Source organism: Dasypus novemcinctus, chromosome 4, assembly GCF_030445035.2.
Source record: "Dasypus novemcinctus isolate mDasNov1 chromosome 4, mDasNov1.1.hap2, whole genome shotgun sequence".
Classification (NCBI taxonomy): domain Eukaryota; kingdom Metazoa; phylum Chordata; class Mammalia; order Cingulata; family Dasypodidae; genus Dasypus; species Dasypus novemcinctus.
This window is the reverse complement of record NC_080676.1, coordinates 120,676,213-120,748,301: the sequence shown is the minus strand read 5'-3', so window position 1 is coordinate 120,748,301 and position 72,089 is coordinate 120,676,213.

Below are 72,089 nucleotides of genomic sequence, written 5' to 3'. Positions count from 1 at the left end.
ATATAAGGAGTGCTAGATAAGACAAGTGCTAATATCTCATTAGAACTAATGGTGATTAGAAGGCAGTGGTATGACATAGTTAAGATCCTGGAAGGAAAATAACTGCTAGCCAAAAGTATCCAGCAAAATTGTACTTAGTAATGAGGGAAAGATTAAAATTCAGCTTCACAGGTAAACAGAAATTGAGAGAATTAGTCAAGAAGAGCCCTGCACTTCAAAAAATAATAAAGGGAGTTCTGAAAGTTGAAAATAAAGGACAGGAGACAGAGGATTGAAGAAGTATAGAAAGGAAGTTCATTTGTAAGGTCAACTATAGTATAAAAAGAGAAACAATAAGATGTGACATATATAAGCCTAAAGATAAAATGTTTGAAGTAAGTATTGACTTTAGAACAATAACATTGAAAGTTAATGTATTAAACTCCCCAATTAAGAGACACAGATTGACCAAATGGATAAAAAATATGAACCATCTATATGGTATACAAGAGACTCACCTTAGACCCAAGGACACAAATAAGTTGCAAGTGAAAGTTTGGAAAATGATTTTCCATGCAATTAATAACTGAAAAAAAAAAACTGGGTTAGTTATACTAAGACAAATAGACTTCAAATACAAAACTGTTGCAAAAGATACAAAGGAGGACACTACATATTAATTAAAAGGGCAATCTATCAAAAAGAAGGAACATAAATAGATACCTATGCATCTAATAAGGGTGCCTCAAAACAGATAAGGCAAAAAAGGGCAAAACCGGGGGGAGAAATAAATGAATCTACAATGATTGTAGGGGAGTTCAATACTACACTCTCAGCAATAGACAGAAAATCTAGGGACACAATCAATAAAGAAACAGAAATCTTGAATAATACATTAAAGTAAGTAGATCTAACTGATAAATAGAGAATATTGCACCTATAATGACATGACATATGTTCTTGTTGGGCTCTCATGGATCATTCTCTAGGAAAGACCACATTAAGTCATAGAACAAGACTCAATTAATTTAGAAAGTTTAACATTATATAGAGAAATTTCTCTGACTACAATGGAAGAAAACTGAAAATAAATTCAGGGTTAAGAACTGGCAATTATTCAAACATACAAAATCTAAACAAAACACTCTTAAATAATCAGTGGGTCAAGGAGGAAAATGCAAGAAAAATCACTAATTATCTTGAGGCAAATTAATGAGAACACAGAATATACAAACTTATTGAATGCAGTGAAGGCAGTACTGAGAAGGAAATTTATAGCTCTAAATGCCTACATTAAAAAAGAAGAGCTAAAATCAAATATTTTTCTAGAAAAATAACATAAAACTAATCTCTAAGCAAGCAAAAAGAAAGAAATTACAAGGTTTAGAGCAGAATTAAATGAAATAAAGAATTAAAAACAAAGAAACAAACATAGAATTAACAAAATTGCAAGCTGTTTTTTTTAGAAGGCTAATAAAATTGACAACCCCCTAGCTAGACTAATATATAAAAAAAGAAAATACAAATAAATAAAATCAGAAGCAAGAGAAGGAGCATCACCACTGATCTCGCAGAAATAAAAAAAGGATCATAAGAAGCTACTTTGAAAAGGATGACCATGATCATTCTTGCTAGAGCAGTTAGGCAAAGAAAGAAGAAGAAAAGAAGGAGAAGGAGAAGGAGAAGGAATAAAGGGTATCCAATTTGGAAAGGAAGAAGTAAAACTTTCACTGTTTGCAAGTGACATAATCCCATATAGAAATTCCCAAAAAATTTACACAAAGGTACTAAAGGTAAGAAACAACTTCAGCAAAGTGGTGGGAAGACCAACATGAAATAATAATAGTGTTTCTAACACTAGGAGTGAGCAATTTGAGGAGGAAATCAAGAAAAATTTCCACTTACAATAACAACTAAAAGAATCAAATATCTTGGAATAATTTTAACTAAGATTGTAAAGGACTTGTACACAGAAACCCACAGATTGTTTAAAGAAATTGAAGAAGACCTAATTAAATGGAAAGATATTCCATGTTCATGGATTGGAAGAATAGATATCAACAAGATATAATTCTACTGAAATTGATTTACAGATTCAACACAATCCCAAATAGAATTCCAAGAGCATTTTTTTGCAGAAATGGAAGAACTAATTATCAAATTTATTTGGAAGGTCAAGGGGCGTTGAATAGAAAAAAGCATCTTGAAAAAGAAGAACAAAGTCAGAAAACACAATACCTGACTTTAAAGCATATTATAAATCTACAGTGGTCAAAATTGCATGGTATTGACACAAGGATAAACATTGCCCAATGGAACCAAATTGAGAATCCAGAAATAGACCTGCATCTCTATGGCCAACTGATATTCGATAAGGCTGCCAAGACCACCCAACAGGGGCATAATAGTCTCTTCAAAAGTAATTGTTGGGAGAATTGAATATCCATAGCCAAAAGAATGAAAAGCATTCCTATCTCACTCACTATACAAAAACTAACTCAAGATGGATCAAATACCTAAATTTAAGGGCCAGGTCCATAAATCTCCTACCAGATTATGTAAGGTAGCATCTATGAGATCTTGCGGTAGAGAATTCTTTCATAATCTTAAGCCCAAAGCACAAACAACAAAATAAAAATAGATAAATGGGACCTCCTCAAAATCAAAAACTTTGGTGCTTAATAAGAGTTTGTCCAGTAAGTGAAAGGCAGCCTGCACAATGAAAGAAAATATTTGGAAACAACATATCAGATAAGGTTCTAATATCCAGCATATATAAAGAAATTATATAACTCAATATTAAAAAGACAAACAGCCCAATTAAAAAATGAACAAAAGACTTTCATAGACAATTTTCCAAAGAGGAAATGCAAATGACTAAAATGCTCATGAAAAGGTACACAATGTCACAAGTTATTAGGCAAATGCAAATCAAAACTACAATACTGGCCTACTACTACTACTAACCTGGCCAATATTAAAAAACAAAACAAAAGAGAAAACAAGTGTTGGAAAAGATGTGAGGAAATAGCAACACTCATTCACTGCTGGTGGGAATGTAGATAGAAGCCCCCACAGTAGCTAAAAGAATATATTAAACTTCTATCCTTAGGAATTTCTGCTACTTTCTCCAAAAAATTGGCAAAAATCTCTGGAATATATAAGCCTTGACTAAAAAAAAAAAAAAAAAAAAAAAAAAGCCAATATGCCAAGCCCTTAATGGAATGTTTACACTTAGATGAACTTTATTCTTGTCATAATGAAACTAAGCCTGGTTATAGTTAATATCTAAAACGAAAATCTCCTTGTTACTCAAATGTGGCCTCTCTCTAAGCCAAACTCAGCAAATGAACTCATGGCCCCCTTAACCCCCATGTGAGATGTATCTTGGTGATGAGCCTCCCTGGCACCAAGGGAGGTCATTCCAGAAGTTACAGTTATGCAGGTCTCAGGCAGCTTTCACAAACTGCCATGGTAAACAAAAACCTTAAACAAGAGTGTTCCTGAGTACTCTAGGGACATCTGAACAACATCAGCAAGCCACACAATCTCATGCAATCAACATCCTCTCAGCAGACACTATTTGGTGTTTCATGAAAATCTATTCCCTCAATATAACATAATTATATTCATTTATAACTCCCATAATCACAACTCTTTTACTTCTTTTATTTGAACATTTGATTAATTTCAATATTATCTGTTAAATATATTTCTCAGAGTTAAATCTTCAGATTGTTCATATCCTGGTTGGTCCCTGAATCCCAGCAGATTTGTGCCCAACTCCTACTCTCCAAATATCCAGGCTTGAGGTGGACATCTAACAAAATCATGATGATGGACAAATTCAATCCCATAACAAAGAATATTTTCAATAGCAAGAAAAAAAAATTACTTATCTCTTCCCCATAATAGCTAAGTCTCCTCACAGCCTGAAACAGTCAGAGTGGCTATCACTCCAAATCCCTCAAGTCTGAATAATGGACAAAAATAAAGAAGAAATGTAACCATTGGCCAAAGCAATTTTATTATTATTATTGTAGTTATCTTTTAATGGAGTAACTTGCAGTATTGATATACAAATAAAATTTTAATTTTTTTAAAAATTAGAAATGTAAAAATCAAATATTACTTAAGAAGAGATTTGAGATTCCTTGTTCCAGCAACATTTTGGACCCTGATTTAAACCATCACATAACAGTATTGGAGATACATGGTATGCTATTAAGTTATTTCCAGATGCATCTTCAATAAAGTCATGGAGTTACCTGGATCTTAGATACAATGTGAAGTTGTAATTCTGAAATCTGCTGCTGAAAGGATTCTGAAAAGCAGATCTGTTAAGAGCACATCCTTTCTAGTCCTTTGAGTGACATATATAGGGAAAGGATGTGGAGAATTTTGCTAAGAGGGATATTGAAACAGAGTCTTTCAAATATAAGACACAAATATAGTAGGAAATGCAATGATAGCATTGTCCCAGGGGAAGGCTGGTAAGCTCATCTGTGTTCAACCTCCCAACGTGAAAAATATTGTAAATAACTGAAATCCCTCAAGTTGGCTTGGAAGCTTAATATGCTCTTCTCCGTAATGCAAAACCTCTGAACACAAGGAGTTAACATGCCTGCAACTTCAGACAGAAGGATATTTGGAGGGAACTACTAGAGGCAAAAATCTAACCATTGCAATTGTCTTCTCCATCAAACCAACTTCCTGATTTTAGAAAAAATATAACTTCTGCCCAGGATTGATTCAAGGTAAATATATGGAAAACATATTAGGGATCAATTCTCCATGAGCAAAAGTCAATGGAACTATAAATATAATAATAATTGCTCCCCCAAAAGTGAAAATATCCTAAAAGTAATTATAAAATATATTAATTTAAAGTTATTAAAGTGGTGATAAGATATAAAAACATCATTTTTTATACTAGTGTTTTGAAACTTGAATGTGGTTCTAGAGCTTGGACAAATTCTAAGTGAAAAGACAAACTATTAGTTATGATTCTTAAAAAATAAAAAAGAAGTATAATAAATTTTAAATTATGGTATAAAACACAAACAACCAGATTGCACATAATTTCATCTTTGAATTTGTGTTGAGTTCTTTCACTTAAGGATAAGTATAAACATACCTTATGTTGGAGAAAAGGTGGCACTCACTGGGGCTGATGATTGGAGGCAGAAAGTTTATTGGGAAGCTTTCCCAATGGAGGGCACCTGAAGACTTCAGCCCGCTCCTGGAAGGGGAAATATGAATTTATACAGTACCTTCCTAGGTGGCAAAATGATAGTCAGTTAGATTGGACCAAGGGTCTGAGTGAGGAGAGGGGGGCCAAAAGAAAGTCCTAGAGGTGAAAATTCTCTTGTATGGTTAGAGATTAGTGGGTTAAGGAGTTATGTTTTCTTGGAATGCTGGAGGAGCAGGTGGTGCTTTGAACTGGAGGGGGTGAAAGTCTCTATCTCCCTTTGCTCCCATCTTCATGTGATTTCTTTGTTCAACCTTTGGGGAAATGCCATGCTTTAAGACATATAGGCTATGTGGGGGATTTGTCTTTCCTCAGTGCATGTCAGGGGGAACTGAGTCACAGTTTGTTAATTATTGCAAACCTAGTGAGGGGAACCTCTAACACCTTATATTCACTCTCATATTTATTTGAGATGGAAATTTCCTTCAAGAGAATAAAAATATAAACAAAAAAATGATAGAATTTAATTACAACATAATTCTAATTTTTATATTGCAGCTCTAACTATTGGACATAATAATCTGTAACAATGAAATAAATCATTAATTTAGTTATTTAATTTCCATTTAGGCCATCATTCTTTCTGGATAATCAAATTCCTATTTGGAAATTCTTCACATCTTGTTGGAATGAATTACAGCAGGTAACAATATGCCAACACAAAATTTTATGAGAAGAAAAACTCAAAATCTTTTTCACAGTAATCATGCTAAATCATTATTGATCCAGATAGGTTGTTTTAATTATATAATAAAAAAGGGTTAAAGAAAAATGAAGGATCCAAAAGAATCTCTTCTCCAGTTCTCCTCATTTAAAAGCAAGTGTTTATTTTGTGTGAAGAATCTTACAGAATAATGATCACAGTAACAGTTTGCAGTTGCCCTGAGTAATTTGTCTTCATTTACCATAATATGATTGTTTTACATGTATCTGGTCTACTCCAGCTTTTTTGGTTATTACTTGCATGGAATATCTTTTTCTAATCTTTCATTTTCAACCTGTTTGTGTCCTTTTGTCTGAGATGGGCCTCTTGTAGCAACATATAGATGGTTCATTTTTTAAAATCCATTTTATCAGGCTATGTCTTTTGATTGGGGAGGTCAATCCATTAACATTCAGTGTTATTATTGCAAAGGCATTACTTACTTCATCCATTTGTCCTCTGGTTTGCTGTTGTCATACCATTCTATTGTCTGCCTTCTTATTCTTTAGTTTACCCTTCCTAAAAATTTTCATTTCTAAACTCTTCTCCAAATCTCTCACTTGTGCTTATTTCCTTTAAGGCTGTAGCACTCCCTTTAGTATCTCTTACAAATCTGATCTTTTGGTAACATATTCTATGAATTTTTTTTTGTCTGTGAAGACTTTGAACTCACCCTCATTTTTGAAGGACAGCTTTGCCTAATACAGAATTCTTGGCTGGCAGTTTTTCTCTTTCAGTACCTTATATACATCATACCACTTTCTTCTCTCCTTCATGGTTTCTGATGAGAGGTTGGCGGTTAATCTTATCAAGTTTCTCTTTCAGGTAATGCTTTGCTTTTCTCTTGCTGCTTTCAGAATCCTCTCTGTCTCTGATATTTGTCATTCTGAATAGTAGTTGTCTTGGTGTAGATCTATTTAGATTTATTCTGTTTTGGATGCATTGTCTTTATTGGATATTTATATTTATATCCTTCATAATGGCTGGGAAGTATTTGGTCACTATTTCCTCAAATATTTTTTCTGACCCTTTTCCATTCTCTTTTTCTTCTGGGACATCAATAATGCAAATATTTTGTGTTTTTTGTGTTATTGAATTCCCAGAATATTGTATTAGAATTATTTTTTACATTTATAAATGTTTGTTGCTATACTATGTATTTCTTATAATTGATTATATTAAATCTAACCTGACTATGCAATCTCTTTTAAAAGTCATAATTTCTTTCAATCAAATTTTCTATTTATTTTACATTTTACAATAAAGATCTTTTAAGCAGCTGTAAAAAAGCCATTGATAATACACTTTGGATAGATCATACAGTATGTGAATATATCTCAATAAAACTGCTTAATAAACAAATAAATAATTGTGCAATAATGGCTAGAAATAGCAGGTATGTACAGCAAGGGAAACAGAGAAATTAAGAAGGGAGGGATTGCCTTGTTTGTCTGTTTTTTGTTTAGTTATTATTATTCAAATAATACTAGGAACACTTATTCACTGCTGGTGGGAATGCGAAATGGTTCAGTAACTTCGGAAGACTGTTCGGCAGTTCCCAAAGAAGTTGGATGTAGATTTGCCATGTGACCCTGCAATATCACCACTAGGTATATACCCAGAACAACTGAAAGCAATGACATGAACGGACATCCTCACACCTATGTTCATTAAGGCATGCTTCATGATTTCCAACAGTTGAAAACAACCCCTTGTGTCCTCCAACCTATGAATGGATAAACAACCTGGTTTTTTCACATGATGGAATATTATGCAGATGTAAGTAGAAAGGAAGTTGTAAAGCATATAACAACATGGATGAACCTGGAAGACATTATTTTGAGTGAAGCAAGTCAGATACAAAAGGACAAATACTGTATGATTATGTTACTATGAATTGAATATAATGTATGACATATTGTATGCTTCCATTTGTATAAAATGCAAATGTACATTTATAATGATGAAATTTTGTTAGTGGTTATGTAGGGCTAGGGAAGGCATGCTAAGGGGTGTAGAATTCTTTTTGGAGCAATGAAATAATTCTAAAAGTTTTTGTGATGATGAATGCACAACATTGTGATTATATTAAAATCCATTGATTATACACTTTAGATAAATTGTATGTTATGTGAATGTATCTCGGTAAACTGCTTAATAAATAAATAATTGTGCAAGAATAACTCAAAATAGCAGCTATGTACAGCAGGGGAAACAGAGAGATTGACAGGTGAAGAATTGTTTGTCTGTTTTTGTTTATTCTTATTACTATTATTGAAATAATGAAAATGCTCTAATAATGATTGAAGTGATAAATGCACAATTGTGTGAGTATACCAAATACCATTGATTTACAGTTTGTATATGTTGTATTATTAATATGTATCAATAAATTTGATTCATTTAGAAAAATAGGGTGGGTTGGGGGAAAAATACACCAAATGTAAAATACAGACTATAGCTCATAGTAATATCTTGACAATGCTTTTGCATTGTTTGTAACCAATGTATCATAATAATGTAAGATGTTGGTGGAAGGGTGATGTATAGGACCCTTGTATGATGTTATGCATGTTTATTTTGTAAGTTCACAACTTTTACTATACACTTATTGTTTATGTATGTTCATGTATGAATGATATACTTTGGTGAAAAGCAAACTGAAATATGTCTTTACACTCAACACTCAATATTTGTTAAATGAATGTACAGAAAGATATAATGTTTTGCAATCATAACAGAGATCACTTCTGAAATTAAAGAAACTATCTTATAATTAAATTAAGAAAAAAATCGTTATATAACCACATATAAAAGAGGAGTCAATTAAGGTATTTTCTGTAATCCATATATATATATATATATATATATTTAAAGATTGATTTATTTATTTCTCTCCCCTTACCACCCCACCCCACCCCACCCCACCCCACCCCAGTTGTCTGTTCTCTGTGTCTATTTTCTGCGTCTTCTTTGTCCACGTCTGTTTTCAGCAGCACGGGAATCTGTGTTTATTTTTGTTGCGTTATCTTGTTGTGTCAGTTCTCTGTGTGTGTGGCACCATTCCTGGGCAGGCTGTACTTTCTTTCGCACTGGGCAGCTCTCCTTACGGGGTGCACTCCTTGCGCGTGGGGTTCCCTACATGGGATACACCCCTGCATGCATCAGCACTGTGCATGGGCCAGCTCCACACAGGTCACAGAGGCCCGGGGTTTGAACTGCGGACCTTCCATGTGGTAGACAGACGCCCTGACCTCTGGGCCAAGTCCATCGCCAGTGTATTCCTTATATTTTAAAGCATGATTTCATATTACAATCCAAATAAAGAAACCATTTCCCTCTAATGGTTTTAAAGAACTTAGAAGTCATTTTTAAAAAGGCTGAATAAACTTCTGGAGAAATAGATGTAGCTAAATCATGACAATATTTTTGAACATGCTAAAAGAGAGCAAACTGTAGTTGGTAGACTTAAAGCCTAACAACATGGATCTATGAAAGAAATTACAGTTCTTTTGTTAACCAATTCACGTGTTCTCCCTACCACATCATATAATCTATCCTTCCTCTGGGGAGAGAATAAATGATAGCTAATAATCTTACAATATTTATGAAATTATAAGTGTTTTGTCTATGCTTTATATTTTGATTATCTTACACATCTGGTTCCTCATGGGAAAGATATAACTACTGTTCTTATCCTACAGATAGTAAAAGTAAAGTTGAGAGACATGAAATAAATAGCTCAATAACACAAATATAGTAATATTAAACATTAGGACTCAAACTAAACTCAATACCTCCATGTCAATGAAATAGAAGCATGGGCAGGGAAAAACTGGGGAGTGTTTTGGAACTAAAGAGCTAAGCAAAATTAGATATTACCTGACAAATTAGGCACAGGATTTGCCACACTGATTTCTGGTATAGTTGATCTGGTACCCATTATTGGATTTGAAAGAGCCACTTTTACTTTGATTGCTTCTAAATTGGCATTTTAATAAAGATGGCCAACCACCACACCAGGGAACTGAGAGTGCCTACAACTGCAAGCAGGAGAATTGTACCCATCGACCATGTGGGATCTAAATGATATTGCAGGGAAGATGCTGGACAGTATATATCCTGCCATAACCCACTGGATGGCCTGGGGGAGAGTGTAAACTACAATGTAAACTATAATCCATGCAGTGCAGCAGTGCTCCAAAATATATTTACAAATGCAATGAATGTGCCACAATGATGGAAGAAGTTGTTGATGTGGGAGGAGTAGGGTGTGGGGTATATGGGAACCTCATATTTTTTAAGGTAATATTTTTTGGTGATCTATGCATCTTTAAAAAGACAATTAAAAATAATAAAAAAATTAAAAAATAGTTCTCTCACTTCATTTATAGATTCATATTATGTATTTCTTAGTATTTTAAATGTAGAAATGTAAGAAGTAATGAAAGGAATAATACAAAAGCCTTTCATTTTTCCATATCCCATATATCTTGTATACTTAACTAAACTATGATCACAACAGATTTCAACCTATGAGAATCCACAAAATTCTCCACCTACTAATATGAAGACATGGACTATGACCCATATTATTCTTTTCTCTATCACCTTTTCCATCAATTTTCTTTAAAAAGTAAGGTTCAATGAACAGATTTATGAAAATAATCATAGAAAATAGGAAATCATTTATTTATTTAATCATTGAATAACTTTTGGTGAAAATAACAACAAGCCGAAGAAGATGGGATTATAGACTTTCAAGGGTCCCAGAATTCCAAATGCCCTTAAATCCGAAAGTCTATATTAATTTTGTTTGGAATTTTGAAAGGATGAGTACAGGGTGTGCATACCTGTGAGTATGAACTTGCTTTAATATTAGCATCCTTGACAAGAAGTGTTCATTTTAAACTTGGTAATTCATTAGCAATGCAAATGTGAAATCAAAAAGAAATTCTAGGAATTATGACTTAATTAATAAATTTATTATTATTTTTTGAGTGTTAACAATACCAACTAAATAAGTAAATTTACTACTCTCTGCCTATTCTAACTACATCACAGAATTGTTGTAAGGATAATGTGAAAGACAATTTTCAGTATCTACTAAGCTGAACTAATGCACACAACCATGACCTAGTGCTGCCAATCCAGGGGTATACACATAAAAAAATGTTTACAAGAATTTTGTAAAACCCCATTTGTCTGATATTCACAGCAATCCTATTTTAGAAGGCCTAAATTGGACACTATCAAATGGTAGTTTATAGTAGAATGGTTTTATTAAATTGTGATCCTTACAATGGACTATTATAAAACAATGTGCATAAACAATCAACAACTACACAAAACAACATGGATGAATCTCTTAAATGTAACACTTTAACACTGGGTGAAAGAAGCCATAACAAAACTTTGTGTTTCCTGTGTTTCAGAAGGGTTTTTATTCATGCATGTATAGTGACAGGGAGGGACACAGAAGAGATTCCTAGAATGAAGATAATGGTCTGTTTGATGGTCTGAATGTTGGTTACAATGATTTATTTAGTCAGTAAAAACTCAGTAAGATATTCATCTCTCTCTCTCTCTCTCTCTCTCTCTCTCTCTCTCCATATATATATATAACTTCATATTTGAGGAGCGAGACATGTAGAGAGAGACTAAGAGAGGCAGAGAACCAGTTGTAACTGTAATCATTCCCTGAATGAGTTGCCAAGTAAAGATATGTCATTTAAATGCCCCCTTGCAGTTAGATGGTGAATATTACATGTGAAAAAATAAAAGGAAAATGGCTTTTTATTTCACACAATACTATCTGATCTCATATATTTTTGTACAACAGTGTAACTACTTCGCATTTGCTGCACCACAAATAGGAGGCACAAAATCACAAATTTAGAATATTACAATAGTGTTTATTTATGTTAAAAACATGGTATGTAAAGGAAGGCTATTTGAAATGATCAACATTATGTTTCTTTCGTTTCCTAAAGATGGTGTGGAACTGAAGTTCCAGTTATAATTTCCTGGATTGTTTTTCAAGTCCAGTTTCTTTATTTTCATTTTTCATTTTTATTTATTCTATTTTTATATTTTTAATTTTCCCCTTAAAATTTTTTAAATTAGAGAAGTCATAGGTTAACAGAAACATCATGTAAAACATACAGCATTCTCATATTAACCATTGTTAATATTTTGCATAAGTGTGGTACCTTTGTTACAATTGATGAAAGAATATTAAAATAGTACTATTTACTATAATACAGAGTTTACTTATACTACCCCGTTAGTAACACCTTGTTTTAGTACCAGGCATTTGTTATAATTCATGAAATAACATTCTTACTATTAACTATAGTCTACTGTCTCCAATAGGATTCACTGTGTTATACAAACCTATAATTTATCTTCATTTTTCTACAGCAATGTTACAAGTTTCCCTGTTAACACAAGCAATAACTTAAGAACAAGTAAATCTGCTTTGGTCCATGGTTATACTCTTTCCTTCTTTTTTTCATTTCTCAATCTTGAGGGATTTGGGATGATGTCCACTCTTGACTGCTTCAGGCTGAGAGGGGACTTAGATATTATGCAACAGAGAAAAGGAATTGTTTTCCTTGAAGTTGAAGATATTTCTTGTTTGGGGAATGGGATTGTTCCATCTTCAAAATTTTGTTAGTTGTCCAGTGTAGCTTGAAGTACTGGAGGGTAAGAGTTGGCTCCGTGAGGTGCATTTCTCCCCATATACCACTATACTATCAATACATTTTACAAGTGACATAACTTTGTTACAGCTGCTGAAAAAACTTTCCTATATTTATATTATTAATCACCATCGTTAGGTATCCCAGACTTTACTGTGTTATCCAGTCCCCTGTTTTATCCTCTAGCTTTTCTTCTGACAACATGTACGACCCAAAATATCCCCTTTCAACCACAGTTCACACACATACTTCAATGTTGTTAATTACACTCAGTATGGAGTTACCGTCACCTCCATTCATTTCCAAGTCATTAAAGTCAACTTAATTATAAATTCTGCACAGATTAAGCATCTACTCACCATTCTTTACTCCCATTCTATCTCTTGGTAAACTATCTTTCAGACTTTTCCTCCATGACTCTGCTCACTCTACTTAGTTAATATCATTTAACTCATGCAATACTTATCTTTTTTATCTAGCTATTTTCTCTCAACATAAGGCCATTGAGGTTCATCCCTTCATCCCTCTTTTTGTGTCAGTAGTGCATTATTTCTTACAGCTAAATCATATACCATCTTTTGTATAAACCATATATTGTTTTCCATTCGTAAGTTGATAGACACTTGGGTTGCTTCTTTCGGCAATTGTGAATAATGCCACTATGAATATTGCTGTGCATATTTCTATTCATGTCCCTGCTTTCAGTTCTTCTGTGCGCATATCTAATAACAGGATTGCCAGATCACATAGTAATTCTGTACTTAGCTTCCTGAGTAGCAAAAACAAAAAACAAAACAAAAAATCTGTCCTCTACACTGTTTGCACCATTCTACATTCCCACCAGCAGTGAATGAATGTTCCTATTTCCCCATATCCTCCCTAGCACTTCTAATTTTCTGGTTTTGTTTTTTTTTCAATAGCAGCCAGACTAGTTAGTGTGAAATGTTATCTCACTGAAGGTTCAATTTGAATTTCTCTAGTAGTTAATGATGTTCGTATTTTTACGTGCTGTTTAGCCATTTTATTTACTCTTTGCAGAAGTGTCTGTTCAAGGTTTTTGCTTATGTCTCATTTTTAAAATCAGGTTGTTTGTCTTTTTATTATTTAGTTGTAGGATTTATTTGTGTATGCTGGACATTAGCCTCTTACTGAATATGTGGTTTCCAAATATTTTCTCCTATTATCTAGGCTGCCTTTTTGCTTTCTTGACAAAATCCTTTGATGAACCAAAGTTTGTTGTTGTTGTTGTTGTTGTTGTTGTTTGGTTTTTTTTTTTTTTTTTGAGGAGGTCTCATTTATCTATTTGTAAATGCATTGCTCACATTTTGGGTGTAAAATTTATGAAACCATTGCCTACTACCAGATCTGTAGATGCTTCCCTACATTATCTTCTAGGAGTTTTAAGGTCCTGACTCAAACTTATTAATAGGTATTGATTCATCTTGGATTAATTTTAATATAAGGCATGACATAGAGATCCTCTTTGATTCTTTTGGCATAAGTAGCCATATTTTACAGTACAATTTGTTGAAGAGGTCATTCTATCCCTGTTGAGTGGATTTGTGAACCTTGTCAAATATTAGTTGGCAGTATATATGCAGGTCTAACTCTGAACTCAATTTGGTTCCACTGGTCAATATGTCTATCCAGACCATGCAGTTTTTACCAATATAATTTGTAATATGCTTTTTTTTTTTTTTAAGGCGGTACTGGGTATTGAACCTAGAACCTCATATATATGACACAGGTGCTCAACCACTAGGCTACTTCTGCTCCCCAATGATAGTTGGTTTATTCATTTGTTTTTAGAAGATACCAGGTATGGAACCCAGGACCTGGTGCATGAGAAGCAGGAGCTAACCACTTGAGCTACATTTGTTCCCCTGTAATATGCTCTAGAGTCAGGAAGTGTAAATCCTCCATTTTCTTTCTTCTTTTTCAAGATGATTTTACTTACCCTCACAAATAAATTTGGTAATAGGATTTTCCCTTTCTGCCAAAAATAGTTCAAATTCTTATTAGGATTGCATTGAATCTCTTAATCAATTTGAATAAAATTGACATCTTAATGTTATGTATTTTTCCAATCCACGAATGTGGAATTTTTTTTATTTATTTAAATTTTCTATAATTTTTTGGCAGTGCTGTGTAGCTTTCTGTGTAGAATTATTTAGATCTTCAGTTGTTTATTCCTAGATATTTTATTCCTTTAGTTGCTTTTAAAATGGGATTCTTTTCTTGATTTTCTCCTCTGATTGCTCAAAACCAGTTTCTGAGGATTGATCTTATAGATTGACACTGCCAAACTCATTGCTTAGCTCTAGTAGTTTTATTATACATATTTCAGGATTGTTTATATATAGAATCAAGTTATCCGTTAATAGTGAAAGTGTAATTTTCTCTCTTGTAATCTCTTTATGGCGGTTTTGTTATTAGGGTGATGTTGGCTTATAGAATGCAATAGGTAATGTTCCATCCTCTTCAATTTTTGGAAGAATTAGAGTAGGATCAGTATTGTTCATTCAGAATGACTGGTAAACTCACCTGTGGAGCCATCTGACACTGGGCTTCTCTTTGTTGGGAGGTTTTTGTTAACTGATTCAATTTCATTACTTGTAATTGTTCTGTTCTATTTCTTCATTCATCAGTGTAGCCTGTTTGTGTTTGTCTAGAAATTCATCTATCTTATTAGCATATATTTTTCATAGTGCCCTTTTATGATCTTTTTATTTCTGTGGGGTCTGGTTTCTGATTTTATTTGCATCTTCTTTTTCTTTTTCATTGTTAATCTAGCTAAGTATAAATTTTATTAATCTTATCAAAACTAGTTTTTCATTTTGTTAATACTCTCTATTGTATTTTTGTTGTTGATTTTGTTCTCCATCTCAATAAATTCTGCTCTAATCTTTGGTATTTATTTCCTTCTGTTTTCATGACCATTAGTTTGCTATTCATTTTCTAGTTCCTCCAGATGACTGTTAGTTATTTGATTTTAGGTTTTTCTTCTTTTTTAAGAAAAAAATGATTTAGGGTTATAAATTTCCTTCTCAGCACTACTGTCACTGCATTTCATATGTTCTGATATTTTGTGCCCTCATTTACATTCACTGTGAGATATTATTTTTTATTTCTCTTACAGTTTATCCCTTAACCCACTAATTGTTTAAGAGTGTGTTGTATATCTTTTTTTTTTTTTTTTGCATATTTTCCAGTTCTCCACCCTTTATTGTTTTGCGGCTTCATTCTGTTGTGGTCAGAGAGTGCTCTTTGCACACTTTTCAGTCTTTCCAATTCATTGAAACTTGTTTTACAACCGATCATGTTGTCTATCCTGGAGTATCACCCACAAGAACTTGAGAAGAATGTATATTGTGCCAATTCAAGGTGCAGCGTTGTATATATGTCAGTAGTTTAGTTCCATTAACATATTATTTATGATCTCTGTTTCAATGATTATTGAAACAGAATCATGATTATTCATTGATCCTTTGCCTAAATGTTCTGCCTATTGCCAAGAGCTTTGTATTGAAGTCTCCTCTATGATTGTAGAAGTGTCTATTTCTCCATTCAATTTTGCCCTTTTTGTCTTATGTAATTTGAGGTACCCTTTCTAGGCCCATAAATATTTATGATTTTTCCTTCTTCTTGGAAGACTGCCTCTATTATTAATATCTAGTGTCCTTCTTTGTATCTTACAATAATTTTACATTAAATATCTATTCTCTCTGTTATTAGTATAGATACCACAGTCTTGGTTACTTTTTGAAGGGAAAATCATTTTCCAACCTTTCACTTGCAACCCATTTGTGTCCTTGGGTCTAAGATGAGTCTTGGGTAGACACCAGATAGATGGATCATAATTTTTATCCATTCTTCCAATTTGTGTTATTTAATTGAGAGTTTAATCCATTTGCGTTCAATGTTACTCCTGTAAAGGCAGTACTTACTTCAGTCATGTTATCTATAGTCTTATATATGACATATTATTTTTGTTTCTCTTTACACTCTTGTAGTTATTATTACTAATTATCTTCCTTTCTACATTATCCTCCAAACCTTTCTCTCCTGTCTTTTCCTTTCAACCTTCAGAGCTCCTTTTAATATTTCTTGAAGGGAAGAACTCTTCTTGATGAATTCTCTAAATTTCTGTTAATATTTTAATCTTTCTCTCATTTTTGAAGGACAATTTTGTTGGGTACAGAATTCTTGGGTTTCAGTTTTTCTGTTCCAGCTCCTTAACTGCTCTCTTACCTTCTATTATTTTGCCATTAATTCTCTTTGGTTAAATCCATCTAGAAACAAGAAGACAAGGGCACCTGGTTGATGCAGACAATATTAGTCAATTCCTCAAGAAACAGAGCAGTAGAGAGAAGGAAAATAAATTTAAATATGTATTTCTCAACCCACCATCACCAGCACTGCTTTTTTGTTTTGTTTTGTTTTGGTATTTTAATGTAGAAACATCCAAAAGGCTAATAGGCTGCTATGGCTTGAAGCTGTATATATGTGACCCACCTCATTCAGCGTGGGTCTTAATCCTCCCACTGGAGTCCTTTATAAGAGATGGAAGTTCAGTCAAAGAGAGAGAAAGCCTTGTCCTAGAAGCAAGAAGCTGAAAGTTGTGAAAACAAGAGAAGAAAGAGACAAGCAGGTGCCACCATGTTCCTTGCCACATGACAAAAGAGTCCAGGATTCTTGGCAGCTGGTCTTTGAGAAGAAATTATCACCTGATGATGCCTTGATCTGGACATTTTTGTCAACCTCAAAACCGAAGCCTGTAAGCTAGTAAATCTCCATCATTAAAGCCAAAACGTATTATGATATATACTTTCATCACCAAGGTGAAATAAAAAAAGGGAAAAGGAGTCCTTGATTCAACATTAATATTCTCATATATAAGAGTTTGATAACTATTGGCTCCCATTAAGCCATTTATTTTTAGCAAATTTCAGAAAAAAAGACTGAAGAGACTTTGTGTAAGGAAACAAATGACAAGAAACAGCACTTACTGGCTTTAAAGTCATTTTGATGGAATGTTTCAGAGAGACAAGTGAATGTGTTTCTCGTTTAAGCTGTAACCATATTTCATCCAATACTGGTATTGTTCTTTTCCTTGACTGCTTAGGGAGACCCAAGTCCAGCACTTGGAAGAAGTTGCAGTTTGGTTGTGTTTTAAGTCTTCAAACATAAGATGAATTATTGTTCTTCTAAGTTATTGATGGCTGAAGCTGGAGGAGAGCTTAAAATCTTCCTATCAATCTAACAGTCAGTTTGCTGCTTGTTCATTGTTAAAAGATGGTATTGATTATCACTCTGCTCTTCACTGCATAATAACCCATTGTTAATTGCATTTAAGCATTGGATTATTATAAACAAAATCAATATTGATAGGTGTTACAGTGGTAGAATTATAAATTTGTGCTTCATAGCAATATTTTATTTATTCTTCAAAATTACCAATGATATATTAAAGTTATAATGTCTCTAGTCTTATTGTAAAGCAATAAAATTTCTACTATTATTCAGAACTAAAATCAATGACAAAACTTGAGGTTAGTGCCACTGCATAAATGTAAATTTATTTATTTATGTACCTACTTTATTTATTTATATAATTATTCATTCATTTATTTAAAGGAAGCTGAAAACATCCCCATATTTCCCAAAATGTGGGCAAAGGACACTTACCCATGATAGTTTTGCTTTTACCAGAATGTAATATGTTCAAGCAAGAAATATTTGTCATTTACCCTATAGATTCAGTTTTTCCAATTAAGGCATTGTACCTAAGTTTATTTGTTCTTCCTCATTACCAAGATCCCTACTTGTCAATTTCCTTCACTTCTAAAATTCCTTCCTTCTAATTTTTTTCTTTGTATTCTTATTTGCTTGCATTTTTGGAAAATGTTCTTTCCTTGCTGTCTTCCTTCCTCCTTTCCTTTTTCTTTCATCTTCTTTTGTACCTTAATTTTATCCTTCCTGCTTTCTTCACTTTCATCCTAAAGTCCTTCCTATCTTCCTTCTTTTCTCTTTTTCTTTTTCTCTTTTCCTTTTTGATTCCTAAAATGTTTGATATGATTTTGAGAAATAACAAAACAGAAAGTCATGTTGAATATCTCTTGAATCTAAAACAAAAAGAAAGAGTAAGGACATTATGAAGTCCTACATGCCTTTGACTGGTATTCTTTATTTCTTTTGCCTTAAGCATCAAAACTAAGAAAAAAGAATCTATGATGTAAACTAAAAAGCCAGCTGATATCTGAGATATCTCATTGACACATTAATTCTTCCCACAAATCTGTATTAACCACCTATCCTCATGTGCTAAGAATTGGTCTAGGTTCAAGGATGTAGACTTGTGAAGAGTAAACAAAATGTATGGCTTCATGAAACTTAAATTTTATAAGGGTAGAAATCAATACATAAAATAAATATGGATAGAGCATGCTATATCTGATAGATGATTATATAAACAAAAAGGGTAATATATAGAGAAAAATTTGACTTAAGAATATAATGTTGCTTTTAGAGAACTCATGGGCAGTGTGTCCTTCAAATGCTTTTGCAAAATATTATTTTTCTTACAGTTTATGGATAAGAAATGAACTTTGCCACCTAAAATGCCAATATTATTTATTGCTAATGAATGCCAACTTTTGCAAACAATTCTGGAGATGACTCTCAACTTCTCTTAAGGAAAATTAAGAACTTTAACCAAGATCCAGGCCTATATGCATGGTTACAAACTTTTTCGATAACATAGCTTCTTTCTTTAATATGTCCTGGAGATGTATCAGTATTTTTATCCATTGCAGAAAATAATAGACTTAAGTAATTTGTGATTCCTTCCCTAGTAAAGTGCTTTTCGATTATAAAATGAGTCTGCTTTTTAGTTATCTATTACAAACTATAGAATTATTCACATAAATAAAAGCTCTGTTATATAATGTATATGTTTTTAAAAAGGATGCAATTTCCGACATTTAAAAGTTGTAATTACAACAGATGCAAAGAGGTTCTTTGTACCAGTCCCTATGATTCTTGAAAAGAAAACAGCAATCATGAAAGCCACATTATTTTTTCTTATATTTTTAAATTTTTGTGGTCCTGTTGGTAACATTTTTCACCAATTTTGGATTTGTGGTTGTGTGTCTATGTTATCACTTTATCAAATTTTCAAAATCATTTATATCATTAATAATGAATAATACAGTGCATATTATTGTACCTCTATGAGAAATAATAGTAAGTGCCTGTGGTGAAAGAGAAAAAAAAAAAAAGCCTCTGACTTCTTCCCTGGCTCTATTTCAATTTATATCCCATATACAGTTCTATTAGGCTGTCGTTTCCACCTACGCCTGTCATGGTTCTAGTGAAAGAACATATAAAATACAGATATTAAAGTAGAGAAGAGTTACCATTAGTCTTATTATGTTCAGAACTGCCTAATTTCATATATGTGACAATGTAGACACACTGACTCTGCTGGAAAATCTCACTAGATGAAGTCACTTGACACTGGTATTTTAAGGAGAAAGGTGGTATGAATTACAGAATATGAGAGAAAAGCAGAACACAGCTTTAGCCACATGCCCTGTTATTACAGTGGAAATTAGTCACCATGGGCACTGACTTTAATTGCTGCAAACAGCTCCAGAAGGCTGCACTTTCATCCCCATTGTAGGTCAATGAGCATATTTGCATGGTGGAAATTATTAGCAACTAGGCCTGTCCCCAGGAGAGAATCCATGATGCTATTCACAGACCATTAACAACAGAGTTCACCCATGACCAGCAGAGGCTGTGAAGAAATTCTTTCTCCTTGGGAACAAACATTAGTGGATGAATGCCATTTTCTTCAGACATACTTCTTTTATACTTGTACAACTCTTAAAGATTTTTATGGAAACTTTTAATAAAATAAAACTACTCATGAGCAAGCATGCTGCTGCAATATTTCCTAGATGTTTAAATGAGTTTGTTTCATAATCCTAATGATATAGAAAAGTGTTTGATTGAACCTCTTTAGTCTATTTTTTGTTTTTCTTTTTTTTCCCTTTTTTTTTTTTGTAAGAACACTGAGTGTAAGCATTTAATGAATTTGAACAAATCAGGCAATGACTTGTCCCTTTATTTGGAATTTTTACTTAGATGGTTAGGCTGGATATCAACAGTACACACCTCTCTAAGTATATTAAAAAGAAAAAAATTTAATCTCCTGGGAAAAAGGTTGGTCAACACCTAATATCCACAAGTTAGTGAAATTACTTAAGAAATATACTTCCCAATTTGGTTCTTTGCAAAGGAATCTGATACCTCTTGCAATCCAAATATGCCACATATGTATAGGGCACATAACCTGTGTCCTGTAATATCACATTAATATTTGGGTTGGGAATTTGTTCAGAAGTGATGTTGTCACTTCAGTCAAAGTTTGTTGAACACAAACAGAAAATAAAAATTAGGATGAGGGAAAACGGACTTTGGCCCAGTGGTTAGGGCGTCCGTCTACCATATGGGAGGTCCGCGGTTCAAACCCCAGGCCTCCTTGACCCGTGTGGAGCTGGCCATGCGCAGCGCTGATGTGCGCAAGGAGTGCCGTGCCACGCAAGGGTGCCCCCCGCGTGGAGCAGCCCCACGCGCAAGGAGTGCGCCCATGAGGAAAGCCGCCCAGTGTGAAAAGAAAGAGCAGCCTGCCCAGGAATGGCGCCGCCCACACTTCCCATGCCGCTGACGACAACAGAAGCGGACAAAGAAACAAGACGCAGCAAATAGACACCAAGAACAGACAACCAGGGGAGGGGGGGAAATTAAATAAATAAATAAATCTTTAAAAAAAAAAAAAAAACATTGTAAAAAAACATTAAAAAAAAATTAGGATGACAGTTATCTGGAAGAAGGGAAAAATGAAGAGGCAATACTCACAACTCAAGTCTGACAATCACTGAGCTGGAATTAACTTCCGTAGATCAGTTGATACTTATTCTGCCTTAGGAAGTTGAATAAGCGTATCACCTCAAAAACAAACAAAGCAATATTTGTTCCCAGTAACTGCCTTGCTATGAGATGTCATTGCCATTCACAGCTTTAACTTTTCTTTTAACATACTGAAATTCTTAAAATTGAGGCATGTTGTCTTTTTTATTTATGTATTGCTTGTTGCTTTGCAGTAAACTAGAATTTTTCAGCATGGCAAGATATAATAATTGTGCATTTTTTACTTTCTTTGTACCTAATTTTGCTTTATAACTTATGTTCAATACTTTCAAAATAATTTATTCCACATTATTAATTTTGGAGAACATGAACTCTTAGTTGTCTTGGCTCTAAAATACAGCTATAGCATTCCTTTTTTTGTTATCATTGGGCTGGGGAATAAGATGAGATTCTCCTCAGCCTAGAATCCTCTGGTTCCATCCATGCACCCCTTGACTTCACTGTATAGCCATTACCCAGGGTCTCATTGATGGTTAAGAAAAACTTTCCTAGGAAATACTATAGCTGCAATATATTTTTCCATTTACTCAGTTTCATGAGAATTGTGAAATGGTGAGGTGAGCATAAATAAAAGTTGCACAGAATGAATGTTTGGTGGATGTATAGCACCAAAGTTTCCTAAAATCTATCTACAGAATCAAAAATCTTGGGAAGCGGATGTGGTTCAACTGATAGAGCATCTGCCTACCACATGGAGTGTCCATGGTTCTATGCCCAGGACCTCCTGACCCATGTGGTGAACTGGCCCATGCACAGTGCTGCCATGCACAAAGAGTTCTGTGCCATGCCGGGCACCCTGGCATAGGGGTGCCCCACAAGCATGCAAGGAGTGCATCCTGCAAGGAGAGCCACCCCACATGAAAAAAAGCACAGCCTGCAGGAGTGGTGCAACACACATGGAGAGATGACACAGCAAGATGATGCAACAAAAAAGAGATGCAGTTTCCCATGCCATCTGATGATAAAAGAGGATGCAGAAGAACACACATTGAATGGACACAGAGAGCAGACGATAGGGTGGAAGGGGAGAGAAATAAATAAAATAAATCTATTAAAAAAAGAATCTTGATTATGGAAAGTGGATGATCATGTGCAATAATGACATTTAACTCTTGAACTTCTACGCCTTGGATCCAAGACTTAAATGCTCTGCCTGAGGGAAAAAGAAACAGCATAAAGCATGCTCAGAGAATGTGCCCCATCCTGTAGGAATCCCAGGTTCAAAACATGTTGTTTTTCAGTCAACATTTTAATTCAGATTCCAAAAATCAATGTTGTAAGGAATAACAAAAAAGTAAAGAAGATACTGAGATAGCCTGCAACAGTGATCCAAACAGAGTATGTCAGATGGGGAAATAAAATCAAAATCCAAACTAATTGTCTTTTCAATGAAAATAAATGTAGCCAACATGATACAAGGTGGCCAGTGGCTGGCTGATTCTCCCAAGACATGGTCAAATATTGAGGGGACATGAATCCTGATGACAGCATGCTGGGCACCCAAAAATGCCTATAGCCAGAGCTTACTTAGTGGAGTCAAATATATTGCTGCATGTATGTGAGACTTCATCCCGGAAACCATAGCTGCTTTTCAGCAATACCATGTGTTTTCCAACAGAGGAGACTGATGAATATCCACAGAGTAGATTTTTTTTTTCTTCTATGCAATTATTATGAGATCTTCCACAAATGTAGCTTCTTCAAATACTAGAAATATGGGATGATTCTGAGCAGGCCATCCACTCTTTACCAAACCTCCTTACTGCTTTGTATTCTTTAAGTATACTAGGAGCTTTGTCATCAATTATCTCAACAGAATACATGTTACCTTCTGATATGATGAGCTAGTCATTGCTACTCTAGACTAAATTGTAACATAGAGCTTGGTAATAGATATAACCAGAGTTCATTCTAGAACAGGATTGTAAATATAGGAGCATTCCTGACTCTGATATTGTTTCCAAATTCTAGTGAGACAGAGTTAGAATGAGAGAGGGAAGAAGCAGAAGACCAATTGATATCTCAACAGGCATAATCCAAGTGAAAGTCACCTCTTCCTAAAGGAAATAATAACTAGAAATGTTGCTGCAATTGAAATAATTATCTTCTGAATCTATTATGTATGTCTAAGATCATTAAAAGTAGGAGGTTTAAGTGGGAGATATAAAAGGAATTACTTTCTTACATAATACAGTTTGTTCTATTTAGTGAACATTTATTTAATGAACATCTGTTGAAGACCTAGTTTGTACCAGACACCATTCTAAGGCTTGGGGATTAAGAAACAAATGTAAGAGAGAAAAAATATATGGCTCAATGAAACTTGGCAAAGGTTATGTAGATAGGTTATAAACAGAAGTACTGTAGATAGTATGATAGAGTATTTTTCAATGTAATGGAAAATGTCTCATGAAAGGGAAATACAGATGGTGGGTCCAAGATACTAAGAGGCTGTACTTTCACAAGGGTCTTCAGTGAAGCTGGCATTGATAGCATCATAATTGAGTAAAGACACAAACGAGCTGAAGGGAAAAAATAAATGCAGGTATCTGGAGGGACTTCATTCCTGGGATAAGTAATATGTGTAAAGACACGGAGTTGGGACTGTTCATGATGGGTTTAAGAAGAATGTGTGGCTGAACAAGTGAGTGGAGGGGAGAAAAGAAGGAGATGAGTGAGGTCAGAGAAGGAGGGACTGCAGGGCCAAATCATAAGGATCCTTGTTGACCATTGTAAGGTGTTTGGCTTTTACTGTGATTGAGACAGGAAGTTATGGCATGTTTAAAGCAAAGAAGCAACATGATATGACTTAATTTTGAAGGGCTTGTGATATTTGGTTTATCAAGAATAGACAAAGAAACAGAAGAGATATTTAATTTTTCTGGGCTGCTAAAGCGAAAACCATGCAATGGGCCAGCACAGGCAATGAGAATTTATTTGCTTATGGTTTTGAGACTAAAAGAAATTCCAAATTAAGGTGTCATCAAATCAATATTTTCTTCTTAAAGACTGGAGTTCTGGCCCTGGCTGCCAGTGATCCTTTGTCCTTAGCTTGTCACATGGTAAGGCACTTTGAGTCATCGTTTGGTCTCTCCTCCTCTTCTGAGTTCTGTTGATGTTCAGCTTCTGGCTTCTCCCCCTGTGACTTTCTCTAAGTGTAAATTTTATTCCAATTATAAATGACTCCACAAATTGGATTAAGACCTATCCTGATTGAGGTAGGCCACAACTTAATTGAAGTAACCTCATCAAACGGGCCTATTTAAAATTGGGTCACACCCACAAGAATGGATTAGATTGAAGAACATCTTTTTCCAGGATACATACAACATCATCATACCACAAGGGACAAGAGCTGGAAGTAGACAGGCCAGTTTCTAAGCTTCAGCAATGAAATCTCATATTTACCCCCAGGGTCATACATCGTTTTCGATATACTATTTTGGTAAAGTGGGGGTTTCCAGAGCATTTTACCTGGATCTTCATAACTTAATTAACCTTTACTGTATGAAGCAGATTTTCTAGCTGGTATAGGGATTTATTAATTGCAGAGAATATAATTTTCAAATGTACATTCAAGAGATATGGATAACTACAGGATTATTTTTGAGTCTCACTGTACCCTCCAAAGTATGGACCCACTTCAAACTCCAGTTATCACCAGCATTGGACCATTGCATGATTGACTGAAAGATAACAGACCAAGAGGTTAAAGGCTACAAGGTTTTTCCATGTAAAGAATACAAAACAGAAACAAACACTAGAGTGTTTTTGTCTTTTATAATGGTGGAGGAGATCTTCACAAGATCTGATTAGGTTTAGAATTTTCAAAATTGAAAATTGGATTCAGGGGAAGATCAGCAAAATCTAAAATGACCAATGTTTATTAAAACAGACTTCATTCTTTATAAGTAACTTTATAAGTAACTGAAAATTTGCACTAGAGTTACACATGCAGTAGAGTTACTTATGGCCGCTTATACTACATTCACTCTAATCCCCAATATGCATCAATTAAATCATGAAAATATTCACTTCACTGTTATGTTGGCACTCTTATGAGAGAATTGTATGTGTAAGTGACTTCCTTTATTTTGAGTAGAAAGGTTAAAATCACAGATATGGCAAATTCTTGATAATTGAAATTTAAAGTACATACAAGGACATGAAAACTTTTAGATAGACTGAAGTGGATGTAGAAGATAAGCAAAACACAATGGGATCATGGAAACCACAGAAAAACTGTATATAAATATCACCAGGCAAAACTGTTCTTCTTCATTAAATTTTCTTAAAGATTTCACCAATAACTTAGAGACTCTATATTAGAAGTTAATTTCATAAATGCACTGCTTAATATATGAAAGTTTTCATACATAATGCATGTACATATATATTTTAATATATCTGATGTACACAAATACCATATGTATTTATAAAGAAATAGAATATATCTTTTAAATAAATATTGGATTGTTACTTATGCTCTTAGATAGAATAACATAGGAAAAAAATGTTGCTGTTACTGTTCTAGAAATTTTCTGATAGGCCTGTATATATTTGAAAGGTAAAGTGAATCACTGCCCAAAATATCTCACCTCTTTCCAGGAAAATATCTCAAAGGAACAGTGGAAATAAAAAGAAGACTACATTGTATTGTATTTAAAATACAATATTTTTATTTAAAATACAAATAGCCATATTTGAGGAATATTGCTCCAGAGAGCTGGAGATTTGGATATGTTATGTTTGGCAGGTGAAATGTATGGTAGATGAGAAAATTTATCAGGGTAAAAGGAGAAAAAGAAGGAAGTCAGCAATATGATAAAGGGACAAGAGAGGGAGTTCCCATATGAGAAACAACAGCTGTATTGTAATCATACTGTGCTACCCAGAAGCATTCAATATGTTTCATACATGCAAGGACACTATGAGAAATGAAGTAAAGAGATATAACCTGAAACTGAAGAAGGAAGGAAGTAGCAAGAAAAGATGGCAGCCACTGGAGAGTGATTACTTGAATCAGATTTCTAGTGATTACTGGCATCAGAGGAGCAGGCTGCCGAATAGATCAATTCAGGGGAAATTTAGTTCCTCTTCCCTATTTTCTCACACAAGCATTTCTTACAACTATGGCAATGATAGTTTCAACTGCACCATTGGATAGGATAAGAGTTTGTGGTACTCTGTCAGAAAGTTGAATGAAAATGAGTCCTTAAACATTGGAAATTTGATGACATATGTGTCTCAACAGGCATGTAAACATGGGTATAAGTGTGTTTGTGCCAATGTATATGTCACAGAATCACAGATCTTTTTGCTGTTAGCTTAATTTTTTGTATAAGTCTCTTATTTGGTTTCATACATACTCTTTTGAATTAAAGAGTTTCTTTCAGCATTTGAGAGGGGTGAGGAGAGGGTAGACTACTGATAAATGACTATTGCATGTTCGGTTATTGTTTGAATTTTCTAATTCAGTCTTCAGAAAAATCTGAGTTTTCATATTTCCACAAACTTTAGGCATTATTTAATACTATACATATCAATTACTTATTGTAATAGCAATACTTCATAAGAAAAAAATCCTTTTTGACATACAACAATAGCATTTCTTGATCACACACTAGGGTATTTGGATATGAGAGTCTGCTGCTATTGAGTACACTTTCTCACACATCTATAGGTTATCTGGCTCTTACTCATCTAACATGGCCTCAGCTGGGATGATGAAGGCTACTTGACTACTTCTTTAGCAGACTAGTCTATGTCTTCTCAGAATGACAGCAGAGGAACTCAGCACAAGCAGAAATGTGCAAGCACTTTTACAAGCCTGTTTGTGTCATATCATCTAGAATCGCATTGATCAAAGAAGGTCATGTGACCAAGACCTTAGTCAGAATGAGAGAGCATGGGAAATATAAATTATAAAAGGCAGGATCCAGAAGAGGTGGAAAAGAAGAGTCTTAATACAGTTAATCTACCACACCATACCACACTTTTTCCTTAATTATTCCATATATTTCCACCCTCCAAATGAGGGTCACACAAGGACAGAGCCTATGCCACCAATGCTTTTTGGAGAAAACATGCTTTTTATAATGTAGACTGTAATTATGTAAACATAACTGCTATACAATAAATATTATTGATAGTTCTGGGCTTCAGACCTTTCTATGGAATTCACTTGAGTTTCAGAAAATGGAGGAAGATATAGCCAGACTTCTGGTATGGCTGGATATGGTAGTTCAGATTTGGCTGCCTCAGACTCCTGCTTTTCATTGTCAGTCATTTTAGGGCAGGGAATAAAAGAAAAGAAAAGCTAAATATCACCAAACTAATCACTTGCTATATCAGCATCAAAAGGACTGAAAAAAAATAAAACTGTCCAAATTTAGAAAACTTAGTTCAGCAAATGACATCTCAATCTTTCACCTCCAAGTCATGTTACTGTTCTCATTCATGCTACTGAGAACTAGACCAGTGAAAATGGGGAGATATTCTTTAGAAATATATCTACATAGGAATCTCAATCTAAGCTACCCGGTAGCTTTTGATACATTCTTTTGATAAATGGAAGTAAGTCAGGAGGTTTGTTTTAGGGCTCTATTTTACACATTACAAGAGTAAGTTGTCATTTTAGGTCACTCCTCCTTAAAATATGATAAGGCCAAAATCACTTAAGATAAACTGCTACTGAATTTTGTTGTTAAAATGGAAAATGAAAGGAGATAAGTGGTGGACTGAAATTAGACTTTGAACATTTATTTGAGCATCTCATCTCATTCAGATCATTAAAATATCAAAAAAAGTTTTTAAAAATTCTTTCTCAACTCTTTTTCTTTAATCCAAAATTTAATATAATAACACTTTAATGAAAATTATAACTCAATAGAACCTCGATTTTTCATGTATATGCACAATAGGTGTTATGGACTAACAAAGTAGAAAGGAATTAAAGAATATTAAAACATGCAGAAATACACACACAGACACACACACATATATATAGTCTTATAATGATTTCATTCATAAAAGAAATAAAACAAATATAAGAACAAGAGTTAACTCTTAAACCTGGAAAAATTGCTAATAGGAGGTTGCAATGGTTAAGCTAATGTGTCAACTTGACCTGATAATTGTGCTTGGTTGTTTGGTCAAGCAAGCACTGGGCTAATTGTAATGTGAGGACATTTATGGGCTTTAGTCATCAGTGAGTTTATTGCATAGATGGCTGATTACATCTACAATCGACCAGGGAGATTGCAATTAGCATTGAGTGACATTTTATCCAATTTGTTGACTGCCTTAAAAGGGAAAGTGATGTCAGCATTCAGAGAGAACGTCCCAGCTCATCTTTGAACAACCAACGTCTCCCAGAAACTCATCAAGGACCTTTACTGGATTTTCATCGGAGCCTCTGGTTTGTGGCCTGCCTGCAGAACCTGGACTTCTGCATCCCATGGTCATGTAAGAGAATTGTATAAAATCTCATACTACTTACAAATATCTCCTGTTATTTCTGTATGCCTAGAGAACCCTGAGTAATACAGAGGTCATAGAGAATACATTTGAATGCTGGAACAATTGTAGAAGATTCTGTGGAAAATGCAACTTAGCATAAATTTGAGGTCAATCATTCAGAGCAGTCTGGAATTCTATGTTCATATTAATTTTGTGTAGAAAAAAGTAAGATTGATAAATATGACATAAGACAAATGAGGATCTATGGAAATTATGATATATATTTTCAAGTATATGGAGAAAGTTAAAGCTTTATCATGTTTCCCAGACTTTAATGCCTTTAAAAGTCCTGAATGTGGCATGCCATTCCTACTGAACGTTCCATACCAATACCAAATATACTTCTTCTGAGAGATCATTATTCCTGTTAGAAGAAATTATGGTTAATCACTGATTACTTTGCATTATAGTGCTTGAAACTGTTTCAACTACTAAATTTGATGAGACATTAACAGCCAAAAGAACTCTGTATCCTTTCTTCATTTTACCTACATTTGCCTTTTTCAGGTCTCTGAAGTTTACTTAATAACATAACCTACAGACGTAGCCTACTATCTATTCAACATTCTGTCCAAGACTTTATAATCAATCCCAATAGAAATTTGATACAATTTTAGTAGAAATATACCAACTTTCAGTTTTTCTTGAAATATAGGGTAGAAATAATATCAGTTATTTGGGTCTCCATGGTACGTGATCCATGCATTTCTGTATTCAGAAGTAGTTGAAGGGGAAAGTTTATGACTTTACTAAGATTCTATACCTATATCCCCCAAGAAGGAAGCAGAGACAAAAAAGCAGTGACTTGGTTAGTATCCTTGGTTACTAACCTGCTATAATGTACTTCTTTCTGTTCTTTGATCTGTGGTGTTATACATCCCTAAGTGTGTTCCTGAATTTTGTAGCTGTATCAAACATTTTAGAGATCCAGTGAGCAGAGTGTGAATTGAGCAGAGTGTGATGATAACATTATCCATTGCCTCAAGGTAGGTGACAAGGACTCCTCAAAAACATTAACATCTAGGAAAATGTTTGATTACCATTTTTTCATCTATTCTGAGGCAAAGAATCGGGAATACAAAGTACATGTTTAATTAGGCAAATACATTATATGATGTATAGCAGAGGATTCAATAAATGGACCCTGTTTTCTTTTTTACCTTATGGAAACAATGTGTTACGTTTCACAATTGGGTAGCATAACAGTTTGAGATGATTTATGAATCCCAAAAAGATAAAGATTATGTGTGTAAACTAATCTATTCCTCTGGGTGTGATGCCCTTTGACTGTATTAAATTCAAAGGTTTTAAATTTACTTGATAATGTTAATTTAGGACTTTTCATTTGACCACATCAGTAGGTATGGCTTAGGTTAAGTCCCCACCCCTTCCTGGTTTGATATAAAAGATCACTAACTCAAGAAGACACATAAGAAGAGAGAACTCTGTCATGTTTGATCCTGGGATCCCTGGGAAAGATAAGCCATTCACCTGACTTATTTGCAGCTGAAGAGAATAGAGCAGCTGAGAAGACCCAGAAAGAAACAAGCCCTATGCCAGAGACTGGTATAGGAAACTCTGAGAAACCAAGCAGACATTGCCCACCAACTTACTTCAACATGTGGCTGCTGACTTTGGTGAGAACATATCTCTTAAGGTACCTTCAGTTGAACTTTCCATGGCCTTGGGACCGTAAGCTTTTACTACAAGTTTACTACAAGTAAATACCCTTTATAAAAGCCAACAGATTTCTGGTACTTTCATCTGCACACCTTTTATAGACTAATAGAGGTAGCTATGACATATTTCCTGATTTCCATGGTTTCACAGCTGAATATCATGTTTTCCTTTGAACTTTCTATTGCTTCATCTAGTTAGAATATCATACTTTTGCACCAAGATTTGGTGTAGGGAGAGTCACTGTGACAGGGTTCTTGGGACATATGTCCTCATTCTCTGCTGTGAAGCCAGATACAAATATTAATAGCTTAAGAGAAAATAAGGGGTGTAGAAGTCTCTGAATGATTGCCCATAATGATAAATCATTTCTGCCAGATTTATCCTGCATTTATAGGCCCTCCAGGGTTCATTTAAATTGCGTTTAGTCCTGGAATTGAGTAAATTGGACACTCCTACACTTGCCCTACAATATAGTGATTCTGAGATACCTACATACTTGGCTTCCTTGTCTTGTTTCACAATCTCCCATTTTTTTTACCATTAATGCATCACATGGTTTCTGGTACATTGAAAGTGTTCAAGAATAACTAATAGTTTCTCATCTGGATATTAAAAATAATAGATGTTTGAAAATTGCCTGTTAAAATAAGTGAAAGCCCTCCATTAATGTTGTTGGAACTAAGGCTGAATGACAATCTCTTGGATGTTTATATTGAAAGTGAGTAGACTAGAAGGCTTCTATAGACCTTTCTGTCAATGAAATACTTCATTGCAATTAAATACTTTTGATTTACTTTAGCTCAGGAAATGTAGCCTTAAGTACATATATTTATGCAAACTTGTAATAGCATGTTTTGTGTGTCTATATAATTTATAAAATACTGTCACTTGCTTTATGTTGTTCTTATCATTTGAGTCTCCTACACTATGCTGGAGTTTGTGGTAGCACTGTTATTCTTGTTATATCTATGAGAAAACAATAGTTCAGACACGTTAACTAACATGATCTAGGTTATACAGGAATACTGAAGATAAAAGTATTTAAAGTACGTAAAATCAACTTTGAAAATTGTATATGCAAGAAAAAGGAGAGTTAGAACTCTAATCCAGCTACTGAATACATTCTACTCTACTACAAAGCTTAATATGAATTTATTCTACATAGTCATACTATTCTGGATAATTGGAAATTTCCTGACAACTCTTTTTACCATTATCAAGATCCCCTTATGAGTGTTAAGAATGTGACCAGATATTGAAGTTAACCATGCTCAAGCCAAGTAAGTTTATCCTGAATGTATATAAGTTAGGGCATTTTAAATTAGAGTTTCACTAATTTCAACCACATCTGAATTCTCTATTGGCCTCTCACTAACTTCCTTTCTACCCTAATATAATTAAAACTTAGACACCTCAATTTCCAGGATTTCTGTTGCTCCCATTCATGAAAGATGGCTTGTCAATTGATCCAGAATGAATTTTCTAATTACTATACCTCATAACATCTTCACTGCAGCCTTTCAGTATTAAAAATATGACACCACTGACAGTGATTACGCATCTACATTCCATCTCAAGCTAAACTGTAGACATCTTTGAAAGAATACCTAGTACAACAATGTTTGCACTTTCCTCAATCATCAGGCATTGGCAAATACTTTACATCTCATCAAATATTTTACTGAATAATGAGTATCTTTTTATTGAAAATGGACATATCTGTCACTAAATTATACTAAGAATTTAAGTTGCAGAGAAGCAACAGGCTGCCAGCTGCTGGTCATGCACAGAAATGTGAATTTTATAAACCAATTATTATCTCTGATCAACCAAAAATATGCCAATAAAAATCTTGCATCTTATATATCCTAAAGTAACTCTGTGTGAGGAAACCTGTTAGGAATGATAAGAAGTATCTCTGCTTATGCAGACAGCCCCTCCAAGGAATAACTTTAGATAATTATACCAGTTCAACATTATCCAAGACAATTCAGAAAAGAAGCCTGTCTAAAGGTAATTAAACATAATCACTAAATTTGAACAATGCAAAAACATTGATAACTAATGTACTTTTATTGGAAAGTTTGATTTTTATAAAGATGATGTAATCTTTGTCATGACATGCAAATCTAAATACCATAGAGCCATTTGCAGTAAAGGTAGTACAAATTCCTCCACAAATGCAATTGATGTCTTGATTATAAAAGGGATGATTTGGAGAGAATTGTTTTAATAAATGAGAATTCCTATAAAAATATGAATACCCTCTTATCTTTTGATTTTAAATTTTCATCTGAAAAATTAGAAAACAAAAATTTTGCATTTTGGGAAGTTGGGCAATTTTCAGAAAACATTGATCCAATTATTTTCAGTTTGACATAAGCCGATGTAAATGGCTTTCTCATTAGGAGTTCAGTATGTGAGACTCAGCTATCCTAATTGTGTGGTATAAAACCTCAGACAGGTTGTTAACCTGTCTGAGGCTGAATATATCCCTGAAAAATATGGGTAGTAAGCAACTTCACATGTGATTATTATGGAAGATAATACATATAAAAAGCATTTAGAAATAGTTAAGCTACTATATAAATCTGAGTTAACTTTTTAAGCATGTTGATTCTGATGATTTCTTTCTGGTATCATGGAAGATTATTTTTTCCCTTGCTCTGTTTTTGTGGAGATGGCCTATTAATAGATTCCAATATTACATTTGAGTCATTTTGTTTAAATAGTTGCAGTCAATGGAACTAAAATTCCAGTTTGTCTTTTGGTTTTTGTTTTGTTTATGAGAAGGAGAAAAGGAAAACAGATTATGAAATTGTTAAATAGAATAAGTAATTGATCATGATGATTCTGAATTTTAAATATATTGGTAAAATTATACTGGCAATATGTGGAGAGTCAGTAAGTTTGCTTTTTTGTAGTTACTCCTTTTATTTTTGTTTTGTTTTTCTTTTTTTTTGGATTCATTCAAATTCAAAAGAATTGTTAAATGAAAACATTCAGAAAATATCACCTCTGAACCAGAAAATCATTTCACTATTTTCAGTATACTCTATAATTACAAATTAAAAGCATGAGAAATTTACTCAAAAGAGAGACTAAGATTAAATAAGCATATACCAAATATAACCCTTCATATTTATTTCATAGTTTAAATAAATGTATACATATGTACTTAATTTTATATGGTTAATTAGATGTCTCACAAATTTAATGAATAATAATTATTTAATTACAGGTTTAGTAATCTGAGACCATTTTATTCACACAATATTTTCTCAAAAAATTCTGTTATTTCATTATTAATATGCTTTATAAAGCATGAATAAAACACACTCAATGTTATTATAATTTAATTGCACCTTTTCCAAAGGTGACATGACAAGCATGAGCTGGATAATTCAAAAAAATCTGGACCTAGACTGTAAAGAAGTCTAATTTCAAATCTTGAGAAGGTTAAAACAAGAGTGAATGAATACCATGGATGAAAACATTTATGGAATCTTCAAGAGAAAATGAGTAGAGTATATTGTGTGGAATAGATCAGGGTTCGAGATGAAAATAATACATACCTATTGTTTGCTACCCAGCACCCTTGCTGGTCAAAGTATTTCTGATTTTCTTTGGCAAATTACTTCTCCCCACAATCTCAATTATGAGGTATACATGCAAGTCACTGCCTTCACTGTTTTAATGGTCATGATTAATTGGCTTGAGGCAGTAAGTATATTTCATCTCTGGCCATGGTGATTGTGTCATGAGCAGGTATGCTATAAACTGATTCAATAAAGTGAATATTGTCACTTTTTCTGGGATGTCTGGGACACAATTCTGTTTTTCCCTGTAGGCACTACTGACAAAATATGTTATGCTAGTTGATGCTCACAGTTATTTGGGGACTAGTACAATTATGTTTTTTACCATAAAATTTATCAGTCAAAAGATACTGTTAATCCAGCAGAAACATAGCAGAAGATAAATTTTGGTGGTGATGACTGAGTCCTGTATTACTTTGTCTTTAAGCAATGTAATCTCTGAGATAATTCCTGAAGAGACCTAACAGCTGAGAAGTTGACAATCCTCAGGTGCCAACTTCTGGGCAGCTTGGATATGTATTTCAGTCATGAAGAAGTCTGGATGGAAGAGCACACCATCCCAAAATAGGCAATGTTTGAGACACTCAACATTTCAAAGATACCCACCTATCACCATGAATATTCAGGACATGAGGAAAAATAATTGTGTTTTCACAGTCCTTTTAACAGGCACCAAATTGATCAGTGAAGTATTATGAGACAAGTTAATTTCCATTTTAACTTTGGTTATAGTATAAATTTCTTAGAATTGATAGTTTATGAACCAGAACTCCTTAATGTCTTTCTAGAGAGATTCTTCTATTCCTTCAAGAAAGTAGTTTTCAGCCCTATCAGACCTAAGACATACTTTTCATTAAAAATTAATCCTTTTAATGCCCTTTATATTATCCTGAAATGAAATTCATTGATAATATAGCCTATCTGTAAATATAATTTCAAAATATCAATATAATATCATGACAGTAATATAAAGGAGAAATAAGAGGAAAGTCATATATAATAAAATAGCACATATTTCAATATATAAATATTCAAACATGAAAAAATTATAAGACAGGATATAGTCAGATACATGCATTGCAAATTGACAGCTGCAAGTGTAGCTTTATACAACTATAATGTGTTGGAAAATCTAATAGCATGAGAAGAGTTGCTATTGATTACCCAGTACACCAAACTGAGGACAACTCTTTCTGAACAAAACAAGATCTTTTTTCCAACTTTACTATAAATTGTGTTTTCTGGAAATTCATTTTACATTAAAACTGGGAGAAATTTACATTCTTATATAAAGAAAGTTAAATTCTAAGCTCAGGGCATTTTAAACATATTTTTCATCTTTATGAATTTCTGATAGGACATTAAAAGCACATGTGGGATAAAGCGCAATTCCTTCTTGTGTGGAAATGATTACAGACTGCATCCTTTGCCAACCCATTCAACGATAGGAATCCCCAATCAGAGAAATGAGCACAATTTCACTCCACATTATCTGAAGGTATCTGCTGAGCCAATACCGTGCAATTGACTACTACGGAGTATCTGCTTAGCGCTAGAAAACATGGAAGAATTGCCAAACACCAGTTCACTTCCAGGTTTGCACACATGAAATTTTAACTACGATTCTACATCATATCTATATCCTTCTGGAGGGGCAGAGAAAATTTCCTCTTAATTAAATCTTATTATAAAAAGGTGTTTGCAAGACATCACCTTTTCTAAATTTCTTCTCATTAGACATGAGGCAGAGGTATTAAAATTCCTTGAGTTCCTTGTGATGACATGGGTATAGCACATGTAGACTGGGGTGGTAGATTTAAAATCTACTCTTTTACTTAGGAGCTCCATGATAAGTACATCAATTAAACCATTTTGACTATCAATTTTCTGATATTTTAATTAAAAATACTGCTAAAATCTCTGGTTATTGTGAGAATTAAATGAAAGATTGTGTGTAAAACCCAGAAATTAGCATAGGGTGGGAATACCATATAGTTACTGTTGCTGGAATGTTAAGCAACAAAATAAAATAGGGAATAACATGATAAAAAATAGAGAGTTAAGTAAACAAAGATGTCAGAAAAGTCAATAGATAGATCCCTGTATCTCCAAATACAGATATCTATCCATGGATAGATATAGATAGATAGGTGTGGGGGTTTGAAGCTGTATATACCCCAGAAAAAAAAGTCATTATTGTGGGTTTAAATCCATTGCAAGTAGGATCTCTTGATGAGGCTATTTCAGATAAGGTGTGACCTACTTTATTTAGAATGGCTCTAAATTAGATTACTGGTTTCCTTTAAACATGAAATTAACACACCCGGGGGGGGGGGGGGGAGGGAGAAAGACAGAGAAAGAGAGAGAGAGAGAGAGAGAGAGAGAGAGAGCCATGGAAGCAAGAAAATGAAATTGACAAAACCCAGAAGAGAAGATAGAGACCAGAAGATGCAGCCATATGCCGTGCCAGGTGGGAGAGGAGCTAAAGATCCCTGGCAGTGGGTCTTCAGGAAAAAAAGCATTGCTGTGTTGATGCCTTGATTTGGATATTTTCTCAGCCTCAAAAATGTAATCATATGGTTGAAACTAAACCATTTCACAGTATTTTCTATAAGCAGTCTAGGATAATGGGAAAATGTGAAAGGAGAGAGAAAAGTGTGCTCTGTGATGGTTAAGTTCATGCATCAACTTGGCCAGTTTATGGTGCCCAGTTGTTTAGTTAAGGAAGAACTGTCCAGTGTGTTACTGTGAGTATATTGCACAGATTTAAATCATGAGTAAATTGACTGGATCTATGGTTAACTACATCTACGATCAGCTGAGGAGATTGCCTGTGACAATGAGGGAAGTCTCATCCAATCAATTGAAAGTCTTAGAAGGAGAAGTGATGATTTCAGAAGTCAGAAGAGAGAATTTCCATCTCTACTTCAGTCAGTCAGCTTCTTGTGAGGAATTCATAAAAAACCTCAACAGAGTTCCCATCTTGTAGGGTGCCCCCACAGTCAAATGAGATGATTCTTACAAAATCCCATAATATTTACATTATATATTATATGAATATGCATATATACATACGCACACATGCATATATCTGTTGGTTTTGTTTCCTTAGAGAACCTTGACTAATATGACTCCTACAGTCCTGTGTGACAGGAAATATTTATCTCCCAACATCCTAACTCTGTCATATCACTGAAATGTCCCATAGGTGAGAAGATCATGTAGTTTATCATCCAAAATGAGATACTTTGAGGAGAATGGGAATGCTACTAACAATTATAGTAGAAAAACACCCAAAATATCCTATATGCATAGGATGGCCCCATGCAAATTAAGGCCCATGGAAAGCTTAATTAGAAGTGTTACAGTCTGACTAGGTTGGTGGGCAGAGTTAGAATAAACATGATATACTTGATGTTTTTCTGGGATTTTTATTTTGTTTTCTTTTAGATAACTTATCAGAAGATTTATTACCTTTATATTAATTTATTTTTTATTTGTGTCATTATGTTTTATACCATTTTATGAACTAATTTGAGTTCATAATTTAGTCTTTAGTGTTAATATTGGTTTTACTGAAATGTAGGTGCATTTTGTCATTCACTTTTATACATATAACATATAAACCATTACCTTCACATATTTTAATCAAGTACTATATTTAAATTTGTAGACTCAAGGATTATGCAATATTTTTCAAATTTATTCATTATTTTTCCAAATAAAACATTGCCACTAAAAATGCTATATTGATAGAATTTAAGGCCATACAGTATGAAATCAAAACACCATAAGCTTTGGAATCCTATTGATTTATGTTAAAATCTCTTCCCTTCTAATTTCATCCTGGAGGCAAAATTTTAGTCAAATTGTTAAATTGTTTATCCTCAACTCATTCAAGTTCTATGATCTGTAAAATGGGGAGCAAATCTATGTTGTAAGATGTTTGTCTGCAGATGATTCCTCAAACATCTAATACCTTTCATTTATTCTATATTAAATTCTGAAGGGTAAATGAGATCATAAGATAGTTGCATTATAGATTCGATGATATCTTTTCACATCACAGACATGGCTGGATCATTGTATCTTCTTTTATGAATCCAAGTTACCATAATTATGCCAAAATTTACAAAGTGTTTATTTTCTACCAACATTCCCTACTACCAAATTCCAAAGCCATATATCCAACTATATCTTTCACAGTTCAATACAGATATTGTATTCTCACCTTACAATCTCCACCTCAACCTTACACCTTACCCTTAGCTGGCATTCCAAAGCTGAGTGAATGGCATTATTACTTCCACCATTGCCCAAAGACAAACCCTGGAACTGATCCCTCATTATAGTTGGTAAATGAGGCCAGGCAATTTATATTTCCATAACAATTTTTTAAAATTCGTTTCACTCTTTTTAACCCCCTCTCTAAAAATCACCTCACCATTTTTCTACATAATGAAATGATTTTCTGTGTTCTAAAATCATAGGCGATTTAGTTTCCAGTCATATCACCTTCTTCTTCATGGCAAAATTTATCTACCAAAATGCCACCATGTTTTCCCCTTGTTTTACATACCTTCAACAAAAAGTTCAGACTTCCTTCCATGGCATAGAGAGTATCTACCTGTTTGGTCTTCACCAGCATCATTCCCTGATCCCAACCCTACCTTGAGGTTTCTACTTTGAACAAGTTTTATTGTAGAATTTGTGTCTCTCATTATAAAAAGAATACCTTCCTAATCTCTGGATCCACATATTTGTTTAATTTAATTTATTTCCCCAAAGCTCAACTACTGACTCATCTCTTGCCAGGGAAAAAATACAAGATACCCAGTTAAATATGAATTTCAGATGAATAAAAAGAATGCTTTAGAATATGTATGTTCAATGCAATATTAGGGGCATGCTTTTATTTGTTAAATTTTGGAAACTTCCTCTTCAGGGTGATCTTCCCTGAAACCCCCTTTTGATTATTGGTCATATCCATGCATTAAAAGCACATTTGTGCTTCTATAGCATATCTGATTGTGTTGTGTTGAATTAATTTAAATGCCTTTATCTATGAATGAACTGTCTAGAAGAATCACCCTAAAATTGTGAAATTCCTGCATATCTCTTTAAGTTCCAAAATGAAGTGGAAACTTTCATCTGACCAAGTTATATTGAATTGTAAATACAACTTTACTACACTATATTGATAATTATTTTCTTATGATTAATATTTTAATCAATTTTATTTTGTATGCCCTTTATTATTTTTCTTGTAAGAGGAATGAAAGTATGTAACTTGAAACCTTAAGGAATTTTTTTTTTTTAAGAAATTTCTTCAAGATTTATGAAACATTATACATGGCTGTACTGGAATCTATTTTAATATCTCCAGGACACAAAAACAAATGTCAAAAGACTAGTCAATTTATGTATAAATAAGTGCTTTTTAATGATACTACTAATATTTTTGGTATGAATAGAATATTATGGGTAAATATGATTAAATCAGGAGTTGTGTTATGATTACCTGTAGACATAATAAAATGTGGTTTCTGAAAATATTTATAGGTGGCAGCTCTAAACTAGCACAGTTGGATATTTGGCTTCCAAATGCTGTTTAATTTGATTGATTAGAGGTGGGTGTAATCTCAGAAAAACTAAAAAATAATGCACAGTAGAAAACTATTGAAACTGAAAATTGTTAGCACTGGAGACAAAAAGTCTTTTATCAGTTGAAGACTGACTACATGTTCAAACTTTTCTGATAGTATATTGATCATAAATGTATGCCTCTGCTTGACTGGTATTTTATTTTTCCTTTTTTAGCAGGTTAAATTTTATCAAACCACATAAGTTTTATAAAACTACAAACACCATATCTAACTCTAAATCCCTAATTACCTAACTTTCAGTATAATAAATTATAAACTAGGTTTATATTCTCAAAAAGGAATAATTGAATAACAATATGTGCCAGTGGTATTTTAGGTTTTCTGTATTTAAGAGTTTCAATGAATTCTGTAACATTTGATTATTTTCCACCTGCTTTCTCCAGGGTTTCTTTTTAGCAAAACATGTCAATCTCTATATAATTGGATTTTAGATAAACTAATAAGGTCAAATATTTTTATGTGTACTGTTTGATAACTTTTGACAAATAGGAACACTCATGTAACCTACACCCCTATCAAGATACTGAATATTTCAATTACCCCCAAAAGTTTCCTTTTGCCCTTGCCAATTAATTTCTTCTTCCTCCTAGGCAACTCCTGTTCTTATTTCTAACACCATACATTATTTCTACTTGATCTAAAATCATATATCAATTGGAATCTTAATCTAATATTTTAGACTTCAAGTAGAAGTGCAACAAAATTAACATTTATGTCTTCTGCATTGAGGATCCAATCTATTATACAAGACAAAAAAAGCACTCCCCCAGAATATGGACTCTCCTGGAATTTTGCTATGGGTGATTGATATATACTGAATTACATCAACTGGCTCTCAACCTCTGGGTTTTGCCCATGGTCAGCACCACAAGCATTGGGAAAATGAAAGGTGTTAGGCCAAAATATTACCTAATCTCAGAAAGCATTATGGGAAGTTGGCAAAGTAGAAAGCTCCAGGAATCAGTCCCTCCACCATAATAACTACTGATCTGGTCAGAAGGGTCTGAACCAACTATTTTGAAACTCTGGAGTTTAGCGGAACACTATGCAGCATCCAGGGAGGAATGGGAAGAAGAGGCTCATAAACTGTGATGAATAAGTGTGAGTTTCACTCTTGATGCAATAGTTACCATACCCCTTCACCCATCCCTGTGGTGGAGAACTGTGGGGTCTGCAGCTTGGGTTCCTGGTGCAACTTGCTGGTGCCAGGGTGGGACATAAAGACCTAATCCTCTAAACTCCACAGGTGTGTGGTCTGATACAGGTCATTACATTTGATCAGCTACTGTAGGATGGAAGCCTACCCCTAGAGCTGCCATTTTTCCAAATGCCCTCAGACAAAGGCAGTGGAGGAATACTAAAGAGAATAATCTTCCTCAACACTACTGACAAGTTAAAAGGTTGCATTAATTGAGCAAGTGCTAAATCTAGAAAACACAGCTTCAAAAGACATTGTTCAAGAACCTCCTGACACCATTGCTGGCCCTTTTCCCATCCCCTCCATAATGCAGGATAGAGTCAGTTTGCACCCTTATTGTAGGTCCTTCACCCTGTTCATTGTTGTGTATGTGCTGGGGTGCATGTATGCTAGTGGAAAACTACCATATGGAAATCTGAAAGTCTGAGTCAGAGAACCACCCTCATCATCCATTCATCCAAAGTTTGTCCTGAGGTCATAAAATTGGCTTGCAGACAGCTGGGACAAGGTGAGAAACATTTAAGGTGAAGAGGATGGGGCAAAGACTGATTACATTGTCACACACAAAAAAGCACCCAGGAAGAGTTGCAAGTCTATATCAAAGGGAGTAGATGGGACTGTGAGAGTTGGATAATATGTCTACTTGGCCAGGTAATTGTGCCCAATTGTTTGGTCAAGCAAGCCCTGGGCTAATTGTAATACAAGGACATTTATGGACTTTACTCATAACAATGAGTTTACTGCATAGATGGCTGACTACATCTACAATCAACCAGGGAGAATTTCCCAGCTCATCTTTGGACAGCCAGCATCTCCCAGAAACTCATCAAGTTCCTTCATTGGATTTTCGTTGGATCCCCTGGTGTGTGGACTGTCTGAGGAATCTGGATATGTGCATCCCACATTTGCATGAGAGAATTATATAAGATCTCATACAAGATATCTCCTGTTGATTCTGTTTCCCTGGAGAACCCTGACCAATACAACTTGGTACCAGGAGTGATTCTTGAGGAACAAAATCCTAAATATGGGAGGTCTGAATTGATTCTGGGAGTTTTGCAATTGGCTTTCTACTCTAATTGGATGCAAAGGTACTAATGACTCCCTTAGGCCACTAACAGTCCACAGCAGGAGTTGGCTATGGAGGCACAAAAAATATTATCACTGGATTCCCCTACTTCCACACTTATAAGAGGCAAGGATCTGGATGAGAGTGTTTTTGTGGAATCAAATGTTACAATGATGTTGGCTGGCTCCTCCTGGATACTCTGCATACAGTGACAAAAGAAAGATAAGCTAAAGCCTTCAAATTTATGATTTAAATGCCAAATGAATCAAGTGAAAATTTCTATGTGTGCTCTGAAAGAAAATCTTGTTTCCTGCAGCCACAGACTGGAGATATCTGAAAAACAGACTCAGACTCTCATTGTACAACTAGCAGAGTTGGAAAGGAAACTAAATTCTCAAACTTCCAGGGTGTCTGTGATTAGAGTGAAGGCATTAATTGGAAAGGAGTGGAACCTAGAGGTTGGGATGGAGACATATGGGATGATGATAATATCAGTGGAGACATTGGAACCCTAAATTCTGTGGAGACATTACTAGATAAAGCTGTGATGGCCTGCCTTAGGGAGTTCACACTTTTGCAACCTTGTATTACCCAGCCTCCAGCCTGCACCAAGGAGTCTGGACCTCCTCCCAACCCTGAGGCAGGTAAGAGCCAAATTCCAGCATGCACTGCCCAACCACTACCTTGCCCTGAGGAATCTGCCTTCTAACCCCTGCCTGAAGAGATTAATCCTGTTTTACCAGATGAAAATGCAAAGGAATGCCCTAAGGTTGGTAGCTTCCAACGCATTTGAGGGTGATCATATCTCAGGCTGGTAAAAGACAAGTACCTGCAGTTAATAGCCAAAGACAAGGTGGGTGTGGCTACTGCAATGAAAGGCAGACTCAAAGCAGCCTTCTCCTCAAAATAGTGTTGCGGAGAGTTATGGTTTTGACTAATATATCACGGGGTACACAAAAGTGAAATAGATGGGCAGTCTACTAAATTTTTTCTGGATCTGTATAAGCAGAAGAGTTCTAGGTTGAGTGAACAAAACTCTAACTTGAATTACAGATGTAGAGAATCATGGCCACTTGATCAATTTCCAGACTTGAGATAGTTTACTGACCCAGAGCCCCTTGAATTAAGAGGAGGCCAGATCTCCTTGGGGAAGGATCCTGTTAAACTGCCCAAAATTTATACTATTAAACTTCCTCCCAGCTTTCCCCAAGGACCTAGGGCCTTTTTCCATAGTAACTTTACATTTGGAAAAAGGAAATGATCAGATATTTTGGGAATTTTAGACACTGGCTTAGAAGTGACATTAATTCCAGGAGACCCAAAATGTCACTGTGGTCCACCAGTCAGAGTACGGGTTTATGGGGGTCAGGTGATTGATGAAATTTTAGCTCAGGCCCATCTCACAGTTGGTCCAGTGGGTCTGTGGTTATTTCCCCAGTTCCAGGATGCATAATTGGAATAGACATACTCAGAAACTGCAGAATCCCCACACTGGATCCCTAACTTTGTGAAATGAAGGTTACTGAGGTAAGAAAGACCAAGTGGAAGTCACTAGAATGGTCCTTGCCTAGAAAAATAGTAAATCATAAGCAACACCAGATTCCTGGAGGGACTGCAGAAATTAGTGCCACCATCAAGGAGTTGAAGGATACATGGTAGTGATTCCCACCACACCCCCACTCAACTCTCCTATTTGGCCTATGCAGGAAACAAATGGATCTTGGAGGATGACAGTAAATTATCATAAATTTAACCAGGTGGTGACTCCAATCTCAGCCACTGTCCCAGATATGCTTGAGCAAATCAACACATTCCCTGGTAACAAGTATGCAGCTATTGATCTGTCAAATGCTTTTTTTCTCAATTACCATTAGTAAGGACTATCAGAAACAGTTTGCTTTCAGTGGCAAGGCCAGCAGTTTACCTTCACTATCTTGCTCAGGGGTATATCAAATCTCCAACCCTATGTCATAATATTGTCCACAGAGTTTTTGATCTCCTTCCCACAAGACATCACACTGGTGCATTATATTGATGATATCATGTTGATATGATAGAGTGAACAAGAAGTAATAAAGACTCCACACTTATTGGCAAGGCATTTGCATTAGAGAGAATGGGAGATAAATCCAACAAAAAACACAGGAGCCTTCCATCTCAGTGAAATTTCTAGACGCCCAATGGTGTGGGGCTGATGTGGGCTATGGGTGGAAGGCTCTTTGTCTCTTCAGAAGTAACTAAGCTGTTTGACTTGTGAGTGTGGAAAGATAAGAGGCTGCAGTCCTGCCCTTGGGGACTGGCAGGGCTCCAGTCCCAGGAAATGTTTAACAATGCGGGGGCTATAAACTTTAAGTATTTAGGGGAAATGCAAAAACCAAATATGTTAAAGGCTTATCTAGAATGTCTGGAGTCCATGCTAAAAGCTTACCTAAGATGTGGAAGATATATGCTAATTGAAGCCTATTGAGAACTGAAACAAAGGGACCATTTGGCCTTTCCTCTCTGTATAAAAGACGTTTGAAAATCTTGTTCAGGGCTCGGGATTCAAACAGAAAGCTCCCGAGTCCGGCCGGCCGTCAATAAACCATTTTTCCTTCTCAAAATCATTCCTGAGTCCTGGCCTCTCTATACTCGAATAATTGAACTTCTCTTAAATTCCACAACAGGGCATGTCAAGATATCCCTTCTAAAGTGAAAGATAAACTGTTGCTTCTGGCCCTTTCTGTGGCCACAAGAGAGGCACAATACTTAATTGGTCTTTTCATATTTGGGAAATAATACATTCCTCTCTCCCAGAAACTCATTAAGTACTTCCATTGAAAGTTCATTGAATCCCCTGCTTTGTGGCCTGCCTGCAAAATCTAGAGTTATGCATCCCATAGTCATGTGAGAAAACTGTAAAAAATCTCATACTATTTACAGACATCTCCTGTTGATTCTGTTTCCCTGGAGTTCCTTGACTAATACAGGAGCATTCACTGGAATTTCTATGAAGTGTAAAGCGATTTGTTAATGCCTCTAGCAAGCACATGCCCAGGAAAGAAACTACTTCACTCTGGCTCAGATAAGACAGAAAGGAGTTTGCACTTTGCATTTGCCTACAGCTGATTTTCTTGACCGGAGAGCTAAACTCTGGAGACCACCAGGCAAAGCATAGCCGATTAGCAAAAACAGTGAATGAGGGAAATGGTGACAGATTAGAAAAGAAATAGATAATTTTACATTAATAGTATGAAATTTCAATACATCACATTTAAAAACAGATAGCAAACCTAGAGAGAAGATCAATAAGGAAATGGAAAGCTCTAGACCAGGGGCCCATGGACACCCAAGGAGTCTGCGGAAAGATTTCGGTGGGTCTGTGAGCTTGAATTGCAAATTAAAAAAAAAAATACCATTATTCTTGTGGGGATGTGTTGGTGCAGATGTAATATATTTATTAAATAATACACAGTAGAGTGTGCACTTAGTAAGGGGTCCGTGGTTTTTACCTGACTGGCAAAGGGGTCCTTGGAACAAAAAGGTTAAGAATCCCTGAGCCAGATCAAACATACATATATATCACACTATAGCCAACAACAATAAAACATAATCTTCTAGAATGTACATGGATCATTTTCCAGAATGGATCATATATTAGGTCACAAAACAAAACTCAATAAATTTAAAAAAATGTATTGAAATCATACAATGTATCTTCTCCAACCACAGTAAAATCAAGATAGAAATCAATAACAAACGTAGAAATCAGAAATTCATAAATATGTGGAAATTAAACACTGTTATCAAACTGTCAGTGGGTCACAAAAGAAATCACAAGAAAAATTAGAATACATCTTGTGGCAAATGAAAATAAAAATGCAAAATACCAAAACTTACAGGATGCAGCAAAGGAAATGTTATGAGGAAAATACGTGGCTATAAACCCTTACAATAGCATTAAAGAAAAAATAAGGTTTCATTCAGACCTAAACCCTCAACAGGAAGATTTAGAAAAAGAAGAGCAAATTAAGCTCAAAATGAGCAGAAGAAAGGAAATAACAAAGATTAGAGTAGAAATAAGTGAAAAAAATAGAAAAATAATAAAAATATAAAAAGTAAAAATAAAGAGAAAAATAGAATCGGCAAAACCAATTGTTGGTTTTTAGGAAAGATCAATAATGTTCACCAACCTTTAGCTAGCCCAACAAAGAAACAAAGAGTGAGGACACAAATTACTTAAATCAGAAATGAAAACACAGCTATTACTACTGACATCAGAGAAAGAAAACGGAATGTAAGAGGATACTATGAACAAATGTGTGCCAAAAAATTAAATAACAGTTGAAATGTACAAATTCTCTGAAATACACCTATACTGTGTCAAGAAAAAAATAGATCTCAATAAATCAATAAAAAGATTGAATGAGTGCTTAAAAATTTTCCCAAAAGAGAAAAGGCCAGGACCAGCTAGCGTCACAGGTGAATTATACCATATTTACCAAGAAGAATTAAGGCCAATCATGCTCAAATGTTTCCAAAAATTGAAGAGCAAGAATACAACATAACATATTTTGCGAGTTCAACATCAATCTCATTAGAAAGCCACATAGAGCTATACGAGAAAAAAAAAGTACAAGCCAATTTCCTTTATGAATATACATGCAAAAACCCTCAATAAAATATGTGAAACTGAATCCAAAAACACATTCAAAGAATTATCACCACGATCAAATAGGATTTATCCAAGGTATACAAGAGTGGTTCGAAACAAAAACATCAATGTAATGCACCACATTAAAAGAATGAAGAAAAGAAAGCTACATGGTCATCTTAATTGACACAGAGACACAGAAAAGGAATTTCACAAAGCACTGCTTCATGACAAAAACACTTCGGAAACTAGAAAGAGAGGGAAAGGTTTTCTACACGCTAAAGAGAATTTATGGAAAACGCACAACTAAAATCATACTGAATGATCAAAAACTGAAGGTTTCCACCTAAGGACAGGAAGAAGATAAGGACACCCATTGCCACCACTGTTATTTAAAGTTGTAGTGATATTTCTAGCTGGTGCAATTAGGCAAGAAAAAGAAGTAAAGAGCATCCACACTGGAAAGGAAAAAGTTAAACATTCCCTATTTGCAGGTGACATGAAATGATCCTAGGTACCAAAATCCTAAAATATCCCCAACAAAACTATGGAAACAATAAATTAATTCAACAAAGCAGGAGGTGACAAGATCAATATGCAAAAATTAGTAATTTTTATACACTAATAATGAACAATCTGAAGAAATCAAGAAAGAATTCCATTTACAATAAGAACTAAAAGTATTAAATATATAGGAATAAATTTAATGGAGTATTTTCTACACAGAAAATTATAAAACAATGTTTAAGAAATCAAAGAGCCTAAATAAATGGGAGGATGTTCTGCATTCATGGATTGGAGGATTAAATATTGTTACAATGTCAATTTTACCCAAAGCGATTTACAGATTCAACACAATTCCAATCAGAATTCCATCAGACTTATTTTCAGATGGAATAATCAATCAAATTTATATGGAAGGATACAAGGTTCAAATACTTATTTGAAACAAAATTTCTTTTTAAGAGGTCTTGAAAAGAAAGAATGAAGCTGGAGGATTTGCCCTTCCTGATCTTAAAACTTAGAAAGTCACAGCAATCAAAACAGCATGGTTCTGGCACAAAGACAGACATACAAATCAAGGGGATCAAATTGAGAACTTGGAAACCAACGCTCACATTTATGGTCAACTGTTTTGACAATGGGGTAAAGAACCCTCATTTGGGGAAGAAGGTAGAAATATATAAGCACTTTAGCTACATAAATCCATAACAAAAATGTTGATGTATGTTATGATGCAGAACTGTAAAAGGTAAATAGTTCATTATAATAGAGATACAGTTTATAATAGATATGAGAAAAAGAAATAAATGATTTGAAAGTGTATATTTGACATAGTATTGAATTAAATGGATATATTCATTAAAATGCAGACTTTATTTCTCTAATTCACAGATTTTCTGATATTTTCCAATGAATTTATGAATCACCCTTCAAATTTAAATATTTTATAATATTGTCCATGTAATTAGTCTAATACATTTTTAAAAGGTTTATAAGTTATGAAAGATAATTTCTAAAAATAACACCAAAAGTTTCCCACATTATTGGGTTAGATCCAATTCTTTCATATTTAAATAAATATTTAACTTCCTAAGACATGACATTAATAATCCAATTAGTATACTTTAATATAATAATTATTAGAAAGTAATCTTTAAAAATGAAATAAGTATGCATGCATTTGATTTATATTTATCCTTCTTTGAATTAAAGAGGAAATAAACGGAAAAGCAACATAAACTCATAATGCTCCCTGATTTTAATTAATCAACTTACATTTATAATTATATTCATGCATTATAAATTAATTTTTATTAATAAATTTAAGAAAATATTTTACTTTACATTTCAACTTTATAACTTATGAGTATTTTTTAAAAGTATGACAATGGACAACTCAAAATATTCAAGAAATAATTTAAAACAAAATTGTTTAAAAAAAATTATCAGGATACCGATGTGAAAGTGTTTAAGTAAAACTGACCTCTGTTATTTTGTATAACAATTCTTATTTTTCTCTCCTTAAGTTGGATCTTATGCATATCTTGGTAAAGATCCCACTTTATTCTAACTCTTCTCCCTCTCTAACCATCCTATTGCAGCTCATTAATTTATTAACTATCATGTAAGGAGCAGACTGGTGCAGATGGAGAAAGTAGAATGGTGTGTAACAGACAAATGTTTCCTTTACCCACTCTAGAACATGTGTAATAGTTAACGAGAGTTGAATTGTAGAGGGTCCATTTTCATTTATCCAGATAAGACAAATTTTAGGAAATGGGAGATGTCAGCCTTGAAATGTCATAAAGAATGTGATAGAAGGCTAATAAGGAATATGGAATGTTACATAAGGAAAATTTACAGTCATTTATATATGTGCCCATGATCAAAGATAAGATGAAAATGCATTCACAAAACTGTATTTTAGCCCTTACAGATTTAATGATTATCTATAAATTACAATTTTAAATCTTGCTATATTTCACACAAATTTGACAAGGTATGTAAATATATGTAATGAAATAAAAATAATCATAGTTGAAGAGGATAAATTCAGGAACAGACACAACCACTAAAGTACACTTAATTCAGAAATAGATCCTTTGCAATTGGTAAAAAGTGCTGCATTCTTTACATTGGCTTAATGTTTGAATTTTCCATATATGATTAGAGTTATGAGGGACTATGGGAGAACACTTACACTGTTCTTTCCTGTACTAGCTAGATTTTAGCAAAACAATAAATATGTGAAAAGGAAATGAGAAAGCAAAGAAACAACAGAAGAACATGAAATTCTTTAATTGCTGCTGTCATTTTTTGTTGTTATTTTTGAGTTGAGTTTGAAATATTAAGATGAAATCTATGAGGAACAATTATGGTTTAAAACCAGTTATTTTGCAAATATATAAATTATTATAAAATACCTTTAAGGGAAGCAAACACAAAAGAGTAAAAGAGGGATAAAACATTCCTTTTTCAGAAATGTATTGTTAATCTATACAAAGTAAATTATACCTTTAGGGAGATTACTTCTATCATAATTAAATCATATTTCCTCTATTAAAATAAACATTTCCATGCTTGCTCCCCCAAATACTAGATTGAATGAAATATTTATTCCATTGAACAAAATAAATATTTTTGCATTTATTATAAAAGAAAATATCACTCTCTAAATTTTATAATAAAAATTTCTGCAATAAACAATTTGAAGCCTTCTTTATAAAATAAAATTGATAAAATTATTTTGTACATCCTTGGAAAGCTTTGTGTTATCTGATGGACACACCATGTTATATAATTAAACTAAAGTGTCAATATCATTTTTTTAAGGAAGTATAGGAGATTGACCCTGAGACCTTTTACATGGGAAGCAGACATTCAACCACAAGCTATACGTAATCCCCTCAATATCATTTAAATTATACTCATTATTTCCATAGAGTGAACTTTAGTATTGACTATCTAGCAAGAACCTCATGAACTAGTTTCATAACTAGAATAAAATTATCTTTAATAATATTGCTAAGGACTACTATAATTTTAATTTCTTTGTTATATCAAAATTGTAGAAAACCATTTAACTTCATTGAGGGAAACATATTTAAAAAAAGAAAGTTCGGAATTCTGTACCATTTCTTATTTGTAATATTGAATGTTTCAGGGTTTTTAAAAGAGATCCTATTCCTGATGCAATTTTATCTGCATCCATTTCCCTTTGTTCTACCCCCAGAAATTTCCAAAAAGCTGTTCCTATATAGGCTGACAGCTTCTTGTGAATCTCTCTGAAAGTATACTCAGGCATTTGGAATATGATTTAAATATATTCTAAGCAGGTCAAAGTGCCAGGGAGTTAATGGTCCAGTGATGATTTTTCAAAAATAAGCTCTAGGGGTTTGTAAATAAATACCCCAATTCTCTATCCCTCCTTATTCCACAAGATTTACAAAAGGGTTCGCCGTAGCATCAAACCCATGTGGCCTGAATCGGTAACTCGATCATACAAATCTTTTATTTATTTTCTTGCCTTCCCCATCTCACTTTCCCACTATTTCAGAGTACTTCATGGTGTCAGACATCTTCCAAACAATCTATTTTCACTTTAGGAGGAGCTCAAACTGAGACTGCTAATCTTGACATCTTTTACTTGATTTCAGCTATTCAAGGGTAAATTTTAAACTGACCTTTATCTTACATGTTAAACATTCTTACTAACTACATAACTACAATCCAATATGACAGTCAAACTCTCTAGAGAATTGTGCATTGCACTTCTACATTAATCATTTAATGTTGTCATTAATGATTTAATGTTGTCAAATAGTAAACCCCTTGAAATTAATATTCTGCATCCAAGAATTAAACATCAGTACAATTAAATAAAAAGGATTAAGTGTAACTAAACTGGGGACTCTCTGAATTACTCTTTATTATTATACATTGTGAGGCACAAGGTATTAGAGTAATAATTATCTTAGAAAAGTTTATCAAGCCATAACAAGAAATAAATGGAATATGTTCTCTGTTAAAATTCATCACTTTCAAAATAAATAAGAGTGTTGTCAGTGAAAACAGCAGAGTAAAGAATTCCAAAAATATCAACTCTTTCAAAAAACAGTGAAAGTCTGACAAAGATGTTCAGAAGTAACTTGTCCAGAACTTTGGAAAAAAAACAAAAGCCTACAGCAACCAGCGGAATACTAATCAACAACAACAACAATGAAAACAGCTGAATCTCAGTAAGAACAGCTAGCTATATGGTGTTTAACACATATGTCCCCATGCTGTGCTCTCTATTTCAGCAGTGATGTAAACACTGTATTCCTGGTTCAAGTACCAGTATTACAAGAAGCAGATGGGTTTAATTTGCAAATAATTTTTTATTTGTTTGTTTGTTTGCTTTCTTTTACCTGTCTGACTCCCCAGAGGACCAGCTGGCCTTTTTATACCCTAAATTTGACTTTTATCAGAGCTAAAGCAACTACCAAGACAGTGCTTGTCAAAAACATTTACTGACAGATATATTAGTAACTATTGATTGGGACAGTGAATAAACGTAGGGACAAACAAAAGACATCAAAATCTTGAAAAGAAAGGTTGAGAAATGAGATGTTTTGAAGAATAAGGACAATGAGAAGTCCAGACATATGATTGGAATCTATGACTCCACACACATGCCCAAGGCTGTGCATACGAGCAGAAAAGTCCTGAAAATCCCATAAGCACTAATCTCAGCTAAATATCAGGTTCTATTTAAGCAAAAAATGAAGGCAAATGCAGAATTGTAAATTGCCTGGATAAGTCATGAAGGCATGTCTCAATACACACACACAGAGCCCTTCTACCAATTTTTTACTGCTGTTATTCCAGGTGTTTAACGAATTCTCTGTCCAGTAACTACCTGACCACTATGTTAATAACACAGAGACTTCAGGGACCATAAGTGACAAAAAAAATTTTTGAATTTATTGTTTCAGAAAATCACTAAACGAACAACTGCATTATGAGGAGCAACAACAAATTCTGAGGTGGAAGAAAATTTATTTTCCAGAGATACTACATTATAATATTAAACATGTCTGGTTTTCAAGAACAACAACAACAAAAAAGCATGAGGCATGAAAGAGTCAGGGTTACCCAGAAAAACAGAACCAACAGGTTATATATCTATATAGATATCTATATACACCTATGTAATACATAGATAAAAGACAAATATATATGTAAACACTAAAAGATTTATTATAGGAATTGGCTCCTATTACCAAAGGGATGGTAACATCCAAATTCCTGAGGAAGGCTACACTTAACCATCAGAAGCAAGGTGACTGTGATTACCATAATGGGCAACAAAGTCCTAATGGAAGAAGGCAGCCTAGTATTCAGAGATGAATGGATGCATCTAATAGAACATGTTCCTAAGCAAGGGAAAGATGAATGGGTAACAAAAAGGGTTTTGTTTATATATAATCAAAGTTGTATAATCAGAAAATTTAAGTCAGTTGTAAATATGAAAGTCACAATTCCTTCAAATCCTTGCAAAGTGTCCAGACCTGAACCAGTTGTCAGACTCAGAACCTTTTGACTAAAATGGAGGCTAAGTTTCAATTTGGAAAGACCCTGCAGAACAATAAGTATATACAATAGTGATTATTCTATTCACTGTGGTTACTGCGGTAGTCCCACACTGGGACAAAAGTAATATTAAGATCTTTGAGGTTGAGCTTTGGTGACCCAAAGCTCCTTTATGGCCCAACCGTTAGAGTAAGGTCACATGAATGTTGTATAATAAGTACAACCGTTAGAGTAAGGTCACATGAATGTTGTATAATAAGTAGATTCCTGACCTAGGTATATTTCAGTGTTTCCACTGGATCTATGGCCCCATCTGGTGGTTGTCATTTTCCCAATTCATAAATACATAATTAGAATGAATATATTTAGCAGTTGATAGGAAATGTACCTTGACTTTATATCTTGTTAGAGAGCTATTTTAGAAGAAAAAGCCAAATAGAAGTCTCTTAAACTGCACTCCATCCTTGCCAAGACAGTAAATAATGAAGAGCAGCACATCTCTACCATGGTATAAAGATAGGTTCAGAAGAGAAAGATTCCATGCGAAACCTCTGAAAAGCCTCAGTAGGGTTCAATATCCCACTGTATATACCATTCAAGATTGAGTCTAAGGGGTTTTAAAATTCATAAGCCAAACCCACATGTCACACCACTAGTTTACCAACTCTTCCTTTGACCAGTTAATGTGGGGGAATGCCTGAACCTGGAACACAGATGATTTAGCTCAGAACGGTCAACAAAATGACCATACTATGATACTTTTGCATGTGTTGAAATACAGAAATAATCATATAATAAAGCATAGAAAAACAATTCAAATTAAATTTCAATAACTGCACTATCTCTCAATATACATACTAAAATTTATATTGTATAGAAATCTAAGTCATCACATAAATTTACCTTGCGCAGTAATGCCTGAGAAACAGAGAGACACTAATATTGTCTTAATTGTTCCAAATTTCATGCTTAGCTAAAGAAGGTATAATAAAACATATAACTATTTAGTCATGTTAAATATCCCTGGGAATGGATAAATATAAACAAAAACTCCACTAAAATTTTAAAATATTATAATTGAAGAAAAGTGTTAAAATAATGTCCACTACAGTTTTATTCCCAAATTTTAAAAGTAGCTATAGTTTTTATAATAATGTAAATATTAAAAACTGAGTTTGGCTGCCAAAAGGAAATATTATGACATAAAATAAAATGCCAAAATAGTATAAGTGAAATTCATGGCTATGCTTAAAATGCTATATTTTTTGGGGGGGGCAAATTTTCCTCTTTTGCATGATCTGAACTCACATCACAAACTAATACTGTTAACTGTTTTCTAAGGCATTGGTCATGCTACTGAATTTTTTTTATTTTAAAAATAATAATAAAATATACTGTTTCTATTACTGTGCTTTTAATACAAACAGTGGTGAAGCAAAAAAAATATGTCTTATCCTGTTTAAAATTTGAAAAAAATTTAATTTTATTTCTTGTAAATTATTTACTTTAAGGATGTGTGATGATTACAAGCAAAAACAAATGATCATAGGAATAAATCCTCTGGTTTTCTAAATTAACTTTAGTTTTACTGCAACTAAGTATGCGTAATTGTTGTCTTTCTAGAGCAGTTGTAAACAAAAAGAAAACATTAAAATAAAGTCAATTTTCAAATCAAGAATTATCCTTGAGCGATTATTCCCATGACAATTAAACATTGCATCTGTTTTCATTGGCTTTTTCATGCAAAATGAAATGTGTACGCTATTTAGTCAAACTTTATAGAGCAGATTTTTTTCAAAAATTTGAGTTGATCTAACTAAAATAAATAGCATATAAATCAATTTTTAGGAAATATTTTAATTTACCTTTAATTATTTTTATGATTATATCTTCAAGTGTCTTAAATTATGTGAAAACAGGAAGAATTCAGCTTGGAAAGGTGTGGAATTATACAAAATAATTAAAAGTAATCACGTGAAATTTCATATCTGGCAATTTCAATTTCTGTTTTACAGATGTAACAATTTCTATTTAGGAAAAACAAATGTATCTACAAAATAATGAATGATAAATATAAATTCATACTATCCTCTCCTTAAAAAAGTAATGACTATATGAATATTTAATTTATGCTAATTCCAAATATAATGATTTATTTCTCCTACAGACTAAAATAGTTATACAATATCATCAATACAAAAATGTTCCAAAAACTGAAAATATTCTGAAGTGCTATAAATGAACCACAAAAATAAATGATACATTTTTTTAGTCATATCTAACTTTCTAATGAGGTATCTTGGGAATAAGGTCTAGGCTAAGCTTTGTAACTCCGTCAATGAAATTAGAGAAAAACAAATACACCATCATTTTAAATCTTAAATTTTGCTAAATTAGTATCAGTATAAAACAGAAAAGTATTACAATGAGATTTAACCTGGATAAAAAATAAAGTGCTAAATGGCAAAAAGTAGCAAACTTACCCGGCTTCATGTATAAAGTATGTAAAATTACAAACAAAATTCAAATAGATATTTTTACTTCTGTTTCTTATAAATAAATATTTAATTTGTGTTGTAATAAAGGAGACCTATCCAAATAAGTCATTTACCATCTGGATTGTGACAATATTTGTTGTTGTTGTTGTTATTGTTTATTTGGATCTAGTCACTTTTTCAGAATACATGAACAAAAACTGCAAGGAGGGAGAAAACGTGACTCAAGTGGTTGCCCCCCATCTTTCACATCTCCCACATGGGAGATCCCGGGTTGGGTTTCAGGAGCCTCTTATAAAAAGACAAAACAACAAAACAAACAACAAGCAAAAAAAAAAAAAAAAACCCTCAGGAAAGCTGATGTGACTCAGTGGTTGAGCACTGGCTTCCCACATCCAAGGTCCCGGGTTCAATCCCCTGCCCCTGAGACCTAAAAAAAAAAAAAAAAAAAAAGCAACGTTTATTGGAGTTCAAGAATACTTCATTAATTAATTTTTTCAAAGGAGAACTCAAGATTGACATATGACCTTAGTTAACAAAAGAATACAGTCTAAAATATTAATAAAATTTTTAAATAGCTTGATAAATATAAAATATAAAATATAAAAAGTAAGGACACAAACACTTGGTTAAATATATAATTATAATAACCAATTCCTAAAAAGTGCTGTTTTAGTTTGCTAAAAGCAGCTTGGAGCAACATAGCAGAAATGAATTGGCTTTTATAAGGGGAATTTATTAGGTTAAATGCTTACAGTTCTGTGGCTGTGAAAATGTCCCAATCAAGGTATCTTCAGAGATGCTCTTCACCAAATATCAGCTGCTGGGGATCCTGGATTCCTTCCTTGTGGCAAGGCGCATGGAGGCATCTGCTTGTGCCTGCTTGTGGGTCTCTGCCTTCTCCTCCAGGCTTACTTTCTCCCTGAGCTCAGCTGTGGGCAATCAGGCATATGGCTCATCTCTCCCCTTCATTCTTTGCCTCCTCTCTTTGAGCCTCTCAAGAACCTTTTTCTGAGTAACTCTGCTCCTTTGATTCTAGCCTCCAACCTCCAGGGACTCTCTCTCAACTTTTCAGTTTTTCTCTATTTCTGTTATTTTTCTCTGTGTGTCTGTTGCTTTCAGTCCTTCATTTGTAAAGGACTGTAGCCAGAGAAGCAAGACCCACCTTAGGTCATGCCTTACTGGAATAATACAATCAAAATTACCCCAACTGAATCCAATCCAATTGAAGGGTCCCAAACCCATAGGGAAAGATTAGCTTTCAGAAAATGATCTTTTGTGATCTACAAAGGCCTCCATTTGTCACAGATACTAACTAGGCTATGTGTAAGGTGCTTTTCTAAGATCTTTATATATATAATTTATTCCTCACAACAGCTCTATGAGATCTGCATTATTTAGTCATTCTTGCTTTATAAATGAGGAAATTTATAAAGAAAACCTTAAGTAGTTAAGGTATACTGGCCACCTATTGACATTGTAGGATTCAAACCTAGAAACTCTGGCTGTGAAAGAGTCTGTGCTGATAATCACTATATTGGGTTGTCTTATTTTAGAGATGATTTGTTTTTGCTCCTTCAAATTGGGCAAGTACGAAAGTTTGTCTGACCAAATATAAATTGAAAAAAGATTACTAGAATCTTTCAGTTGGATTGAAACTCAACTCTATCTAAATTTACTTAAATCATCATCATGGTCATTTGCATCTAGAATACAACTTCAACTGAGGGATAGGTCATACTGGGGGTGATTTAGAGGCTCTTGGCAAGGCAGGAAATTTTGTTGAAATGTGATATATTCAATTATGTCCCCAACATAATGTTACAAGTGTACTGTAAAAAGTCAGACAATCTATTATGAAATTACATTCATAATTTTATTTTATATTCAGTGAAATCTGAAAGTTTATGCAAAAGAGTTTTATCTTCTTTTTCTTTGTCTTTTCCTTTTTCTTTTTTCTTTTGTGAAACCAGGAATAGTTTCTTAAAGAAGTGTCAAGTTTTAGAGAGCTTACCACTGGCATGGAAAATGTTGGTAATTATTTTGAACTCTGAATAAAGAAGTGTGCTCCTCTAATCAGATATTTATCTAAATTCTAAATTCTTAGATATTTATTTCAAATATTTCTAATATCCACATATTAACTATGCAATGACTATCATTATTAGATGTAAATAATTTATGTGCGTTAAAATGTAAGCATGTATAATGTTTTACCTGAATATAGGACAATATTCCTGTCTTTAAATAATGGATTGACACTAAGACTATTAATTCCTTAAATATCTATTCCACACTGCCCTTGAAAGAAAAAAAAAATTGAAAAATCTAGCATTTTTAAGTCCAACACTTTAATATAAAATTACTAAAAATATTTTGACCAAAGCATCCACTTTGGAACAGAAACATGTATATTTCTTCCAGTAAGTAAAGAATAATGGCTTCACTAGGCAATAAGGACTTCTCACATGCACTATGACAAGTTTATGGGCACCAGAGATCTTAGAGAAAGAAACCCATTTAAGCTAGTGAGGAATTTTTTGTCCAGCATTAGTTTTCATTGTTGTTGATTATATTGAAATATATGAATCAGTCAAGTCATGAAAATGAGCACCGCGTCATGTATCTAGGGTCCAAAAGAAATCAGGGCAGCTTAATGAAAAGCACGTAAAGGATCTCAGGAGGATAAAAGTAGGAGTCATGAGACCCTTAATACGCATTACTTGTCTTCTCCAGAAATTTTTATAGAGATGTTTGCAGGAATCTCTGGGGAATTCTGAATGTATCTGGTGAAGATTGATGTCAGTGTGTTCTAATTTTTTTTTAATTACTTAAAGATTGGTAGGAGCAAAGGAGCAGGAGGGACAAAGGAAGCAATATGAATATGAATGCTAATAAAAAGCATTTTGCAAACCAAGTGAAATTCTCCAAACTCATTTCACTTTAATCAGATTTCAAAATATTTTATCTACCATATCTTCAATACACCCCAATAGATAGATAGAGATATCCAATTGATCTTTTGTTACTACAGCTTTCAGAGCAACAGCTATTAAAAATGACTTGAATGCATTTTCATAAAAGGTGGTTAATAATTAATCAGGCACTAAAATACAAGGCAATGATATAAAAAAACAAATATCTCAAAAAATGAATTTCTATATTTGTAATAAAGTACAATCTTAGTGTCCCTCATAAACTATTTTCTTGCATATAGCTAGTGGCCAGGCCTACATGCATGAAGAGGTACAAAATGATTCACTACTTTGAAAACAGATTTGGATAGGATACATGAGGAAGACAAAGGGAAGACATCTATGAAGGCCTGATACACAATCTTAGGAACTTCACTCTTGCATTCTTTATATTCTGTGTGAGTTGCATGGAAAGTGATTAAAAGAATTGATGGGGGAGGATGGTAAAATAAATTTAAATTAATAATGCTTTATTTCTCTAAGTAACTGAGTTCTAGAAGTTGACTCAAGGATATAAAAATATAGTCTATTCAAGAATAGGATGAGGGAGATATGAAATCCTAAAGGCTTATGACTCAAATACTGCCTGCCCCTAAGTGGTATACAGTAATATTTTGTTAACCATTACTCTCTAATTTTCTACTACCATCTCATTCATATATAAAGTAAAATATAAAATTTCTTCTTCAGAGGAAAAAGGATTAAGTAATAGAAACATTGCTAACTTACAAAAAAAACACTGAAATTTAAACTTTCTTTACTTTTTATCATAGAATATGCATCTTCCTCTAACAAAGACAAAATCACATTTTAAAAAGTGAATAAGAATTATTCATTAAGTATGCTTTTCAGGAAAATCTATGACAGATGGAAGCAGACTTTTCTTAAGCAAGGAAAATCAGGAAATCTAATAAATAAAAATGCCTATACTTTACCAGAAAACTCACAAAATTCTATAGATTCATTCAGTGGACAAAGTAGCACTATTATAAGATCTATATATATAAAAGAATATACACATTAAAAGCAACATTCGGGGAAGATGTATGGTAATGAATAAAACATCAGTGAATGAAAACAATGCATTTACTTTTAAAAAAACATACTAACAGACTATTATTATGTTTGTTAAAGGTCCTGGCTTCTTGCATTTTTATAAAGAGATGCATAATTTTAAAACAGCATAGGGCTTCAGCAGTATCTCAACAGCATTATTTTATATGACAGATTTATTTGGATTGCTATTTTTATGTAAAATATTTGTAATGGCTCTATCTATTGTTTGGACTGGTTACCTTTTATGAAAATAGAAATGTATGCTGAAACTGCCAGCTATTGCATAAAATATTTTGTTAGCATCGTTACCTCATTTGTTAGATTGACCTGTAGTCTTTTTGCCAAATTTCCCCCAACAGATATATTCTATTTTAGAAAAATCATATAAAAGCAACACAAAAATGAGAAGAGAATTAATCCATACCTATGAATGCCTAAAATACAACCATTAACACTGCATGTGAAACAAAAATTGCAATTAAATTTCTCTTTTTATTGTAGTTTAGGTAACAAAACATCCACAAACTTTTGAAAGGTAGGCATTCTTTCACAGTCTGTGTTGTGATATAAGGAAAAGTATTATTTTTGTAGAGAATATACTTAATATCTTACACAAGACACTTTTTGTCATTCTAGAACATAACATTTAGATAAAAATTATTATTGATAATTAAAACGTATGTGTCATATACACTGAAATATACAGTATTGAGGATTCTGACTTGAGACTGAGCTTTGCTTGCTGATATGACCAAACATATTGTTAAAGTGGACCCTTACTCCTAACAGTTGTCAATTTTTAAAAATTGATTGGCATTAGGGCTCTGTGTAGCCACAATGTGGTACTAAAAAGCCCATAGGAACAAGAGCAATTTCATAGCTTATAAACATGGGGTCCTATTTGAATCTACTCAAGGATCAAAAGGTTAAGGAGACATTTACCAGAATGACTCTGTGAAATCCAGGAAAAATAATGATTTTGTTCACACCTGAAAATATATACTGTTAAGGGGCATTCTTAGTACTTTTGGATGGTTTTAAAATAGCCTCAGCATATGGGGGATCCTAGAAGAAAAGTGTCAGTGGGTAAAAGAAAACAGAAAGAATACTCAACAAATTCTCTGTACATATCAGTACCCCAAAAGAAAGAAGGTACAATGAAAATGTACCTTGTGGAGGGTGATTTGGTATTAACATACATATTTATAAGGACATAAGGAATATTTTCAATGCTTTCCCAAAATACGTGAATTAGATTATGAAGATGAAATGCCTTTGGTTGTTTGATGGGGCCATTGTACCAATTGGTTGCTAATGATGCTAACATATTTAACCACAACATGATGAAGCCTGGAGAAATATGAATAGAAGTATAGGATTTCATTATGTGGATTAAATGGAAAATGTATCATGTATTTCCTGAAATATATTTAATTTTATAGGCATGGTAAAATCATATTGTCTTTATAGCAACAAACATGCATTCATTGTCCATCCGTATGTAGCTGTGTCACTTGTTTTAATATAATCTACTTGATTTTCCAGTTGCTTTTTCTCTTACATACTCTTGATAAATTAATGTGAATTTTAGCAACTATCCAAAGATATCTAATTTCTATTATGCCTTATGATAAGCAACAAACAAAAATTAAATAATCATTTTTTCACCCATTCATTTTTAAAACTATTTGTTGTGCATGTGACAACCTTTTGATATAGATCCTGGAACACAGGAGTAAAAATAACAAACTACACAAAAATAAACAACCAGTCAAAACACACACACACACACACACACACACTTACACAGGCATATTCCACATAGTCCATACCTTAATGGAGCAACAGTAGTGTTTCTAAATGTTATATACTCATGACAATTCGTACATAGATTTATTAAAATGTGAATAGGTAAGAAAATTGAGAAATTTAATTTATAGTCTCTCTTCTCCATATTCTGGTGTTTAACTTAAAACTATATTAAAAGTATTTAAGCCAGATCAGTTTAATATTACAATATCTTAGAATGTTTCACCTTGAACTGAGTATGACTTGGATTTTCTCAACATTATAGTTAAAAATGTAATATTTGAAATTCATGTATAGGGGACATTAACTATCACTTACCCTTGGTAATTGGGTCACTCTCACTGTGTAAAATGAGTTCCAAAGCCAATGTTTATGAATATTTGCTAAATTCCCAAGAGAAATGAAATCATTGAGCTAACAACTTCAAGATATTTCCACTATCAACAAAAGCAAGCTTTTTCTCACACCTTTTATGAGGTGTTCATTCAGGCAAGTTTTTCTGAGAAGTCATTGCAATAAGGAACCTTATTATCAACATGTTTAAAATCTTTGAAAAAATACAATTAAATAAAGGTATGTTATCACAATCCTGTGTGAATAAATAATCCAGAATAATTATAAAGGACTAGATTTTTCAAGATGAATCTAGACACTGTATTTCAACACTGTGGAACTCAGTTTACTTAAGTCAGATCTAGCCACAAAACTCCCAGCTGTAATTTTACATAACATCTATATCTGTTATTTATTGAGAATTTACTAGTTCTGAGAACCATTATAATAGCTTTAGGTGAAATATCTATCTAAAATTTTGCTAGCTTAAATAAGGCACTATTGTTATACTCTGTGGATGAGGAACTGAGGTTCATGAAGGATACTTAATGTGGCAGAGATTATAAAGCTGGTAAATAGGAGAGCTAGGGTGTTAATATCATTAAGAATGATAAAATTAATAAAAAGATAGTAGAAAGGGAAAACAATGTAGATTATATTGGATATATGTTAAATGTAAATCAAAGCAGGTCCACAAAAGCAAATTCACTATTTAATAATTTATATTTACATATCATTAATAATACTGATGCAGAGAGAGAGATAAATAAAATAGTAGAAATATTAAAGGAGACATAAATACAGGTAGGTATAAATGCAATTAGAGAATAATAGGAGATGATCCTTTGATTATGAACAGTATTATAGTGATTTATGTTAACTTATACAAATTTTTAAAATAACACTACAAATGTATAACTTACCAGTTTTACTCAAGAAGAGATTGAAAGCCTGTATAAGTCAATGACAATGAAATAAATTGAATTAAAAATCATTCACAAATACTATTTTTCACAAATATGCCAGGTCCAATTCAGTTTGCCCATGGATAATATAATACACCACAAGAACAAGTAATTCAGTTTTATATAACATTATTTAGAGAATTGAAAAAGAAAGAAAATATTTCATTTACTCTTTTTAATACTTTAAACCAAAACCAGATAATGATAGGATAATACAAGACATAAGGAATGAGGACAATGCTCTTAGAAGTTGGAGAAAAGGAAACATTTGTTATTGGTGTAATAAAGTTTAGCAAGACTGTCATCCATGGAAATATGGGAAACAGAAAAAAGTACCTGTTAATTAGCTAAGTATATTTGTAGGCAGTGTGTTTCAGGGTTCCACCTAACTTCTCCTTGCTGGATATAATAAAATAAGAAAGCAAAGTGATGAGTTAATAAAAGTAACTTCAGTTTTTAAGCAAAGTTTAGAAAGACAGACATACTTACCTCTTAAAGAAACACGTTCCCTTTTCCAACTTCTACTGGTGGAGGATTCATGTGGCAGATATACCCTATGGTGAACTCCTATAAATCATAGTCTTATCAAATCCCCTTTTCTTGCGTGTGGGAAGAATATGTTATTGCTTCTAATGAATAGAAATTGGCAAAGGGATATCATTTCCTTGATTGCTACATTATATGTAAAATGTGTTAGGATGTCACTCTGATGATATTATGACCATCTTGGCAAACTGGAGTGGGACCTCCTTTGTTGGTCTTGAAGAAATAAGCCACCATAGTGTGGGGTTCCATGTGTCAAGTAATTGCAGGTGACCCCTAACAGATGAAAGTAGCCAGAATATGGTGACATTTCTACAACTGCAAGGAGATGATTTTTTTTCCTATAACTTGAGAGAATATGGAAGAGGGTCTTTCCTCAAATGAGACCTCACTTGCAGCTGACACCTGTTTTACAGTCTGTTTAGATCCTAAAGCAGACAATCTGTTAAATAGGACTTCTAACCTATAAAAACTATGATAAAAATAAATATATGCTGTATTAAGCCACTAAGTATTTGGTAATTCATTATGCAGTAATAGAAAACTACTGCAGTAGTCAAATTAAGAAAAATATATATGGGCAAGAAACAAATCCTGAATAAGCCTGTAAGATCCTTTTTAAGTCCTCATAATGTTCTAAGGCAACCAACTAGGCCTTCTAAAGAGTGTAAAAATGCATCTTGCAGATTGTCTTCTTAAAAAGGAGATCATCTAAGATCTTAAGGGCATGTAAATGAAACCACATCACAGGGGAATCCCAAGGTAGAGAAGGGTTTAAATCAAAGATGTTTAGGTGTAACTTTTGACCAATGCAATATGTAATTAATTGATAAAAATCACTCAAAAATTTTACAGTAATTTTGTATCAAACTGGAGTGAAAGGAACATAAACAATACAAAAACTAAAGGAGGTCTAAAGGCAAGAAGTAGGCAAAAAAACTAAAAAAATAACAATGCCCAATTGTTATAGAAAAAAGGAATAACTCAAAGATTTGATTAAGAACTCAGAGGGCAAAAACAAACATCCATGAAGAATAATTCCCGGGAAAGAAACTCAGTGCTCATCAATGAATTGGCCACATATCTCCAGGTGGATTTCCGAATGTCTACACAGCAAACTCTATGAATTTCTGTTTCTCTTTTTGAATTTGAGTCTTATGGTGGTTATCCTATGCCTGACCTGTGGGGAGCCACCCACTGTGAAACCTATTTACAACCTCCTACAACATGGCGGATTTCACAACTACTGCAGCCCTGCCCCGCCATTTCCTTCTTCTTCTTCCTCTTTGTTTCTTTGTTCTCCCCTTCCTGCCACAACTCTGGTAACCACAGCAAGCACGCATGCGCTAGGCGTGAAACTCTGCAGACCCAGCATGAACTTTCAGCCAATCCCCTCCTTGGATGTCTGCCACCCGCAAGACCAGCCTATCACCTATGGACACGCTCCCTTCCCTCAGTATAAATTCCCATGTTCTACCCCCAATAAACGAGGCTTGATCAGAATCCTGTCTTGCCTCCATTCTTTCTCGTCTCCTGCCCCCCCCAGTTCTTCCCACAGGACCCTGGAATCCGCCTCCGCCGGTTCAGGACAAGTTGTGCCCAACGTGGGGCAGGACCCGGGGAGGAAGTTCTGGCCGATGCTGAAAAGCCTGCGCAGGTACCCCAAGCCATCAGCAGGGGCTAAAGAAACCCAAGCCATCAGCTTGGGCAGAGGAGACCCAAGCCATCAGCTTGGGCAGTGGAGAACTTCAAAAGACTTCCTATCTTCTGAAGATGTCTCGGTGAGTGATCGGCTATAATGGGGCAGGGATCCTCTAGTGATCGTTCCCTTTTCCTATCCGGCCTGCAGGCCGCGCTTAAGACGAGAGGAGTAAAGGTTACTGTTAAAGAACTCTCTAAATTCTTTGCTTTCCTGCAAGAAATCTGCCCCTGGTTCCCCCAAGAAGGTACTATTGATGAGAAATGGTGGCTCCGCGTAGGCGACGCCTTGCAGGATTTTTATAAAACCTTTGGCCCCAGTAGGGTCCCTGTTACTGCTTTCAGTTACTGGACTGTGATTAATGATCTCCTAGCCATGTGCCACTTTTGCCCCCAAGCGGCTAAAGCGATAGAACAGTGCGAAAAAGTTCTTTGCCCTTTGACCTCACCCCCCCCCCCCAAGCAGGATAATGAGGCCCCTTGCCCTCCACCCTTACCTCCTTCCCCTCAGGCTGCAAAACCTTCTAGCCACTCCAGTTCAGTCTCCATCACTATAAACAGTGATGGTGAAAGTTCCCCTTCTGATAACGAAGAAAATAGCTCAAACTTACCTCCAAAACCTAATATTAAACCCTCTAAAAGTAACCCTCCCACATCCCAACCTCCGGATCATTCAGATAATCAAATAGCCCATTATCCCCTGCCCACCGCACCTACGCCTGCTCCCCCACCTCGTCCGGACAGCAACCAGCGGGATCCGAAGCGATCCTCTTCCTATCGGTGAGTGAAGCTCAGTATGGGGAACTTAGCCTCTTCTGAGAACGCACTAGAAGCACAGGCGTTACATGCCCTATTAGCTAGCCGCCGCCTTTAAATCACTAAAAAATACCTCTATCAGTATTCGCACCTTCTTGTCCGTTTTAACCCGTGGCTTTCCACTGTTGCAATATGGAATCCTGCCACTTGGGCTAAATTGCTCAGGCGAGTCAAATCCGCTAAGGTTCACGAAGGCAAAGCCTTCCCTCTTAGTCTCATACCCACTCTTTTAGCTATTCACGGCTGCCTTACAGGCGCCCGGCTAGACACTGGCTAAAACCTCTGGAGCCTAACTCTCACTGCCAGGCCTACTACACCTCCCTTTTCAGCTCCACTTATTAACTCTTTCACTGCCACGCCTTCTACACCTCCTCTTTCAGCTCCACTTACTGCAATTGTCCTTAATCACCACCCATTCACTCCTCCTCACTTCTTTCCAGTAAATTACCACAATGAAATTCTCCTCCCTTTTAGGCTCCTTGGCATCATAAAACCATTGCTCACCTTCCTAAAGTCATTCAAAAATATAGTCTTAATAGCCCCTGTGCTCACGTGTTATTAAACAGCATTTCTCATGCTCACAATACACCTACTGATTAGAAAAATCTAGCCCTTCCTATTTTAACCCCCGAACATTTTATTACCTAGAAAGCTCTCTATTATAATAAAGCCAAATGTGTAAGTACCCGCACATTCCTAACAGAATAACAGTCATTCCCCCAAGTGCTTTAAAAGGTGAGGAGCAATAAACCCTTCCAAAAGTTCAGGCTAGCTGTCCCCCCCCCCCACTTTGAAAAATGTTTAACCATAACTAAACTAATAACAATGTTTCCAAGCACAAGCTTGCACGTTACAGGCAACATGGATTCCAGAAGAAATCTTAAGAAGTAGTATTTAAAATGTCATATAATGGAGAGCTTAAAAGCAGCTATACCAAGAAAGTAAGAATTATGAGTTAATTGTAAACTGTATGTTTCTGTTACTCTGTTGTGATTGTTCTGTGTTTGTCTGTTCGTTCAATGTCAGTGTATATTGTGATACCTCAGGATGGTAATATAACTTAATAAAAATTTATAAAAGAGCTCTATTCAAATGGCCAAAAATTAAATAAGCACTTATATTAATACTTAAGTTTAAATGTTAATAAAATCTCTACAATGATAAAAATCGTAAGACTTTTTTTTTTTTAAAGATTTATTTTTATTTATTTAATTCCCCTCCCCTCCCCCGGTTGTCTGTTTTCTGTGTCTTTTTGCTGCTTCTTGTTTCTTTGTCCGCTTCTGTTGTCGTCAGCGGCACGGGAAGTGTGGGTGGCGCCATTCCTGGGCACGCTGCTCCCTCCTTCGCGCTGGGCGGCTCTCCTTACGGGCGCACTCCTTGCGCGTGGGGCTCCCCTACGCAGGGGACACCCCTGTGTAGCATGGTACTCTTTGCGCGCATCAGCACTGCGCATGGGCCAGCTCCACATGGGTCAAGGAGGCCCGGGGCTTGAACTGCGGACCTCCCATGTGGTAGACGGACGCCCTAACCACTGGGACAAAGTCCGTTTCCCCGTAAATCTTGATTAACAAAATTACTATAAGCCTTTTTATAAAAAGTTGTTCTTGCCTAGATTGAAATAAATAACTTATTTTTCTTCATAGGATAATATGAAGGATGTAAAACTTAAATGAATATTTGGTTAAAAGTTTGTGAAAATGCTAACTGAAATTTAATAAGTTTTTGCAAAAAGGTGTGTTTTGTCCTAAAGTAGAATGGCTAATTTTCATAAACTCTTGAAACTTAAATGCATGTGGCAAGTTATAGAAAGTATTGTGGTTACTTTAAGTAAAGAAATGTGTTCTGTAAAGGTAAAATTTGTCTTAAAATAATATAATTATAGTCTATATGGTTATAAATAATTATAAGAAGTTTTATAAAGCATTGTTTAAATTAAAGTGTTTAAACAAACCTGAATTAATAATAATAATAATAATAAGTAATTTTATAACAAAAAAGCTTGGCTGCAGCCAGCCTCCCTTCACAACTTGCTTCTAGAAAACTGTTTCTGATATTGCATGCTACTAAGTATTTAAAGAAAAGTTCATTATTTTAATAAGCTTGTTTAGTGTTCAAGGTATTATGTTATAAGAAATTTGCTTGATAACTTTGTTTGTAGGCTATATGGAATGTGTTTTTATTGTTAAGGAAACAGAAGATACTTTTGTCCTAAGATAAAATGATTGACTATTGGAAAGAGTAGAGTGTGGGACAAAACCTGAGTGAATACTGAAAGTGCAGAAGGTTCGTGAAAAAGGAATTTTTATAGTTAAAGTTGAATAAGATTTGATGGGTTTATCTATAAAATTTTAAAGACTTTAGTATCAAGTAGTATGCTGATGCAAAGTTAAAAATTTTTATTCTTTCTCAAGGCCTCTCATCATTAATCTGTTTTGGTAAAAGTTCTTATCCTCAATAATCAGTATACAAAGAAAGTCTGTTTTATCAAAATAGCTCCTTGTACTTCTTGTGCTCATCATTTCCTCAGTGTTCCAAGAAAGGAAAGTTTTATCTCTTTTAAAGGAACATAATGTTCAAAACTACTTTCTCAAAACCTAATCCTGAACAGTAGCCTTTTACTACAAACTAATTATAAGAGAGTTGTTCTTTTACCTTAAAAGAAAAATTAAAGTAATAATTGAGTTCATTTAATATGTTATAAGTTGAATAAAAGGTGTTTTAAAGTGTTATAAAATTAACAAGTTTTTTTCTTTCCTTTAACCCTCTGTTAATTAAAGTTGTATGAGTAAAAGGTTTCTCTGAATGCTTAAAAGTGTATAAAGTTACCAATATTTCAGCATCATATTAAAGAAAATTACAATGTGGTTATTTATGGTTTTAATTATAATAAAAGTGTATGTGTCACAGAAACAACCTCTTATCATAAAGTAACAACACTGTAGTATGCAGCAATCCCAAACACTGCTAGTTTGTTGCAAAAAGTTAAAGTCCAGCTGTATTGCTAGCACTTTGTTTTAAAACTTGTTAATACTTTCTTTACTGTCTTCTTAGACAAATCAAGCCAGCTGCATTCCTCTATCTGTAAAAAACCCAACAATAAACTTTTGCAGTGCTTTTCAGGGCTATGTGCATAGCCCAACCATCCTGTACAGTATTTACTAATAGTAATAGTAATGGAAAAGCAGCATACGTTACTTCTCAAAAAGAACAGGTTTGACAAACTCCTTATTTGTCTGCTCAATGCACAGAGCTTTCAGCCATCATTAAAGTTTTACAAATGTTTTAAGAGCCCTTGAACATTGTCTCTGACTCAATATGTATGTCTTACTGTCAAGCCTATTAAAACAGCTCATATCTTTGCTACTGATGAGTTATCTCAACTTTTTGCTAACTTGCAACATCTCATCAGGTTAAAACAGCATCCTATTTACATTACTCACATACGCTCTCATACCTCTTTGCCTAGTCTTATGACAGCAAATAATGCTCAAGCTGATTTATTAGTAGGGTGTTTACAAAGTGCTGGTGATTACCATGCTTTAACTCACATTAATGCTAAAGGCCTATGAAATAAATATCAAAAGTTAACAAGACTACAGGCACAAGAAATTATTCGCACTTGTCCTTCTTCTGGACCACTAACAGCGGTGCCTTTTCAGGCTGAAACTAATCCCAGAGGCCTAACTCCTAATCAATTATAGCAGATGGCTGTTACTCACATACTATCCTTTAGTAAACTACAATATGTTCATGTTTATATTGACACTTATTCTCATTTTATGTAGCCTACTGCTCAAAGTAAGGAACAGTTGCATGAAGTTCGTTCACATCTATAGTCTGCTTTTGCTGTAATGGGATGCCCTCTAAAAATTAATAATACACCTTCTTACATTAGTAAATCCTTTGAATCTTTCTTTTTAAAATATGGTGTTCAATATGTTGCTAATATTCCTTATAATCCTACAGGTCAAGCCATAGTTAAACACAGCCATCATACCCTAAAATCTATGCTTTTAAAACAAAAAGGGGGAGATAATGGTATTATAACACCAAAAGATTAATTAGCAAAAGCTTTATTTATTTTACATTTTCTTAATGTTTACAATTCATTAACACCTGCAGAATGTAACTTTGGAAAATGTCAGACATCTACAGTAGACACAGGAAATGAAGATCAACCAATATTCTAGAAAGATATTTTAAGCAATGAATGGAAAAAAAAGCAGGATTAAAGTAAGGGGGTGAGGCTATGCTCTTATCATTTCAGAAAATGGAGAACAAATTTAGTTACCTGAGAAAAGGATTAAACCCCAGAATGAAGAGATGGGGTCTTCTAAAACTTCTGATGATGGTAATCATAAGTAATAAGGAAGCTGCCAGTAATTACACTTATTAGGCCTATATACCTAATCCCCCATTTAACAGCTCCCTCGCCACAGATAACACTGCAAAAACCTTCCCCCTCGCCCCACTTCAGGGCAACCTCACCTGTATTTTTCTTAACTCGACAGCTCGCTCCACCCCCTCATTCAAATACACACACAACCTAACTAGCAATGCTACCTGCGCCCCCCCCCCCCCACTCCTCTACTGGTGTAATGGCACCGTCTCCCGCTGCATCAATAATTCTAACCCTAGCCCCTGCATTCCTGTCCTCCTTACTCCCCACCTAACCTACTATACACAGGGGGAACTGCACACCCTCTTAGCCCTCCGCCAGCCCAGGACCATTTTACTCCCAGTCCTAATTGGAACAGCCCTCGCGGGCACAGTCACTGCCCTCGGGCTCAGCGCTGGCAGTTTAGCACACTCTGTCCTGCAAGGACAACATTTTGAAACATTACGACAACTTAATCTACAATCCACTGCTGAATCCCTGGAGTCCCTCCAGAGGCAGCTTACCTCCCTCGCCCAAGTAGTCCTTCAAAACCGCAGGGCCCTTGACCTACTTACAGCTGAAAAAGGGGGAACCTGCTTTTTTCTCCAGGAAGAATGTTGCTACTATATAAATGAACCTGGTATTGTTGAGCAAAATGTTAAAAAATTGTGAGAATTGCAGGAAGGAATACTGCCCTACCAATCAACCTACTCCTTATCCACCTGGCTCACCTCCCCCCTTGTAACGTGGCTAGGTCCCCTCCTCAGCCCCCTAATTGCTCTCCTTTTAATCTATGCATTTGCACCTTGCCTCCTTAAATTCCTCCAAGAAAGGATGAAGCAAATCTCTGCCCACGTAATATACCTTGCCACTGTTCATCAATACCAGCCTATCCAGACCAAAGAACAAACAACCAACCTTTGAATATGCAAATCTCTTATGTTGCCTCTCGCCAACCTATACCCTAATGGTGTTTCCTTGCCTGTCCTCCCTGCCCACGGTCACAACTGCCCCTGTCGCAGCTAACCCTTCTCTGTTTAATTAATATCGCTGAAGAGCTTCGGTAAGGAAAAGAGTTTCAGTGAGGAGTTTAGTGGCTCATACGAGTAGTGGGTGCCCTGGCCAAACAAGACCAGGGTGGGTGTGGCCTCACCCACTAATCTCAGTACATCATGCATGTCATGTGCAGTGTAGAGCTCCCTGTTATAGCTTGCTATATTTTCAAGTCATTTATCGCTGAGGCGCTGGACTGGTTAGCCAATGACGGGCAACTAGGCTGACCCATCAGTCAACCTAAGACAGGGACGTGGCCTTTCGCTGCCACGATTCCCAATGATGGGTAAGGCTGATCACTTAGCGGGTGCAGCCCCGACCTAAGACAGGCACAGCCCCCCTCAGTACGGGAGTGCCCTCCAGTCGCACGTCACTACTGAGTAACAGCCCCGCCTTAACATGAGCCATCGCCAGCTGTTCTTCACTTTAATTTCTAGAAAACATAACACATTAAACAGAGAAGGGGGGCCTGTGGGGAGCCACCCGCTGTGAAAACTATTTACAGTCTCCTTCAACATGGCAGATTTTACAACTACTACAGCCCTGCCCTGCCATTTCCTTCTTCTTCTTCCTCTTTGTTTCTTTATTCTCCCCTTCCCGCCACAACTCTGGTAACCACAGCAAGCACGCATGTGCGAGGTGCAAAACTTTGCAGACCCAGCACGAACTTTCAGCCAATCCCCTCCTTGGACGTCTGCCACCCGCAAGATCAGCCTGTCACCTATGGACACTCTCCCTTCCCTCAGTATAAATTCACATGTTCTACCCCCAATAAACGAGGCTTGATCAGAATCCTGTCTTGCCTCCATTCTTTCTCGTCTCCTGCCCCCCCTACTTGTTCCCACAGGCCCCTGGAATCTGCCCCCACCGGCTTGGGACACTGACCCACC